We start from the raw sequence: 72089 nt of genomic DNA, 5'->3' as shown, positions 1-72089 counted from the left end.
AGGAACACAAAATAGGTTTTTTTATTTTCTCCACCCAAACTAAAGAGCGAGGTGTAAACCTCTTAAAAATACACGGGACGAGACCCGTAAAACATGTGCACAATAACACGTAGCATGGAAGCCGATACAACAGCACTGGTACTCACAGGACCAACAGACATGGCAACAATAACTGACAAGGACAATGGGGAACAGAGGGCACATATATAAGGGAATGGGAACCAGGTGTGCGTAATGAGACAAGACAGTCTGGGGTTGGTGGTAATGAATCCAGTTCAGTGATGCCTAGAAGGCTGGTGACGTAGACCTCCGGAGCTGGTGAACGGAATGAGCAGCAGTACCGGGGGGATCCGTGACAATTTGACAAATATAACTTGACATTTTAAGCCACTCAAAGGGGAGGAAAAGTGCATTGGAAGAACCCTCCTTCCGACTGCCTCTTATCACAAGGAGAAGGATGACTTCTCCAATCATTTTTAAGGACACTTGATGTCTAACATTTTCCCCGAAGAATGACAGATGGTCTGTGCACCAGGACTATTTTAGGACCACACACTTTCTCCCAAACTCCACTTCATTTCTCAGATTGGCATTGGAAGAACATACGTTTCTAATGTTTAGTTGGGCACTGATAGCTTTCAGAGGACTGGGGTTTTGGAGACTTGAGATGAATCATGACATTTGAAGGGATTGGAATTGGATTCAGCATACTAGAGAGGAGAATAGAGCATCTTAAAACAAAGATGAAATCAAAGATATAAAGCATTGGAGGCAGGGGAGAAGAGGAACATTGGGCATTTATTAGTAATGTACACTGATACTTTGATGCAGTATTGATCCTCAGGGTATTCATAATGGGAAATATATCATTAGTTGTGATTTGCAATGAAAAGAACTATGTGAAATGGCGATTTCAACATGAAACAAAGAAATAACTACGATATCAATTACACATCTACATGGATGGAGATATTTTACTAATTCTTTGAATGATACAGTAGATGCTCTGGGCAGTACATACTCTAAATATTCTTATTAATGGGAAATTAAAACCTAGTTCTAACTTTCCCTTTCACTATAATCACGGAGAGACTTGGGTATTTTTGTGACTGGTTTCTGTCAAGACATGGCTTTTTGGGTGTATATTGTGGCTCCCCCTCTCTCACTCGCTCTCCCACATCAGGTTTTACAATGGTCATAAATTCCTGGTAGAAATGGCTAGGCAGTATTGAGGGAGAGAGTCTATGGAGAACAAATAGATTCTCTTTAGAAACTCCTAATCCCCAAAATGAGAGAATTAAACAATATTTATTTTTGAGAATGTGGGAATGGTCCATGGACACTTAAGGGCCAGTCATGTCGTGTGTGTTTCATTTGGTGATGCCATGAAGGACAGGAAACACACATAACTATATCTCTTAAAGTGTACATTTCCCAGCTGTCAAGTTTACTTCTGAATGTTGTATAAGATGGATGAATAAGTATAAGAAGACCTTCGAAAAGATAGCAATGTGATTTAGTCTTCCAAATGAAAATTGGTTGTTTTATGGTAACTTATGCACAGTCAGTAGCCACGCCCAGGTGGGCACAAATATGATGAGACTGCCCCTTTTCTAGTATAAAAGCCCTCGTGACGCAAACCACGGTGTAATTTCAGAAAATATGAAGATATTAAAATGTTGAAATGGTTGGCACTACAACTCTACCAAAGGACAAGACCGTACAGCATGTTAAACACTCTTATTGCACGCACAGTAAGTCCATGCAACTTATTATGACTTGTTAAGCAAATGTTTACTCCTGAATTTATTTAGGCTTGCCATAACAAAGGGGTTGAATACTTACTGACTCAAGACATTTCAGCTTTTCATTTTTAATTAATTTGTAGAAATTTCTAAAAACATAATTCCACTTTGACCTTATGGGGTATTGTACAGTATGTGTGGGGTACACGGCTGGATATGGTTAAACTCTGAGACTATCGATTCACTACAAAAGTAAGAAATCCTAGGCTGTCAAATTTTCAGTCTGCAGCTGGAAATGTACGTAGCCTAGGACGAAGAATACCGACAATAGCCGAAACCTCTATTCTATGCCACAACATGGCGTATCAACTCAGAACGCAACCAGAGACTTTTCTGTCAACTCTCTCCAGCAGACGGACCGGTGACCACAGAGAGAGACAACAAGACATACACTCGTAAATATGTCAATTGCAATTTCCTTTCGAATGAGCAGTTGTTCATGTAAGGTCATTTTCTATGAGTGTAGATATCAGCTATCAGTTTCCTGCCCTTGAGTGATCCACACCCCCTTTACTTTGTCTACCAAGCCGTCATATCAGTTTCGTTCGCTAGGGACTTTTTGTTTGTATCATGTAATACCCCATATATGAACTAATTGTGTGTGTTTTCATGTATTTCTGTGACTTGATTAGTTAGTTAGTAAATAGATAATTAAACCAATTTGTATATCGCTGATTCATGATTTAAGATAGGGTTCATGCAGATATCCAAGGGTTTGCGACGTTCAGTAATGAGAACTGATGAGGTAATAATAATACCTTAATACAGGACTGTACTCGATAAGATATGAAAATATTTGGGAAATATAAGTCGATTTGGGAAATAGAGACTCTATAAACATTTTCCCGTGGTGCCCCGACTTCCTAGTTAATTAAAGTTTACATGATTAGTTTAATCATGATTAGTTTAATCATGTAATAATAATTACACATAGAGAATTAATTTGATAAAATAACAGTCTTCACATTTAATGATAGTCACAGACACGACATTTCCAACCAACTCCATGTCTGTCTGCTTTAAATAAATAATGGAGTGAAAAGAATTATGATTTGAGAAGTATGTAAACGAGAAGGCCAAATCAATGAGCACTTTCTGTCCATCAAATATCTCTGTTGCTCTTTCAGCATGAAAAATGCTTGAAAAAACACTGAACAAAAATATAAACGCCCTAATCTATGGATTTCACATGACTGGGAGTACAGATATGCATCAGATATGCACAGATACATTTACAGAAAGGTAGGGGCGTGGATCAGAAAACCAGCCAGTATCAGTCAGAAGAGGGCACAACAACATATTTTCCCCCCTAAGGAGACTGAAAAGATTAGGCATGGGTCCCCAGATCCTCAAAAGGTTATACAGCTGCACCATCGAGAGCATCCTGACCGGTTGCATACCGCCTGGTATGGCAACTGCTCGGCATCCGACCGTAAGGCGCACCAGAGTGTGTGAAGTGTGAATGGCCCAGTACATCACTGGGGCCAAGCTTCATACCATCCAGGACCTATATACTAGGCGCTGTCAGCGGAAGGCCCCAAGATTTTCAAAGACTCCAGTCACCGAAGTCATAGACCACTCTCTCTGCTATCGCAAAGCAAGCAGTACCGGAGTGTCAAGTCTAGGTCCAAAAGGCTCCTTAACAGCTTCTAGACTGCTGAACAATGAATCAAATGGCCACCCGGACTATTTACATTTGTTGTGTTACTTTTAATATTTTACATTAGTTTATTTTGTTAATATTTCATGAACTCTATTTCTTGATGGTTAATGGCTTGTAAGTAAGCATTTCACGGTCTACACCTGTTGTATTCAGCGCATGTGACAAATAAAATTGTATTTTATTTGATCTGAACACCATTTGCCTCATGGAGCGCGACACATCTCCTTTGCATAGGGTTGATCAGGCTGTTGACTGTGGCCTGTGGCCAATGTTGTCCCACACCTCTTTAATGGCTGTGCAAAGTTAAGATATTGGCGGGAATTGGAACACACGTCAAGCCAGATCATCAATTGGTTGTACACGTCAAGCCAGATCATCCCAAATATGCTCAATGGCTGACATGTCTAGTGAGTATGCAGGCCATGGAAGAACTGGGAAATTTTTAGCTTCTAGGAATTGTGTACAGATCCTTGCGACATGGTGCAGTGCATTATAATGCTGAAACATGAGGGGATGGAGGCGGATGAATGGCACGACGATGGCATCAGGATCTCGTCACGCAATCTCTGTGCTTTCAAATTGCCATTGATAAAATGCAATTGAGTTCGTAGTCCATAGCTTATGCCTGCCTATACCATAACCCCACCACCACCATGGGGCACTCATCACGTTGATATCAGAAAACCGCCTGCCCACATGACGCCATACAAGCTGTCTGCCATCTTCCCGGTACAGTTGAAACTGTGATTCATCCGTATAGAGTACACTTCTTCAGCATGCTAGTGGCCATCAAAGGTGAGCATTTTCCCACTGAAGCCAGTTACGATTCCGAACTGCAGGCAGGTCAAGACCCTGGTGAGGACAACGAGCATGCAGAAGACCTTCCCTGAGATAGTTTGTGCAGAACTTCTTCAGCTGTGCAAACCCACAGTTTCATCAGCAGTCTAGGTGCCTGGTCTCAAACAATCCACAGGGGAAGAAGCCAGATGTGGAGGTCCTGGGCTGGTGGGGTTACACGTGGTCTGTGGTTGTGAGGCCGGTTGGAAGTCCCGACAAATTATTTAAAACGACTTTGAAGGCCGCTTATTGTAGAGAAATTGTCATTAAATTCTCTGGCAAGAGCTATGGAGGACATTCCTGCAGTCAGCATGCCAACTACATCAAAACTTGAGACATCTGAGGCATTGTATTGTGCGACAAAACTGCACATTTTAGAGTGGCCTTTTATTGTCCCCAGCACAAGGTGTACCTGTATAATGATCATACTGTTTAATCAGCTTCTTGATATGCCACACCTGTCAGGTGGATGGATTATCTTGTTAAAGGAGAAATGCTCACTAACAGGGATGTAAACAAATTTGTAAACATAATTTGAGAGAAATAAGCTTTTTGTGCATATGGAAAATATCTGGGATATTTGTTCACTGTATAATACCACAATAAAAACATGAAAACTACCCAGCACATGTCATTTCATCCCTTCATGTCGGTCTGTATCCATTGACAGCTGAAATGTGCATCCAGTTGGGAGTTGAAGAGGCAGATTAGGTTGACGCAGCCGTCCTGCCATGAGGAGATTGGCACATTAATTAGCTGTGTTGAACATGGCGGGACAGACCCAAGAAAAGCTGTTCACTGAAAAACATCCATTGATTGCTATCTGTCTGGAGTGGAGCTCAATTAATGTTGGATGACCCTTCTCTGTCATCTCGCAGTCATCCTCATCTGCATCAGCCCTGTCACACATGCACAAGCACATGCATATAAATGCACAGTCACACACACACACACACATCATAATTTAAATTCTAAGCAGCTGTGGAATGTCTAGTGTCAAGTCAGCGCAAACTTACTGTATAGAACAAAGCTCTCTGAAAAGAGAAGAACGCAGGGGTCTAAATTACAACTAAACACCCATGTTTTTCTCTCAGCACATTGCAAAACCATCCTGATCAAAGTGACCAAAAGAAAATGATACAATAAATGAATAATATTCATGAGTGTTTTGAGATATTGTACCTCATTTGATAAATCAAGTGTTTCTGTAGGATTCTGTCCCACCAGTACTAGGCCTAGCCAGTCTCCTGTAAAACCTACTTATTTGACGCCTTTTAGTGTTTCTAAGACACTCAGTGGTACAAGTCATTCCCTGAGTTCCAGAACCTCAGATGAATCGGGTAATGAATAAAGTGGCTGTTGAACTAGTTGTTGTGTGTATTTACTGGCATGTACAGTTGAAATCGGAAGTTTACATACACTTAGGTTGGAGTCATTATTAAAACTAGTTTTTTCAACCACTTCACACATTTTCTGTTAACAAACTATAGTTTTAGCAAGTCAGTTAGGACATCTACTCTGTGCATGACGCAAGTAATTTTCCCAACAATTGTTTACAGACAGATTGTTTCACTTATAATTCACTGTATCACAATTCCAGTGGGTCAACAGTATACATACACTAAGTTGACTGTGCCTTTAAACAGCTTGGAAAATCCCTGAAAATGATGTCATTGCTTTCGAAGCTTCTGATAGGCTAACTGACATAATTTGAGTAAATTAGAGGTGCACCTGGGGATGTATTTCAAGGCCTACCTATCTAAACTCAGTGCCTCTTTGCTTGACATCATGGGAAAATTTAAAGAAATCCACCAAGACCTCAGAAAAATGTTTTTAGACCCCCACAAGTCTGGTTCATTCTTGGGAGCAGATTCCAAACGCCTGAAGGTACTATGTTCATCTGTACAAACAATAGTACACACGTATAAACACCATGGGACCACGCAGCTGTCATACCGCTCAGGAAGGAGATGCGTTCTGTCTCCTAGAGATGAACGTACTTTGGTGTGAAAAGTGCAAATCAATCCCAGAACAACAGCAAAGGACCTTGTGAAGATGCTGGGGAAACAGGTACAAAATAATCTATATCCACAGTAAAACGAGTCCTATATCCACAGTAAAACGAGTCCTATATCGACATAACCTGAAAGGCTGCTCAGCAAGGAAGAAGCCACTGCTCCAAAATCGCCATAAAAAGCCAGACTACGGTTTGCAACAGCACATGGGGACAAAGATCGTACCTTTTAGAAAATGTGCTCTGATCTGATGAAACAAAAATAGAGCTGTTTGGCTATAATGACCATCGTTATGTTTGGAGAAAAAGGGGGAGGCTTGCAATACAAAGAACACCATCTGAACCGTGAAGCACAGGGGTGCTTTGCTGCAGGAGCGACTGGTGCACTTCACAAAATAGATGACATCATGAGGTTGGAAAATTATATGGATATATTGAAGCAACATCTCAAGACATCAGTTAACCTCTTGGAACTCCCCATACCGGATCCGGTATCAGGAATACAGACTCAAGCTCATTACCATAACGCAACGTTAACTATTCATGAAAATCGCAAATGAAATGAAATAAATATGCCATCTCGCAAGCTTAGCCTTTTGTAAACAAAACTGTCATCTCAGATTTTCAAAATATGCTTCTCAACCATAGGAAAACAATAATTTGTCTAACAGTAGCTAGCAAACAAAGGATTTAGCGTTAGCATTAGCGTTAGCATCCAGCACGCAACATTTCAACAAAAACATAAAAGCCTTCAAATAAAATCATTTACCTTTGAAGAACTTCTGATGTTTTCAATGAGGATACTCTCAGTTGGATAGCAGATGCTCAGTTTTTCCAAAAAGATTCTTTGTGTATTAGAAATAGCTCCGTTTTATACATCACATTTGGCTACCAAAAAAAAACCGAAAATTCAGTCCTCAAAACGCGAACTTTTTTCCAAATTAACTCCATAATATCGACTGAAAACATGGCAAACGTTGTTTAGAATCAATCATCAAGGTGTTTTTCACATATCTCTTCATTGATACATCGTTCTTGGACACATGCTTTCTCCCCTGAATCAAATGGTAAAGTGGAAGCAGCTGGCAATTGCGCACCGAATTCGACGCAGGACACCAGGCGGACACTTGGAAAATGTAGTCTCTTATGGTCAATCTTCCAATGATATGCCTACAAATACGTCACAATGCTGCTAAGACCTTGGGCGAACGACAGAAAGTGTAGGCTCATTCCTTGCGCAATCACAGCCATATAAGGAGACAATGGAAAACAGAGCTTCAGAAATTCTGCTAATTCCTGGGTGATGCATCATCTTGGTTTCGCCTGTAGAATGAGTTCTGGGGCACTTACAGACAAAATCTTTGCAGATTCTGAAACTTCAGAGTGTTTTCTTTCCAAAACGGTCAAGAATATGCATAGTCGAGCATCTTTGCGTGACAAAATATCGCGCTTAAAACGGGAACGTTTTTTATCCAAAAATGAAATAGCGCCCCTAGAGATCCAAGAGGTTAAAGCTTGGTCGCAAATGGGTCTTCCAAATGGACAATGACCCCAAGCATACCTCCAAAGTTTTGGCAAAATGGCTTAAGGACAACAAAGTCAAGGTATTGGAGTGACCATCACAAAGCCCTGACATCAATCCAATAGAACATTTGTGGGCAGAACTGAAAAAGCATGTGTGAGCAAGGAGGCCTACAAACCTGACTCAGTGGAAGGCTACCCGAAACGTTTGACCCAAGTTAAACAATTTAAATGCAATGCTACCAAATACTAACTGAGTGTATGTAAACTTTTGACCCACTGGTAATGTGATTAAATAAATAACATCTGAAATAAATCACTCTCTACTATTATTCTGACATTTCAAATTCTTAAAATAAAGTGGTGATCCTAACTGACCTAAGACAGGGAATTTTTACTAGGATTAAATGATTAAATGTCAGGAATTGTGAAAAAATATATTTGGCTAAGGTGTATGTAAAATTCTAACTTCAACTGTATGTGTGCTGATAGATGTACACAGACACACACATGTTAATGTTTTAAAATGTATATAAATTGTAGTCTTTTGTCTGTAATGTATTTTCGTTATGTCACATCCCAGTAAGAGTAGCTGTCGCCATTAGCAACGACTAATGGAGATCCTAATAAATGCCCAAAATATATACTGTATACATATTTACAATGACATACAGTGCATTTTGTTACAGTACAGCCTTTTTCTAAAACATACTAATTGAAGCCTCTCTAATGGAAATTCGGTTGAGTGTGGGGTTCCGCAGGGCAACCGGCTTGGACTATTATTGTTTTCTGTGTTTACTAATGACCTTCCATTGACCTTGAATAAAGCCTGTGTGTCCATGTACGCTGAAGACTTAACAGTATACATGTCGGCTGCAACAGTAAAATAAATAGCACCCTTAAAACAGAGCTCCAGTCAGTTTTAGAATGGGTAACTTGCAATAGGTTGGTGTTAAATATCCAAAAAACTAAAACTATAATTTTCGCTCACTCAACCCTAAACCTCATCTGGATCTATTATTGAATAATGTTCCTATTGAGCAAGATGAAGAGACCAAACTGCTGGGTGTTACCCTAAATAGCAAGTTATCATGGTCAAAACGTATATAGACTCAATGGTTACTAAAATGGTAAGAGGTCTGTCCATGATAAGGCGTTGCTCTGCTTTCATTATATCTCTGTCAACCAGACATGCCCTACAGCCCCTAGTTCTCTCACACCTGGACTACTGCCCAGTTGTGTGGTCAGGTATGGCAAATTGCAGTTGGACCAATAAAGAGTAGCATGTATTGCACTTAGATGTACACTGCACAGGAGGTTGGTGGCACCTTAATTTGGAAGAGGGGCTCATAGTAATGGCTGGAACTGAATAAGAGGAATGGTATCGAATTCATCAAACACATGGTTTGCCATTCCATTTGCTCCATTCCAGCCATTATTATGAGCTATCCTCCCCTCAGCAGCCTCCTGTTGTACACGGAGGGCGAATGCCAATGACATGCATGTCAGTCTCTCCTGGCTCAAAGTTGATGAGAGATTGACTGCATCAGCATTGGTCTTTGTGCAAGCTGTTGATGTGCTGAAGTTACCGACTGTTCAAGCAGTTGGCACAAAGTTCGGACACTCATCATGTCACGGTTTTCTTCTGTCGAAAGAGAGGAGGACCAAAACGCAGCGTGGTTATTTTTGATACATCTTTAATAAAGATAAAAATAGAACAATATACAAAAACAAGAAACGTGAAACGTGAAAAAACGAAAACAGCACTATCTGGTGTAACAAACACAAAGACAGGAACAATCACCCACAAACCCCAACACCAAACAGGCTACCTAAATATGGTTCCCAATCAGAGACAATGACTAACACCTGCCTCTGATTGAGAACCATATCAGGCCAAACACAGAAACAGACAAACTAGACACACAACACAGAATGCCCACTCAGATCACACCCTGACCAAACAAAACATAGAAACATACAGAGCAAACTATGGTCAGGGTGTGACAGTATCCCCCCCCCAAGGTGCGGACTCCAGCCGCAAAACCTGAACCTATTGGGGATGGTCTGGGTGGGCATCTGTCCGCGGTGGCGGCTCTGGTGCTGGACGTGGCCCCCACTTCACCATAGTCTTAATCCACCCCATTGTCCGCGTCCGTGGCCTCCTAACCACGGCGACCCTTCTAAATGAACCCACTGGACTGAGGGGCAGCTCGGGACAGAGGGGCAGCTCGGGACAGAGGGGCAGCTCCGTACTGGCTGGCGACTCTGGCAGAACCTGGCTGGTCTGGCGGCTCCTGGCTGACTGGCGGCTCCTGGCTGACTGGCGGCTCCTGGCTGACTGGCGGCTCCTGGCTGACTGGCGGCTCCTGGCTGACTGGCGGCACTGGCGGCTCCTTGCAGACTGGCGGCACTGGCGGCTCCTTGCAGACTGGCGGCACTGGCGGCTCCTTGCAGACTGGCGGCACTGGCGGCTCCTTGCAGACTGGCGGAACTGGCGGCGCTGGGCAGACGGGTGGCTCAGGCGGCGCTGGGCAGACTGGCGACTCTGATGGCGCTGGGCAGACGGGTAGCTCAGGCGGCGCTGGGCAGACTAGAGACTCCAGCAGCGCTGGAGAGGAGGAAAGCTCTGGCAGCGCTGGAGAGGCGGGAGACTCCAGCAGCGCTGGAGAGGAGGAAGGCTCCGGCAGCGCTGGACAGGCGGGAGCACCTGTAAGGATGAGACGGAGAGACAGCCTGGTGCGGGGGGCTGCCACCGGAGGGCTGGTGCGTGGAGGTGGTACCGGATAGACCGGACCGTGCAGGCGCACTGGAGCTCTTGAGCACTGATCCTGCCCAACCTTACCTGGTTGAATGCTCCCGGTCGCCCTGCCAGTGCGGCGAGGTGGAATAGCCCGCACTGGGCTATGCAGGCGAAGCGGGGACACCATGCGCAAGGCTGGTGCCATGTAAGCCAGCCCAAGGAGATGCACTGGAGACCAGATGCGTAGAGCCGGCTTCATGGCACTTGGCTCGATGCCCACTCTAGCCCGGCCGATACGAGGAGCTGGTATGTACCGCACCGGGCTATGCAACCTCACTGGGGACTCCGTGCGCTCCACAGCATAACACAGTGCCTGCCCAGTCTCTCTCGCCCTCCAGTAAGCACAGGAAGTTGGCGCAGGTCTCCTACCTGGCTTTGCCACACTTCCTGTGTGCCACCCCCCCAATACATTTTTGGGGCTGACTCTCAGGCTTCCATCCACGCCGCCGTGCTGCCTCCTCATACCAGCGCCTCTCCGCCTTCGCCGCCTCCAGCTCTTCTTTGGGGCGGCGATAATCTCCTGGCTGTGCCCAGGGTCCTTTACCGTCCAATTCGTCCTCCCATGTCCATTCCTCTTTGCGCCGCTGTTGCTGTTGCCTGTTACCACGCCGCTGGGTCCTGTTTTGGTGTGTGGTTCTGTAACGGGATTCTTCCTGGGAAAGATAGGCGGACCAAAACGCAGCGTGGTTATTTTGATACATCTTTAATAAAGATGAAAATAGAACAATATACAAAAACAAGAAACGTGAAAAACTGAAAACAGCCCTATCTGGTGTAACAAACACAAAGACAGGAACAATCACCCACAAACCCCAACACCAACACCAAACAGGCTACCTAAATATGGTCCCCAATCAGAGACAATGACTAATACCTGCCTCTGATTGAGAACCATATCAGGCCAAACACAGAAACAGACAAACTAGACACACAACATAGAATGCCCACTCAGATCACACCCTGACCAAACAAAACATAGAAACATACAAAGCAAACTATGGTCAGGGTGTGAGACATCAGTTCAATCAGAGGTCTCATCACAGTCCCCAGGTCCAGTACAGAGTCTTGGAAGCACCCAGTATTAAAGAGATCCATGACTAAATGGAACTCTATGCAATCCCAGATAACTCAAGCTAGCAATGAAACCAAGTTTAAAAAAAACAGATAATGAACACCTTATGGCATGACGGGGACAATGAAGAGACAGAGAGAAATGTTTAAGCATTTTGTATTGTATTATATACAGTACGTAATACGTGGTTGGGATACAACTTTCATATGTGGTTGTCTTGCCTGGCTATGATGAATGCACTAGCCGTGAGTCGCTCTGTGTTGGAGCAATTGCTGAATGGCTAAATTGTAATGTAAACGTACTGCTATGTTGGTATATTATTTACTTTATTTGTTGTGTTGTTTCCTGTTTGTACCCCAGGAAGAGTATCTGCTGCCTAAGCAGCAGCTAATTGGAGATCGTAATAAATACTAAATATTAAAATATCTCAACCAAATAGTACCCAAATTTCCACGTTGAAATGATGTGGTGTGCCCAGTTGGAAGGGTGAATACACTAGTGTAACAAGCAGCCTAATGATAAGTTTTGGAATTTATTGGCGAATGGAACAACACACCACTATGTGTGCAGCAGATAACATTATCTATGGCTCAATGACTGAGACTGTTATCTAGTCTAAGACCAAAGATAGAATATCAGCCACATCATATACTCTCTGCCAGCCAGGCCATGAGGGGAAGGTATGCCATTGATTACTTCTCCCCCATCTAAACTCTCTAGGGAATAGCTGTGTGTATTCTCTCCCTCCGTCACCGCCATAGATCTTCTTGAATTTGACAGCTCAAGTCAATTGGCTCTGACTAAAGGCTTGTTTCTCAGATTGAAATGCAGAACACTGTGCGTCCAATGCGGGAGAATCAGACAGCCACAGCACAGGCAGTCAGAGTAGGCCTTTCTTGAATATATATATATATATATATATATATATATATATATATATATATATACACATACATACATACATACATACATACATACACACACACACACACACACACACACACACACTGTACATATATAATAGTAATGCCACTCACACTTCTCTGATCTGAGCGATCTGGAAAAAATAGTTTGTCATCAGAGCTGTCAGAAACTGTACGGAAATATTAGATGCGTGACGCGGGTTTCAGACTGGCTGCAATCACTGCATAAGCAGAAATACTCTCAAGACAGCTTGGTGCATTTGCAATATGAATTTCTAGGTAAATGAAAACGTCAAACTTGCATCAATATACACTGAGTGTACAAAACATTTAGAACACCTTACTAATATTGAGATGTGGGGCATGGACTCTACAAGGTATCAAGCATTCCACAGGGATGCTGGTCCATGTTGACTCCAATGCTTCCCACAGTTGTGTCAAGTTGGCTGGATGTCCTTTGGTTGGTGAACCATACTTGATATACACGGGAAACTGTTGAGCTTAAAAAAACCCAGCAGCGTTACAGTTCTTGACACAAACCGGTGAGCCTGGCACCTACTACCATACTCCGTTCAAAGACACTTACATCTTTTGTCTTGCCTATTCACCCTCTGAATGGCATACAAACACAATCAATGTCAATTGTCTCAAGGCTTAAAAATCCTTATTTAACCTGGCTCCTTCCTCACTTTCATCCACTCTGATTGAAGTGGCTTAAGCAAGTGACATCAATAAGGGATCATAGCTTTCACCTGGATTCACTTGATCAGTCTACAGTGCATTCGCAAAGTATTCAGACCCTTGACTTTTTCCACATTTTGCTACGTTACAGCCTCATTCTAAAATAGATTAAATACCTGTTTTTCCTAATCAAATACACAAAATAATGACCAAGCATAAACAGGTTTTTGGAAATAACTTATTTACGCAAGTATTCAGACCCTTTGCTGTGACACTCGACATTGAGCTCAGGTGCATCCTGTTTCCATTGATCATCCTTGAGATGTTTCTACAACTTGATTGGAGTCAACCTATGGTAAATCAAATTGATTGGACATGATTTGCAAAGACACACACCTGTCTATATATGTTCCCACAGCTGACAATGCATGTCAGAGCATAAAACCAAGAAATGAAGTCGAAGGGCTCTGTAGCGCTCGAGACGTGATTGTGTCGAGGAACAGGTATGGGGAAGGGTAGCAAAATATTTCTGCAGCATTGAATGTCCCCAAGAACACAGTGGCCTCCATCATTGGGGCTCCCGTGTGGCGCAGCAGTGCAAGAGGTGTCACTACAGTCCCTGGTTCGATTCCAGGCTGTATCACATCCGGCCGTGATTCTGAGTCCCATAGGACGTCGCTCAATTGGCCCAGTGTCATCCGGGTTTGGCCGGGGTAGGCCGTCATTGTAAATAAGAATTTGTTCTTAACTGACTTGCCTAACGGTGAAATATATATATATATATATATATATATATATATATATATATATATATATATATATATATATATATATATACACATATATATACATATATATATATATATATACATACATATACACATATATATACACACATACATATTATATATATAAATATATATATATAAATATATATATATATATATATATATATACATACATATATATATATATATATATACATACATATATACATACATATATACATACATATATATATATATATATATATCTTAAATGGAAGAAGTTTGGAACCACCAAGACTGTTCCTAGAGCTGGCTCCCCGGCCAAACTGATCAATCGGGGGAGAAGGGCCTTGGTCAAGGAGGTATCCAAGAACCCGAGATGTGAGAACCTTCCAGAAGGACAACTATCTCTGCAGCACTCTACCAATCAGGCCTTTATGGTAGAGTGACCAGACAGAAGCCACACCTCAGTAAAAGGCACATGACAGCCCGCTTGGAGTTTGCCAAAACACACCTAAAGGACTGAGAAACAAGATTCTCTGGTCTGATGAAACCAAAAGATCGAACTCATTAGTCTGAATGCCAAGGGTCACGTCTGGAGTAGGGCTGTTACGGTGACCATATTACCGGTCACGAGTCATGAAGGCAGTCCTAATATTAAGCACATTGCTTATCTTTACAACAGGAGTATAGCCTACCTGCCTGGAATTAAATTTAAAACCTCTTAAAGATATTGGTTCCCATTTGGGACTCTACCCTCCCACGTTCAGCTGGAACGGTGGCGCATGGAACGCAAAAATATTCTTAGAAATATTTAACCTCCACACATTAACAAGTCCAATAGCTCAAATGAAAGATAAACACCTTGTTCATCTAGCCAGCAAGTCAGATTTCTAAAATGTTTTACGGCGAAAACATAGCACATATATATGTCAAACCACCACCAGACACAGCTCATTTGAATAGCCAAAACATGCAATCAACAAACGCAGGATTAAAAAATAAATCATTCACTAACCTTTTGAAAATCTTCATCAGATGACAGTAATAGGACATGTTAGTTACACAGTACATTTTTTTTTTCAATAATATGCCATTTATATCCATAAATGTCCATTTACATTGAGTTCATGTTCAGAAATTACTCAAAAATGTCCGCAGGAAATCTAGGTAGCGCGGCAAGATAATGTAAATAGACATCATAAACTTTGACTAAATATACATGTTCTACATATAGTTAGAAAGATACACTGCTTCTTTATGCAGTCGCTTTGTTACATTTCTTTTTAACTTTACAGAAATCGCACACTATTCAATATTCTGAGACGGCGCTCAGAAACAAGCTACATTTCTCCGTAATGTTGGAGTCAACAGAAACACAGATTTCAGCTTAAATATTCCCTTACCTTCGATGGTCTTCGTTCAGAATGTTCTGGAAGGCTTCATACTTACCCAATACATCGTTTGGTTTCAAGTCTTGCGTCTTTGTATTAGCTACTGCTAATAACATCAGCTGAAATGCACCCAAAATGTCCTCTGGTCCGGAAAAGTTGCGCATCAAAACTTCAAAATTACATATTATATGTCGACTAAACAGGTCAAACTAAGTGCAGAAGCAAGCTTTATGATGTTTTAAACACACAAAACAAATTTCAATTCAACCGGTCATCGTCTGGTCCTTTTTCTGAGTACTGGAACAAAGGAATGGCTGTGACCAATTTGCGCCCTAACGCACAGGTCGTTATTCGTTATTTTCGTTATTTTAGTGCATTCAGTTGAAATTGGAAGTTACAATACACTTAGGTTGGAGTCATTAAAACTCGCTTTTCAAAAAATACACAAATTTCTGTTAAAAAATTACAGTTTAGCAAGGACTTTATATCCTAACCGGTTAAGTCGATTAGGACTTTAGATCTACTTTGTGCATGACACAAGTCATTTTTCCAACAATTGTTTACAGACAGATTATTTCACTTATAATTCACTGTATCACTATTTCAGTGGGTCAGAAGTTCACATACACTGAGTTGACTGTGCCTTTAAACAGCTTGGAAAATTTCAGAAATGTATGTCATGGCTTTAGAAGCTTCTGATAGGCAAATTGACAACATTTGAGTTAATTAGAGGTGCACCTGTGGATGTATTTCAAGGCCTACGTTCAAACTCAGTGCCTCTTTGCTTGACATCATGGGAAAATCAAAAGAAATCAGCCAAGACCTCAGAAAATAAATTGTAGACCTCCACAAGTCTGGTTCATCCTTGGAAGAAATTTCCAAATGCCAGATAATACCACATTCATCTGTACAAACAATAGTATGCAAGTATAAACACCATGGGACCACGCAGCCGTCATACCGTTTAGGAAGAAGACGCGTTCTGTCTCCTAGAGATGAACGTACTTTGGTTGGAAAGTGCAAATCAATCCCAGAACAATAGCAAAGGACCTTGTGAAGATACCAGAGGAAACAGGTACAAAGGTATCTATATCCACAGTAAAACGAGTCCTATATCGACATAACCTGAAAGGCCGCGAAGCAAGGAAGAAGCTACTGCTCCAAAACTGCCATAAAAAAAGCCAGACTACGGTTTGCAACTGCACATGGGGACATAGATCGTACTTTTTGGAGAAATGTCCTCTGGTCTGATAAAATAAAAATAGAACTGTTTGGCCATAATGACCATCGTTATGTTTGGAGGAAAAAGGGGGAGGCTTGCAAGCCGAAGAACACTATCCCAACCGGATGCATGGGGGTGGCAGCATCATGTTGTGGGGGTGCTTTGCTGCAGGAGGGACTGGTGCACTTCACAAAACAGATGACATCATGAGGTTGGAAAATTATGTGGATATATAGAAGCAACATCTCAAGACATCAGTCAGGAAGTTAAAGCTTGGTCGCAAATGGGTCTTCCAAATGGACAATGACCCCAAGCATACTTCCAAAGTTTTGGCAAAATGGCTTAAGGACAACAAAGTCAAGGTATTGGAGTGGCCATCACAAAGCCCTGACCTCAATCCTATAGAAATGTGTATGCAAAACTGAAAAGGCAAGGAGGCCTACAAACCAGACTCAGTTACACCTGCTCAGTCAGGAGGAATGGGCCAAAATTCACCCAACTTATTGTGGGAAGCTTGTGGAAGGCTACCCAAAATGTTTGACCCAAGTTAAACAATTTAAATGCAATGCTACCAAATACTAATTGAGTGCATGTAAACTTCTGACTGGAATGTGATGAAAGAAATAAAAGCTGAAATAAATCATTCTCTCTACTGTTATTCTGACATTTCACATTCTTAAAATAAAGTGGTGATCCCAACTGGCCTAAGACAGGGAATTTTTATTAGGATTAAATGTCACCAGTTGGGAAAAACTGAGTTTCAATGTATTTGGCTCTATGTAAACTTCCGACTTCAACTGTATATTACATGTATTTTCCCCCTGCCCCTGTTTCGAGACCGGTGCGTGAAAATGGTCCATTCTAAATTAAAACAAATTTCATACATGTATTATTTAGAGTATGTAAACACAAGATTAAATCAAGAATGGTCTGATGGGTGACAATATTAGCCTATTTCTTGTGAATTATAAATTATCACTTATGAATGATTCGTAGCCTAGCCCATAGGCCTATGTGTTTTGATAAGGCTTGTATCACTAAAGTGGCCAAATAACTTTTTAAAATGAAACATAATCCTCTTTAGAAGGAGTGTAGAGCCTAACTGGCATACATAAGCAACGCGTGAGTTTGAAGTTTGAGAAAGATAATCTTCACCATAAAAATACAGCTTTATAATAAAAGCATGACATGCATAATCGCATTTCCGGTCACTTTGATAATGGTGTATTTCCGCTAATGGAATATTCGTTCTTATAGGCTACTGACTTGTGATGTGACGAAATAGCCTAATAGCTTATCACATTTTAAGCTAAACGTTCTGTTCTGTTGTGTCAGCCTCATTGTGTAAAAATGTGCATTTTATGCTTTTGGTTGTATTAATTTGGGCTCTATTGCATCCCACAACTGTCCCAGACTATTTTGGAATATTTAGTTATCACACAGAATAGAATAGGCCAACTTTTGTACTATGGGGATAGTAGATTGGCATAGGCTAGTGCTTTTGCTGTTCATTAGGCCGACTCATCTTGTCGACTGTGGGAAAAGTAAATGTGGACAGTTCTTTCAATTTCTTTAATATGCACTTCGGAATTGGATAAGGACGCACACAGTTGCATACCCAAAGTGTCTGTCTTCACTTGTAGCCTGTGAGAAAGATCATGTGATGGAGAGCCATGTGAGTGAGAGGTGCACGCAGCACTCGAGAAAAGGGAACAGCGACCACTGACCTCAAAAGGCATGGATTGTTTTGTGGTGCATTACGGCCACACAAAAGGGTTGCCGCCTTGAAATTCAAGGCATTATCAAGCACTTGTGAAATTGTGAATGAAAGACTGATGAAGTATGTACAGCCTGCCTAAAAAAAACGAAGCAGAGCTCATGTCTTTCAAGCAATAAAAAAAAAAATCAGCAATATTGTCGCATCATGCGGCCTTACAATGTATTAGCAATCTAAGCATATAGCCCATTGTTTGTAGAACAACTACAGCTACATTAATAACTCTAAATTAAGCATATAGGAGTAGCTATTTCTTTGGTAACCGCTCAACACAGAATAGTCCCATGTGCGCACTCCCTCAAATCGTTTGGAGAAAATATCCTTTCTATTTTATTCAGCTCTGTTCAATTGTATTCTTCATACTGTAAAATAATTCCACGGAATTCCAAACCAAATCTTGTCTGCTAAATGAACTAGTGTAGCCCACAGCCATATGACATAGCCAGATCAGGACCTAACATAGGGACATCTCAGAGTATGTTATTCTGAAATAGACTACATTTTCTTCATATCATGTTTCTTTAGACCTGTTTAAAAAAAACTATGGATTTATTACGAAGGTGTACGCTATATTACATGGATTTATTAGACTTTTTAAAATTGAGATCTTCCAAAGGTTTGCATCAGTGGTTTGTAGGCTATGTGTGGAAGCCAGGAGATGCTGAATGTGTTTATGTTAATTAACGGTCAATTACAAGTGAGACCTACATTTATTTGCCTGACGATCACCGGCTGATGAAATTTCGTGATCGCCACAGCCCTAGTCTGGAGGAAACCTGGAACCATCCCTACGGTGAAACATGGTGGTGGCAGCATCATGCTGTGGGGATGTTTTTCAGCGGCAGGGACTGGGAGACTGGTCAGGATTGTGGAAAGATAGACAGTGCAAAGTACAAAGACATCCTTGATGAAAATCTGTTCCAGAGTGATCAGGACCTCAGACTGGTGCGAACGTTCACCTGGCTTCGGGACAAGTCTCTAAATGTTCTTGAGTGGCCCAGCCAGAGCCTGGACTTGAACATGATTTAACATCTCTGGAGAGACCTGAAAATGGCTGTGCAGCGACGCTTCCCATCCAACCTGACAGACCTTGAGAGGATCTGAAGAGAAGAATGGGAGAAAGTCCCCAAATATAGGTGTGCCAAGCTTGTAACGTCATACCCAGGAAGCATCGAGGCTGTAATCGCTGCCAAAGGTGCTTCAACAAAGTAATCAGTAAAGTGTCTGAATACTTACATAAATGTAGTATTTCAGTTTTAAAATTTTTATACATTTCAAAAAACCTGTTTTTGCTTTGTCATTATGGGGTATTGTGTGTAGATTTATGATTTATAAAAAAAAACGATTTAAAAACTTCTTATGGCTTGAATCCCGCTAATGAGATTGATATGACAACAGCCAGTGAAAGTGCAGAGCGCCAAATTCAAAACAACAGAAATCTCATAATAAAAATTCCTCAAACATAGAAGTATTTTACACCATTTTAAAGATAAACTAGTTGTTAATCCCACCACAGTGTCCGATTTCAAAAAGGCTTTACGACACAAGCACACCAAACGATCATGTTAGGTCTGCACCTAGTCACAGAAAAACACTGCCATTTTTTCAGCCACAGAGAGGAGTCACAAAAAGCTGAAATAGAGATAAATTGAATAACTAACCTTTGATGATCGTCATCAGATGACACTCATAGGACTTCATGTTACACACTACATGTATGTTTTGTTTGATAAAGTTCATATTTATATACAAAAATCAGAGTTTACATTGGTGCGTTATGTTTTGTAGTTCCAAAACATCCGGTGATTTTGCAGAGAGACACATTAATTTACAGAAATAGTCATAATAAACACTGATAAAATACACAACTATTATGCATGGCATTATAGATACACTTCTCCTTAATGCAACCGCTGTGTCAGATTTCAAAAAAGCTTTACCGAAAAAGCACACCATGCAATAATCTGAGTACAGAGCTCAGACAACAAATCAAGCCATACAGATATCCGCCATGTTGTGGAGTCAACAGAAGTCAGAAATAAGATTATTAATATTCACTTACTTTTGATGATCTTCATTAGAATGTACTCCCAGGAATCCCAGTTCCATAATAAATGTTTGATTTGTTCGATAAAGTCCATCATTTATGTCCAAATACCTCCTTTTTGTTCGCACGTTTAGCCCAGTAATCCAAATTCATGATGCGCAGGCCAGACGAAAAGTAAAAAAGTTCCATTACAGTCCATAGAAACATGTCAAACAAAGTATAGAATCAATCTTTAGGATGATTTTAACATAAAAACTCCTCAATAATTTTCCAACCGGAGAGTTCCTTTGTCCTCAGAAATGCAATGGAACTCAAGCTAACTTGAACGCACGTGACCAGCTCATGGCACTCTGCCAGACCACTGACTCTTTCAGCTCCCATTCCCCCCTCCTTCACAGTAGAAGCATCAAACAAGGTTCTAAAGACTGTTGACATCCAGAAGCCGTAGGAAGTATAATTTGACCACATAGACACTGTATATTTGATAGGCAAAGAGTTGAAAAACTACAAACTTCAGATTTCCCACTTCATGGTTGGATTTTCTCTCAGGTTTTTGCCTGCCTTATGGGTTCTGTTATACTCACAGACATCATTCAAACAGTTTTAGAAACTGCAGAGTGTTTCCTATCCAAATCTACTAATAATATGCATATATTAGCAGCTGGGCCTGAGTAGCAGGCAATTTACTCTGGGCACCTTACTCATCCAAGCTACTCAATACTGCCCCCAGCCATAAAAAGTTAAAGAAAACCCGCTGTGTTCTATTGAATAGGTAACTGTCCATCCATGATAAGGCAGAGGATGTTAATCCATAACACCTATGTTTTTTCAGCAATAACAATTATATTATAAATTATAAAGGCTGCACTGAAATGTAACAAAACAGCTCCCACAATCTTCTTATTATCAATTTATTTCAGAATTGGAACGCCAACTGCGAGCCAGGCCTAATCGCCCAACATCATGCCCAACTCACTGGCTGAATGGAAGCATGTCCCCGCAGTAATGTACCAACATCTAGTGGAAAGCCTTCCCAAAAGTGTGGAGGCTGTTATAGTAGCTAATAGGGGACCAACTCCATATTAATGCCCATGATTTTGGAATGAGATGTTTGACTAGCAGGTGTCCACATACTTTTGGTAATGTAGTGTGTGTGTACATATATATACATATATATATATATATATATACATATATACATATATGTATATACATATATGTATATATATATATATTTTAGGAACTCAGTCGGGGTCTCAACTTACATTTGAGAGTAAGAATAGTAGAATACAATAGGTACAATTTGGTTGTGCATCAGCAGTTTTTCTGTTATGTCAGTCACTGACAGTCACTCAATTAGTCATGTCAGCTAACAATATTTTGATTGGTAGTTAGTCTAACCAGCTATCTAAACATGTAATCATGGCCAAATCATGGCCCTGACCTCCAGGGGGACCCTATGGATTTTGTTTGTCATTCTCACTCAGATATCATATTAACTTGGCATAAGTCATTACAAAATGTGTAGAATTGCAGGAAATATGCTTTAAAATTGCAAAAGTGTCTCTCCACCCCATGGCAAAATCGGTAGAATTGCATGAAATTATCTGTAAAACTGAATTTTTATTCTCAATGCCCCATGGCAAAATGAGAAGAATTGCATGAAATCTGTTATCAAATTGCAACGTTTTTTGTCCGCCACATGGCAAAATGTGTAAAATTGCAGAAACTTGCTTTAAAGGTCCATTGCAGCTATTTTGATCTCAATATCAAATCATTTCTGGGTAACAATTAAATACCTAATTGTGAATGTTTTCAATTCAAATTGTCAAAAAGAAACAAAAATAGTATTCATGCCTTACTGGATGTCAAGCATGTCTGAAATTAAAAGCCAAAGTGTCCCACATACCTCTCCCACGGCTGTTTTAGCAGCCTGACTGTCACTCACACCGAGCCAGCGATTGCTAGCTCATATGTCCCGTGTGTCCTACCCCCGTCTACGCTACCCTCTGCCGCCATCGTATCATTCCCGCCATGGCTGCGCAGGCCTGTCATGTTGAGCTGGAACAGCTGACAGCTGCTTGCTGATTCTAAGCCGTGGCTTATTTACTCTGTCCGTCTGTTTTGATGTACGCGTTCGCTTGGATCAGTGGCAGACTGCGGGCTCGTCAGTGTTTTACTGCTTCAGGGTCTTCTAGATGAGAAGACAGCCAGGCTGGGGCAGCACACCACCAACATGTAGAATGCGTGCGCACACACTTTGTGTCTGCCTGTCTGACCTGTCAGGGTTCAGGACTAGGGCAATCATGAGCAGTCCTGGTCCTGGGACAGTTGCTTTATTGTGTAGGTGAGAGGCTCTCCAGGCTTTTGAATATTAAATAAAGGCTGTTTACATTTTGGTAAGGTGTTACAGCCTATTACATGTGGAGAAATGTGGGAGAGTATGTTATTATCTGGACTGTCTGTTTTCTCAAGTCTGTCTCACCAGCTCTATGGGAACAAAGAACATTACATTGTGAAAAGGCCTGCAGCATGTGGTAACATCTTTGGTTTCTATGACCATCTGAGAGTAAAACATGGACGGAGTGGTCTGGGTGATTTGTTATTTTGCCCTTTTCAATGACGGCTCGGTTTAAGTAACGCATACACTTAGGCATGACAGCCAGAGAGCTTTATTATCTATAGCAAATTCTATTCAATTTTCACTGCTGGTTCTGGTTCCCACTTCAAATAAACTAGAGAGCCTCTATTTCTATATTTCACTCTATCATACAGCAGTCTAAGGATGGACTGAACTGTAAACCACACACAGAGTTTGTCTTCACAAACTGTATATTTTATTGTGAAAGATTAAATTATCATGGATCACCTTGTGACCTGCATGGACAATACTGTATACAGTGCATTCGGAAAGTTTTCAGACCCCTTGACTTTTTCCAAATGTTTTTGTTAAATTACAGCCTTATTCTAAAATGGATTAAATAGTTTTTTCCCCCTGCATAAATTTACACACAAAGTCCGTGCTCTGGCTGGGCCACTCAAAGACATTCAGAGACTTGTCCCGAAGCCACTCCTGCGTTGTCTTGGCTGTGTGCCTAGGGTCATTGTCCTATTGGAAGGTACCTTCCACAGTCTGAGGTCCTGAGTGCTCTGGAGCAGGTTTTAATCAAGAATCTCTCAGTACTTTGCGCCGTTCATCTTTCACTCGATCCCGACTAGTCTCCATGTCCCTGCCTCTGAAAAACATCCCCACAGCATGATGCTGCCACCAACATGCTTCACCGTAGGGATGGTGCCAGGTTTCCTCCAGACGTGACACTTGACATTCAGGCCAAAAAGTTCAATCTTGGTTTCATCAGACCAGAGAATATTGTTTCTCATGGTCCGAGAGTCCTTTAGGTGTGTTTTGGCAAACTGCAAGCGGGATGTCATGTGTCTTTTACTGAGGTGTGGCTTCCGTCTGGCCACTCTACCATAAAGGCCTGATTGGTGGAGTGCTGCAGAGATGGTTGTCCTTCTGGAAGGTTCTCCCATCTCCAAAGAGGAACTCTGGAGCTCTGTCAGAGTGACCATCTGATTCTTGGTCACCTCCCTGACCAGGCCCTTCTCCCCTGATTACTCTGTTTGGCCGGGCAATCAGTTCTGTGAAGAGTCTTAGTGGTCCCAAAATTCTTCCATTTAAGAATGATGGAGGCCACTGTGCTCTTGGGGACCTTCAATGTTGCAGAAATGTTGTGGTACCCTTCCCCAGATATGTGCTTCGACACAATCTTGTCTCGGAGCTCTATGGACAATTCCTTCAACTTCATGGGTTTGTTTTTGCTCTGACATGCCCTTTAAACTGTGGGAGCTTATATAGACAAGTGTGCGCCTTTCCAAATCATGTCCAATCAATAGCAGCACAGAACCTGATATGGCAGAGATAGGTATGCTGTATATAAACATTCCTGTAACATCTTTGTAAGGCAAAGTATAGAGACTAAAGACCCAGGCTATTTAGAAAAATACAATGTTTGTGAGCCTCAAGTTATCAATATTTTGTATCCAGTTGTGACATGCAGAAGGCTACACTTGAAGACGATCCGTGTCTCAGATCTCTGCTTTGCTGTTGAAAGATGAAAAGATGCTCCTTTTTACGCTCTGGGCAAAGAGATGAGGAAGAATAGTAATACTGTTGTTAAGAGATAAGATATCCTTCCAATGTCCTGAGTCTAGCAGAAAATACGAGGATAAAAAAATACGATACGAGGATAACCATAATCAGCTAGAGTCAAATTCATTAGTAACTAGGATTGCCATGGTAGCTGAGTTGTTGCGTATTCCTGCATTGAGAAACAGAAAGTAATTAGTAAGTACATTTTCCACTTTGTTATGATGTTATTATACATTGTTTTACAGCAGAAAAGGGCATTCGGTCTGGTCGATAAGCAATGATTGGGTGGGTGGGCTCCCTGGTATTGGTGGTTGAGGAAATAGCTCAAAGAGATGGTTTTTGGCGGATGGGAAAAGACTTATGGAACTCCCAGGTGGCGCAGTCGTCTAAGGCACTGCATCGCTGTGCCACCAGAGATTCTGGATTCGAGCCCAGGCTCTGTCGCAGCCGGCCGCGACCAGGAAGTCCGTGGGGCGACTCACAATTGGCCCAGCGTCGTCCGGGTTAGAGAGGGTTTGGCCGGCAGGGATATCCTTGTCTCATCGCGCACTAGCGACTCCTGTGGCGGGCCGGGCACAGTGCATGCTGACCAGGTCACCAGGTGTACAGTGTTTCCTCCGACACATTGGTGCGGCTGGCTTCCGGGTTGGATGTGCGTTGTGTCAAGAAGCAGTGCGGCTAGGTTGGGTTGTGTTTCGGAGGACGCATGGCTCTCGACCTTCGCTTCTCCCGAGTCAGTACGGGAGTTGCAGCGATGAGACAAGACTGTAACTACTACCAATTGGATACCACGAATTTGGGGAGAAAAAAGGGGGTAAAAAAAGGCTTATGAAGTTGGTTTTCGGTGGTTGAGTGCAGTTCTCACACCACCTCAGGGCAAAGGGCCTTAATGGCAACATCTGGTTTATCTGGATCAGCAATTACACAGCTTCCTCTACTCTTGTTTTCCCTTACAATTATATTCTGTATTATAATGGGTCCTACCAGGGGTTATTTTTTATAATTCAGAGTAATACATATATCTTGACTATCTAATAAAATGGATGAGCAAGGCTATCAACTATCGGCAGCAACATGAAAGAAAATACAAATAACTCATAACCTATATGATGATTGAGCAGCTAGTTATTGACTTTAACATGCTATGAAATCATCTCATATTCCATTCAGCTGAGATATCATCTAATTTTTAGATATTTTTATTTCACAAATACATATATTGTTTTCATTTGATGAAATTGCTAGGTTAAGGTTTATTATTATGGACAAATCTGAAAATGGCTGTAATTACAATCCTATCCCACGTTTAAATAGCCAATTACACCGTTGTGGTGGAGGAGACTTGCGATGAGAAAACACATTTCATGAATCATGAATAGGTTTGAATAAATGTCTTGTTGACTGGGAAGGGAAAAAAATAATTAATTTCACATTTTTCTGACATCTCGACAAAGGCCTAGTAAAATGAAACAGAACATGACCTGTCTACCTTAATAAACACAGCTAGTTTGTCTTCCACCTTGATGTACTGATGTCCTGGACAGGATGAGAAGAAAATAGGTTTAATTATTCTCAGCTAACTGACACATTATGGCACTAGATTCAGAGAGACTGTCATCCTGCTGTCTCTCTAGTCATATTCAATCAGTCATTCAATCAAACTCTACTTTAGTTTTGACACCACTATAGCTTGGAATTCCAGTCCATATTCACATGTAGTTAAGACAGAGAATGTTAAGTACTGGTAGAGGCTTCCCTGCAATTTTTTAGACCCCGAGTACACTACCGGTCAACATTTTTAGAACACCAGCTCATTCAATGTTTTTTCTTTATTTTTACTATTTTCTACATTGTAGAATAATAGTAGTGAAGTGATCTAATGTCCAATGTTTGTGTTTCTTGGCCAAAGTATGTATCTTCTTATTATTGGTGTCCTTAGTAGTGGTTCCTTTGCAGCAATTCGACCATGAAGGCCTGATTCACACAGTCTCCTCTGAATAGTTGATGTTGAGATGTGTCTGTTACTTGAACTCTGTGAAGTATTTATTGTAATGCAACATTTATTGGATGCCAAATCGCTGTTAAACCTCATCGAAGAAGAGGAAGAAGCCAGCACTTTCAGCCAGATGATTTCAAAACGGAACTGAAGTCTAAACTGATGGGGTTACCATGTCGTCGAACACTGAACAGTGATGCTATTCTATCGATTTCCACCTTCACATCAAAGAGGGAACTATCTGATCAGCCAACATCAGCACAGCCAAAAAGAAGTCAAGCTAGCTAACTAGCTAGCAAACTACATTTGTTTATCTAATCCAAAATCTAGCTAGCTGGCTTTCATAACACGCTGGCTGGCATGTAGCAACCCAATGTATGAACTAATTGTGTGTGTTTTCATGTATTTCTGTGATTTGATTAGTTAGGTAGTCAATTTAAAATTAAGCCAGTTTGTATATCGCTGATTCATAATTTATGCTAGAGTTTATGCAGATAACCAATCATTTTATGACGTGTGTAATGAGACTAACAAGGTAATAACAATACATTAATGAGTGACTAATCAATCAGATATTAAAATATCTGAAGAGTTATATTAGAATAATTATAGCCCCATAAATCTAAATTTTCTGTGGTGCCCCGACTTACTAGTTAATTAAGTTTACATGATTAGTTTAATAACATAATAATAATTACACATAGAGTATTGATTTGATAAAATAACAGTCTTCATATTTAATGATAGTAAAGACACAACACTTTGATAAAAGGCGAGTTTGTTGTTATGGGACCTTTCACATCTCCTCTTGAAGGCCATCAACTTATTTGTATCCAAGTGGAATTGTCTGTGAAAGAAAGATGAAAATGCTATGACACATTCATGGACAATCATTGTGTACTGTCTGTATTCCTACTCTAGGAGCATGGTGTAGAATATGAGACATCTCACAGACACATGTTATCTAGCTTGCTAGATACAACACACAGGTATAGTTAGTCCAAGAGTAATATGAGTCATCAAGCAAAATTCATTCCTTCACTCTCCACCATCATCATTAAAACCTTTATCCAGTGTTGCTCATAAATGGGAGGCACTGAGGCTAGCTAGCCAGCTACAACATTAGACTACAGTGCATTTTAGGAATGGCAAATACCACAGCTAGCTAGCTAGCTAGCTAAACTTGGCTAGCTTGGCTTGTAGTGGTTCTAGCAAGAACCCGCTATGGCCGAATCGATCACCAAATTGTACTGCACGGAACAACACTACCTCAGTTAAAAGTGTGCTTATATTGCTAGCGAGCTACCAACAGCAAAACAACTTGTTTGTCATTTACCCTTCTGAGTCCTGGTCCAGCTGGTCTAGGCTGGTCTCGCAATGCTGCTCTCGCAATTATTTTCCTCACCGTCTCAACTCCTCTTTAGTGTATTCCGGCTCAAATAAACAGGGATGTTTGTGAGGAAACATCAGAAGCAGCCATTGTAGCTAATTATTTAGCAGTCTCGGATAGACAGTGCATGGTAACATAGCTCCCGAGAAACTGTAAGCTAGTAATTCCACCCTTTTGAAAAGACTGCCTTTGAGGGTGGGAACAAGGAAGTATAGCTCCGGTCAGGCTATAGACTTTACAAAGCCAGAGAAAATTAATCAACCTAGATATCCTGCAATGTCCTGGCATATAGGAACATTTTTGAAACAAGTCCAAAGGCTCTATTGAACAAGGACAACCATATCTAATTGCGTGATCATGCAACCGGCGAAACACAAAGGCCACAATAACTGCTACAAAACATTAATTTTAAGATCAGACATTAGGCTCAATCAACCAATGAAATCATTGGTGGAACTCTCCCAGCGTGAAAATTGAAAAATACAGCTAAGACACTGTTCCATTTGCCTACTAATGAATTGACATTTCCTCGACCACTCAACCACTTATCGGTTTTCTGGTCATGGAGGAGAGAGGACAGAGGAGAGAGGGTGGAGGATGGACTTTGTCCAAATGAGAAAAGATCTATGGGTGTGACAAGGGAGTGAGCGGGAAGGAACCCACAGCCTATACACATCTGAAGGAAACATAGAACCTTATGGGTTACAAATGGAATTGGGAAATGTTCTTGACTTGTCAAAAAGAGGATAAATATTTTCTGCTTACAAAGAGATAATGTTCTTTAATTATGCTCTTCGCATTGACAATAAAATGTGAGGTTTGGTGCAATGTTTTAATTTCAACCACCTTTATTTACCACATATCCCTTTTTTCCCTGAACTACATTTTCACATTTGGTTTCTTATTTGTCTCATGCTAAGTCACACTGAATACATGAATAGCTGATTACTGGGGTGAGAAACAAAAATATTCTTGCAAATGAGATGTCTTCACCAAGCCATCCCTTGTTCACAACGGGCGAGAGTGTCGCTTCCTATTAACACATGTCACTGTGATGTTGTGTTTGTTAGGGTAGTTATGCGGGAAACTGTCACATCCCACCTCTCTGCTGCTGTAACACTTCCACCAAGACTCGGCTGTAAACTATCATGTTGTGGAATGGATTACCATAAGAATTATTATCATTGGCACTCTTGTAATATGTTAATTTAAATGCGTTTTCATACATTGCTACCCCTAAATGCAGAACGTAGGGTTGAACTGAGTTATAACAGCTTATTATTGTGACTGTATTGTCTGGTAATAGCACATGTTTCAATAGACAATAGGCTATATGATATATTCAATTATGGTTTCACAGCGAAATGTTTGTACCAAATAATATTAAAGTTACTGTCTTACACATCCCATAGATGTACTACTGTAGGTGTAGGATCTTAATTCGACCAGTTTCTCACAGCAGAAAAATAATCCCGCAGCAACAGGAAGTGTGATCTATTGTGTGGATTATCATTAATGGACATTTTGTAAGGGTTTAGAAACTTTTTTAAATGTTGGATACACTACCGGTTTACATCTCCTGCAGTGCAGGAAATTTCCTGCAACAACAGGGTGATCAAATTAAGATCCTACATCTGTAGCAAGACCCCTGAAAACAGAAGAATGAATCACAATGAAACATAAATAAGTGACTCTCTTACACAGCAACCTGCCCATGAAGAGAAAGAGTGAGAGGTCAGAGACTACAGAAGGATGGAGGCAGGTGGCCTGCCCTGCGTGCTGTGCAGCGCGGCCCAGAAGATTGCTTTTATTTCAGTTCTCTCACTAACTGAGGAATTCTCTGGCTTTTGCAGTTCTGTGATGGACAGTGTCAGTTTGAAGATATGGAGATCAGTCCTTTCGATCAGAATGATGATGAGGAGTCAGCCTGACCATACAGGTACGACCAGGATGAGAAATGAAATGCAAGTGATATAAAAAAGAATGTGATACACAGACACAAAGACAGACATCTCCTTTGTTTTCTAAAGTTATTCCTTGTGTGACTTTGAGAGGGTTTGGTCACGAGGGAGAAAAATATGGCGGGTATTGACTTAATATGGCGGGTAGCGACTTAACATGGCGGGTAGTGACTTAACATGGCGGGTAGTGACTTAACATGGCGGGTAGTGACTTAACAATGACTGCGTTAAAAAGGACATAACGTGTGTCCAATGACACACTAGAATAAAACTCATGCAATCTTTCTTCTATGTTTGCATGGGAACCTTTTCCAAATCAACTTTTTACAAAAACGCAAAAGCACTAGCAATAAGCTAGTCTTTGCTAATGTCTCTCCAGCAACATATTTACATTGTTCTCCATAACAGGAGAAGACAGAGCATGGCATGTTAATGAAAGTGCATTAGAAATGAGAGAATCCAGATGGTGTACGCTGTTACTTTGCATTTCACCTCAATTGACTCCATTTTCACCACAATAGTTTCATAAATCATATCGTGTTGTAGCTCTGCTTCCTAGAATATGGCTATGAATTCATTGTTTCATGTCACGAAGCATATATCATGTTTTCCGAGGTACAGTATGTTGTCATGTAACCTACGTTCTTGCTGTATGGCTAATGTATTTTCAGTGAGATCACTGCTCTCTCTGTCTGTAGCTGGGCCATTGTGGCTCTGAGTGTTTTAAATTGGCAGCCTTCCCTCTGAGATCCTTTAACCACAATCCTTTGTGCAATATTCATGTTAATGACATTAAAGTCACTGCAGACAGGGCGAACAGCGTGTAGAAGTGATTGGTTTAAAATGAAGACACAAACCCTGAGAGAGATGGGGAGAAAGGTTAACACGTCATTATTGAGACGATGGCATTTTAAACTTTGATAGGGGGGAGGCTGTGAAGGCAATAAGGACACAAAGGTATCTCTTCTAAGGCCAATATTCTTGATTTTTGCCTGAGCTACAGCTATTGGAGTCATGAAAAGAAACCCTCCCATTGCAAGAGACTTCCTCTGATGCACTGCAGAGGCTGAGAGCAAGGTTTAGTGCTTCTGCTATTGAGTCAGGTAAACGAGAATAAATAAAATGTTGTACTATCCATTTATACTGTAACTGTATAAATTGAATAGGTGGTATATACAACCTAGTTCTATATATAGTCAGTTCCAGTGGCGATTTTAGCATGTAATCTTGGTGGGGCAAACAAAAACAAAAAAATTGTAGATGCATGCCAGCAAAGCCACTACACAACACTACATAATACATTAAGTACACTATAACGGTGACAAACTGTGCCCACAAATTGTTAGGGCCCACATAAAGCTGTCCCAGAGTTTTATTTTCAGCACCATGGAGTGAATCCTTACCACTGCTACACTTTGCTATCAGCGGAGCCTTTTCTGACAGTGAAATAGTTCACTTAGCCTCATTTACTGCCTTTTAAAAAAGGCCAACTTGCTCAAATGTGGTGTTGACTGATAATTGAGATGTACTGTGGCTTGTGAAAGTATTCACCCCCTTTGGCATTTTTCCTATATTGTTGCCATACAATCTGGAATTAAAATAGATTTTGTGGGGGGGTTTATCATTTGATTTACACAACATGCCTACCAGTTTGAAGATGCAAAATATGTTTTATTGTGAAACAAACAAGAAATAAGACAATAAAACTGAAAACTTGAGCATGCATAACTATTCACCCCCCCAAAGTCAATACTTTGTAGAGCCACCTTTTGCAGCAATTACAGCTGTAAGTCTCTTGGGGTATGTCTCTATAAGCTTGGCACATCTAGCCACTGGTATTTTTGCCAAACTACTCCAGCTCCTTCAAGTTGGATGGGTTCCACTGGTGCACAGCAATCTCTTAAGGATCCGCCCCTTTTTTCAATTTTCGCCTGAAATGACATACCCAAATCTAACTGCCTGTAGCTCAGGCCCTGAAGCAAGGATATGCATATTCTTGGTACCATTTGAAAGGAAACACTTTGAAGTTTGTGGAAATGTTAAAGGAATGTAGGAGAATAACACACAATAGATCTGGTAAAAGATAATACAAATGGCAGCCCCACCACCACAGAAAATACTAAGCTAGGCTGAAACACTTGAATTTTTGAGCTCCCTTACGCAAGAAAGTAAAAAAGAGACCATGTTTGTATGCGGCTTTATTAATTATGATTGAAACATTTTACATTCAAAATGATATGTGACGCATATTAATGGAAAAATAACATGCAAAACAGGCAATAAAACAGGTGGGGCTCAAAACAGGTTGCCACTGGTCAGTTCTATTATTACCATAATGCAGATACTTCTAACTATAATAGTAGAATGGGTCACATTTATATTCTTAGTTCTGTAAGCAGTGCTATAGTGTGGTGGTCCAGTATGGAAGAGCACGGAAGCAGTACAGAACCAACCAGGAATAATTGTCATTCGAACAGCAGCTTGGTCCGCTCGGCTTCTGAGATGTGCCAGGCCAAGAGGGAGTTATGTGCCATAAAACATTTGGCTCTAAGCACAGTTAGCCCAGCTCATGTCTCTTTTATTAATGAATTAAAAACTTGTTCAGCATAGGGTCCATTTTTCTCAATTTCCACCTGACTGACGTGCCCAAAGTAAACGGCCTGTTGCTCAGGCCCTGATGCCAGGATATGCATATAATTGGTACCATTGAATAGAAAACACTCTGAAGTTTGTAGAAATCTTAAAATAATGTAGGAGACTATAACACAATAGATATGGTAGGAGAAAATCCAAAGACAAACCATATATTTTTTGAGAGCCCATGCTCTTCCAATGGAATGTATAGGTAAAAAATGTAATCGAGCTCCAAGTATGCAATTCCTATGGCTTCCACTGGATGTCAGTAGTCTTTGTTCAAGGTTTCAGGCTTGTTTCTTCCCAAACGAGGAAGAATACTGAGTTTTGATACAGGGACACAGACTTACAGTCTGACAACACCACTCGCGTCTCGTGCGCGAGCGTTGCAAAATAAATGTAGAAATCTATATTATTCAATTATTGCACCCACAACTCTCGCACGCGCCAAAGAGCGTCTGCGTTGCCAAGGGCTAAAATAGAAGTCAGTTCTATTTGTGATGCAGATCTGCAAGTCCTGCCTCTCCCATCTCCTCATTGGTTTATAGAAGCAGGTACCCACGTGCCATCTCCTCATTGGTTACACCCACATGGGTTACACCCACATGGGTGATGTAATGCACCTAATTTATGAAAGCTGCCAATCGCAATATAAAGTCAAGAGAAGAAAAAGCCAGGGCCTCCCGGGTGGCGCAGGGCCCTCGGAGTGTGGTGTCAGGGCGCTGTACTGCAGCGCCAGCTGTGCCATCAGAGTCCCTGGGTTCGCGCCCAGGCTCTGTCGTAATCGGCCGCGACCGGGAGGTCCGTGGGGCGACGCACAATTGGCCTAGCGTCGTCCAGGTTAGGGAGGGCTTGGTCGGTAGGGATGTCCTTGTCTCATCGCGCACCAGCGACTCCTGTGGCGGGCCGGGCGCAGTGCGCGCTAGCCAAGGTTGCCAGGTGCACGGTGTAGCCGTGTTGGATGTTGGATGTTAAGAAGCAGTGTGGCTGGTTGGGTTGTGTATCGGAGGACGCATGACATTCAACCTTCGTCTCTCCCGAGCCCGTACGGGAGTTGTAGCGATGAAACAAGATAGTAGCTACTACAACAATTGGATACCACGAAATTGGGGAGAAAGAGGAGTACAAATTCAAAAAAAAAAACAAAAAAAAAAGAGAAGAGAAGAAAAAGCCTAGAAGGAGGAAAGATGACTAGAAAAGATTTGGTTGACTGTTTTATGTGTGGATTAACCTTTTGAAACTACCCCTACCGGATCCGGGAGAATTGTCATCAACTACACGAATTAGCATAACGCAACGGATAAAAAATCTTACTAGAAAATATTCATATTCATGAAATCACAAGTGAAATATAGTGAAACACAGCTTAGCCTTTTGTTAATCACCCTGTCATCTCAGATTTTGAAATTATGCTTTACAGCCAAAGCAAGACAAGCATTTGTGTAAGTTTATCGATAGCCTAGCATAGCATTATGTCCAGCTAGCAGCAGGAAGCTTGGTCACGAAAATCAGAAAAGCAATCAAATTAAATCGTTTACCTTTGATGAGCTTCGGATGTTTTCACTCACGAGACTCCCAGTTAGACAGGAAATGTTCCTTTTGTTCCATAAAGATTATTTTTATAGCTGAAATACCTCTGTTTCTTGTCCACGTTTTGTTGCGAAATCCACCGGAAATTGACATGATAATGTCAATGACAACGCCGAAAAAAATTAGATCCATAATATCGACAGAAAGATGGCAAACATTATTTATAATCAATCCTCAAGGTGTTTTTCAAATATCTATTCAATAATATATCAACCGGGACAATTGGCTTTTCATTAGGAGCGAGAGGAACAATGGCCGCCTTTGTCTATTATGCACAAATCACTCTGAGAGCCACCACCTGACCACTGACGCAATGTTGTCATTCACTCTCATTTTTCAAAATAAAAGCCTGAAACTATGTCTAGTGGCTGTAGACACATTAGGGAAGCTATAGAATCTGGTTGATATCCCTTTCAATGGGCAATAGGGATGCATAGGAACACAGGGGTTTCAAAATAAGAGTCACTTCCTGATTGGATTTTTCTCAGGCTTTCGCCTGCAATATCAGTTCTGTTATACTCACAGACAATATTTTTACAGTTTTGGAAACTTTAGAGTGTTTTCTATCCTAAGCTGTCAATTATATGCATATTCTAGCATCTGGTCCTGAGAAATAGCCTGTTTACTTTGGGAACTTTATTTTTCCAAAAATGAAAATAGTGCCCCCTAGCCTTTAGAGGTTTTAACTTGTTATGGCTATATTCAATGAATATTATTAAAAAATATTTATATTCATGAAATCACAAGTGCAATATAGGAAATCCACCTGTCGTGTCAGATTTTGAAATTATGCTTTACAGCGAAAGCAATCCAAGCGTTTGTGTAAGTTTATCGATCGCACGACAAAACATTAGGTACACTTAGCATCAGGTAGCTTGGTCACGAAAATCAGAAAAGCAATCAAATTAATAGTTTACCTTTGATGATCTTCGGATGTTTTCACTCACGAGACTCCCAGTTACACAACAAATGTTCCTTTTGTTCCATAAAGATTATTTTTATATCCAAAACCTATGTTTGTTTGGCGCGTTATGTTCAGAAATCCACAGGAAAGAGCGGTCACAACAATGCAGACAAATTCCAAATAGTTTCCATAATGTCCACAGAAACATGTCAAATGTTTTTTTAGAATCAATCCTCAGGTTGTTTTTAAAATATATAATCGATAATATATCAACTGCAAATGTCTTTATCAGTAGGAGAGGGAAAAGCAATGGCTGTCCAAACAGTTGCGCAAGCAAAACTCATGTGACCACTTGACGCAATGTTATCGTTCTGGCTCATTTTTCAAAATAAAAGCCTGAAACTGTGTCTGAAGACTGTTGACACCTTGAGGAAGCAATAGGAAAAGGAATCTGGTTGATATCCCTTTAAAATGGAGCAAAGGGAGGCTATGGAACATGGAGTTTTCAAAATAGAAGCCACTTCCTGTTTTGATTTTCCTCGGGGTTTCGCCTGCAATATCAGTTCTGTTATACTCACAGACAATATTTTGACAGTTTTGGAAACTTTAGAGTGTTTTCTATCCAATAATAATAATACTAATATGCATATATTAGCATCTGAGACTGTGGAGCTGGCCGTTTACAATGGGCACCTTTTCATCCAAGCTACTCAATACTGCCCCTGCAGCCATAAGAAGTTAACCGTTATAAAACACGTGTATGTACATTTAATATGCATAATTTCTATGATTATTTATTTGAATTGCGCGCCCTCCAGTTTCACCGGAAGTTGTCCCGCTAGCGGGACGCCTAGCCTTAAGATTAAGATGATTCATAGTGGGTCAGAGAGCTAGCATAACGTTTGCCTTATCGATTCATTATGTTAAATTCAAAACTGTATTTTCAATATAATTACTAATTAAAAAGTAACCATTAACCGATGCCGGAGGTAGGGTTCAGAGGTAATGGTGTGTATGTATACATACATGGTAGTCAGAGAGCAACAGGATGCATGCCCATTGATTTTACAGTAATATATATACACACTCAGTGGGAACACTCAAAATAAAGGTCAAGATTGTGAATTGAACATTTCCTAGCGGTAAAGTGTGTGTGTGTGTGTGTGTGTGTGTGTGTGTGTGTTTGTGCGTGCGTGTGGGTGTGCATGTATCTGTGTTTGTGTGTGTGTGTTGCTAATTGCTTGTGATTGTTGCCCCGAGGACGCTACACGCCTCTCACTTGAGAATTGACCCAGCTATTTCCCGGCACCATCACATAGGATCATACACTGACTGTATCAGTGACTATTTGCAGCAGTACACTAAGCTTAGAGACCAGACAGATGTTTTGAGTGAGTGATACATTCCCTCTGGGGAGAGGAAAGCTATGACTAACGTCTGCTAATTGAGGAAACTTTTTTTCCTTCTCGTAAATACAGTATACTACCCTGTAATGGAGTCTATTCCCTCCCCTCGCAGCATGGGGCACAAGAGCCTAATTTAAATGATTTTTTTTCATCCTCTTTAAGAGTAATTTGGCTCCAGCCAGTTGGGGAGTGAACCTGGACAGGGAGGGGGGATGACACTGTGACACTCCTTGGCTCCAATCAATAGGAAACCATGCTGAATGCACACAGAACACAGTTTCCTACCACTGCTCTCTGTTTGCCTCTTTCACGAAGAGACAGGGCTGTCCACGCTGGCCATTGTGTGCCATGGCAACCTGTCTGTTTGCTTTGTCCTCTCAACTCCAAACACACACCAGAAGTTGTTGAGTTACTTCAAGAGAGACTGAGAGGGGAATTGGTTTCTGAACTGCTTTGCATGATCATGTGAAGCTTTACATCACATGTATTTTGAGGAGTGTGTGTGTGTGTGTGTGTGTGTGTGTGTGTGTGTGTGTGTGTGTGTGTGTGTGTGTGTGTGTGTGTGTGTATTTACCATACTAATTGAAATGTACCCATTTACCGATGCCGGAGGTAGGGTTCAGAGGTGATGGTGTGTATGTATACATGGTAGTCAGAGAGCAACAGGATGCATGCCCATTGATTTTACAGTAATATATATACACACTCAGTGGGAACACTCAAAGTAAATGTAAAGACAGATGGGAGGCGACTTACAGATTGTTCTATTGACATTCTCCATTACAGAGGGGGGATTGGGGAAGGGAGAGGGGGATACCTAGTCAGTTGTACAACTGAATGCATTCAACTGAAATGTATCTTCCACATTTAACCCAACCCCTCTGAATCAGAGAGGTGCGGGAGGCTGCCATAATCGACATCCACGTCTTCGGCGCCAGAGGAATTTAACACTTGTTAGCGGTTGTGTGTGTGTGTGTGTGTGTGTGTGTGTGTGTGTGTGTGTATGTGTGTGTGTGTAGCAAAGCAAATCAGGCTACTTTAGTTTAAATTCTGTGTCGTCTTTGCAATCTGAGCCAGTTGTAATATGAGTGGGGTGATAGGCTCTTTATCTGCGTCTCCACACATATTTCTCCATTCCATTTTGCATTGTTGTGTTAATTAGTAAACCAAGTCATATGCTGCCTCACTCCGAGTAGGTCATTTCCCACTATCTGCAAAACACGTTTGAACACAGTATAGCTTGAAGAGTCTGTCATGTTGTTGTTCTCTGATAAAAAAAGAGCAGGTACAACTTCTGGTGTCAAACTTGTCAACATGTTGACAGACGTTTTATATTTAAGCAATAAGGCCCGAGAGGGTGTGGTATATGGTCAATATACCACGGCTAATGGCTGTTCTTAAGCACAACGCAACTCGGAGTGCCTGGATACAGCCCTTAGCCGTGGTATATTGGCAATATACCACAAACCCCCGAGGTGCCTTGTTGCTATTATAAACTGGTTACCAACATAATTAGAGAAGTAAAAATAAATGATTTGTCATACCCGTGGTATACGGTCTGATATACCATTACTTTCAGCCAATCAGCTTTCAGGGCTTGAACCATCCAGTTTATAATGTAGGCTATATCAAGTAGATTATTTATTTTGTACATTTGCCACACACATGACACAGATACTAAAGACACTGCTTATTTTTATTTATATATATATATATATATACAAACTTTTGTGCATTTGACTGAAAACAGATCATGAAGGGTAGATATTCCATTATGCCCACTGTGGATGTTCTGCTGTGCAGGGAGAGCCATAAAGCCAGAAGCTGCTACCAAGCTCAAAGTCACAACCATGACCGCCCTTTGGAGATAACTATGGTACAACACCCACAGATTACCAGCCAATTTTCACAGCTACTGACTTTCATTACAAATGGCACTGGGTCTTTAAGCCTAATGGCAAAAGGTTTGCAACTTACATTTTACTGCTTTATTAAAACAAAGTGTGTGTGTATATTCTGTGTACATGCGGTACTGTATAGCTAGCTGGTGTTTATGGTGCATGCAAAATAGGGCTTATTCCTGTAGGGACAGGTGGATGAGACAGCATTTCTTTCCTTGGATAAGGAATGCAGGTGTCACGTGAAAAACTGCACAAAAGGGAAGTTGTAGAGGTAATGGTGAGAAAGGCAGCTTCAGAGGCAGGGACGATCTTTCCTGATTTCACAGGTATTATTCTGGCAGCCATTTAAAAACCACACATCACATCTCTTAAGCGAAGAGAAGAAAAGAGGACGAGAAGTAGAGAAGTGACAAAAGGCTTCAAGGTTAAGGACTCTGCAAAAGAGGTCTGACAGCCCAACTTGTTGTCGTTTCCAGAGGATTCAGCGGTGGTGGTGTCAAATATGATTATTTTGGGAGCGAAATGGAGTGACCATGTGGAAAATTCCCTTGGCTATTTCATTTCGGAAGGGTATCTCTGCACATTAAGTAACCTATATTATGTATAAACCATGTTTGACAGGTAATTATTTTAGACAATAAAAGGGAGAGGGAAAGTTGCCTCAGAGTGTAATTCAGCCTCGGTAAGAGTCCAACCGTGCCTGCAGTCAATGTGTTTTAACCCCCACAATGACAGACGTCGTTATTTAAAATACATTTCATCTTTGCACATTTCATCTTTATTTCAACACTGAGGCCTCTCTTATTTGTTCAAATATGCTTTGCATTCAGAGCTGTGTGTGTGTGTGTGTGTGTGTGTGTGTGTGTGTGTGTGTGTGTGTGTGTGTGTGTGTGTGTGTGTGTGTGTGTGTGTGTGTGTGCGCGCTAAGTGAAAGCTCAGATCTATCTTGAGAATTATGCACAAGTCAAGTGTGGACAGAGTGTAAGTCAACTGCAACGAGAAAAGTCTCATGAACAAAAATGATAGACTGAAGTAAGTACACTGAAATGGTGGACACATCAAAAATCTCTAACAACACAGGTCTGTCCACCTTCTGGTCACTTTAATAATGTTTAAATAATATTTACATACTGCTTTACTCATCTCATATGTATATACTGTATTCTATTCTACTGTATTTTAGTCAATGGCACTCTGACATTGCTCAATCTAATATTTATATATTTTTTTTACTTTTAGACTTGTGTGTATTGTTCTGAATCATTTTTAGATACTACTACACTGCTGGAGCTAGGAACACAAGCATTTTACTACAGCCTTAACATCTGATAGATATGTGTGTGACCAATAACATTTGATTTTTCTCTGTTCCATTTTGTTTTATACTCTGTTCATCTTTACTAATGTCTATATTTTGCCAGCAGCATACCACCCTGCATATGACTGCTGGCTTGCTTCTGAAGCTAAGCAGGGTTGGTCCTGGTCAGTCCCTGGATGGGACACCAGATGCTGCTGGAAGTGGTGTTGGAGGGCCAGTAGGAGGCACTCTTTCCGCAGGTCTAAAAAATATCCCAATGATTGGGGACACTGCCCTGTGTAGGGTGCTGTCTTTTGGATGGGACGTTAAACGGGTGTCCTGACTTTCTGAGGTCATCAAAGATCCCATGGCACTTATCATAAGAGTAGGGGTGTTAACCCCGGGGGTCCTGGCTAAATTCCCAATCTGGCCCTCAAACCATCATGGTCACCTAATAATCCCCAGTTTACAATTGGCTCATTCATCCCCTGTAACTATTCCCCAGGTCGTTGCTGTAAATGAGAACGTGTCAATTTACCTAGTAAAATAACGGATACATTTTAAAATAATTACAAATATATATTTACATCCTTCTGATCTGCCTGTCCATAACATCCATCTACAATATATACTCTATTTACTATTGATATATAATTAATTATGGGTTCTCTATGGTAGTTACAATATTCTGCTCTGCCCATCCTTGCTAATGTCCCTGTATTTCCTGATGTAAGACTGTGTATATGTTCTGCTGGATGCTATCCTGGGGTGGCAGTGTTTTAGTAGACTTATCTAGTCACAGATGTGTGTGACAGACATGTGACCTGGGCTGGCCCGGGTGCTCAGTGGAAGTGCTCTCCTGGGTGAAAGGCTGTCACATTCACTCACTTTGGGGACCATTTCACACTCCCCCCTTCTCTCTCACTCCATCTTTCCCTCTCTCTCTCTCTCGCTCTCTCTCTCTGACCCTCTATTTCTGTTTCTCTCACACACTCTCTCTCTCTCTCTCACCGTATCTTGCAAGCACTCTACATCTTTCTCTCTCTCCCACTCTCACTCACCTTCATGCTCTCTGTCTGTCTGACATTCATACAGTAACATTCTCCAACATGGCCTCACTATTTCTCTACTCTCACTTGAAAATAGCTTCTTGCTCCAGTACATATGTGGTTATTTTTTCAATTGTATACCCCACACAAATTACATTCGCAAGGAAACCCCCATCTGAAGAGAGGCAGAGCTGGAACAATTCACGGAGAAATAGGTGACACAGATTTAGTGGGAGTGTGTGTGTGTGTGTGTGTGTGTGTGTGTGTGTGTGTGTGTGTGTGTGTGTGTGTGTGTGTGTGTATGGGAAAGTCTGTGGTGGATTATGTGCTTTCACACACACACACACACACACACACACACACACACACACACACACACACGCACACGCACACGCACACGCACACGCACACACACACACACACACACACACACGCGCGGCAAAGCATCTTCTTTTCAAACCACAGCAAATCCCTTTAAAGATAATGTCTCTAACTACCTTTGTCTTGTCATGCATAATGTTTTTTAAGCAGTACTCATTTGTTAAATGTGAATCTCATAATGTTATTCACTCATCTATATAAATCGTTAATGAGACAACTTCCAGGTTATTTTTAGGGCTATTTGTTCAGTTAGAATAAATATGATTGATTTGGAAAGACAAACACTATGCTACTGGTGTCTCTCTGCATGCTGTGAAAACTGTGCCATCACTTGAGGTCAGGACAAAACGTGCAGCAATTATTTAGTCTAAAGACTGAGGAGTTCGGTCATGAAACCTCAAAGGTGTCTGCGTTACAAAGCACGCTGGCGCCATCTTGAGGTCATTCACTGCAACTATATCATACCAGGAGAAAAGGCAGGAAGTTTAATGCTGTGTTTCTATGCTCTCTGTATTTCGAGTTAAGTGGGAAACAATATTTCATTCTGAGACGTGCATAATCAACTGAAGTTTTGGGGGGGGCAAATAGTCCTTCTATATTTTAGTAAATATTTTTTGTTTGAATGAAAATATTAGTCTAAAGCACTCATAGGTTAGCTTTCTGTTTTGAATAACATTGAAAAAACACTGATCCTCTTAAAAAAACACTGCTACCCACTCCTTTGGAATGTCTTAAGATTAGAAAGAAAATACAATATATCTGGTCTAGATCCTCTGTACACGATCCTCCGTATCTTTTGATCTAGATCCAAATAAAATAATTTATTATACACATATGCCGCTAGGTGGCTATAGGCTTTTACAAAATGAATTGAGGCTCTATTGCCTTGTCCCATATCCAATTAATCTCAACTGTTAAACTACTGACTGTCAGTGTATGAGGTCCTTAACCTAGGCAGTCATTGTCTCCATAGGATTCAGCTTGCAGAATATACATACTGTAGGTTTACTGTGCTTGCCTTGATATGGTTTCAGGGTACAACCACTCAGTGCAGTGATGGAGAAGATGTTGTATGATGTTGATTCTATAAATACAACACTGTTACTGACTGTGCATATACAATGCTAAGCACTGACTCAAATACATTTAAAGGAGATAATGCCTTTGTGTATCAATGTCGTTATCCATCAACAGTGACACATTATCAGTCTATGCACAGAGGGAAACAGTCTTCAACAGTCTTTGGTTTACTGACTGTTCTGGAGATCTCTAGCAATAATGCTGTGTGTCTGTCTTGTTATAGTACATACCTATATTACCTCTTTCTGGCTTTATATCTCCATGTTTGCTGCAATCACCTCCAGTTACACCTAAAGTCAGCCTCGCCCATGGGGTTCACAGCTGCACCCCTGTCCTAAATGACATCTAATAGCTGTCATAGCAGAAGGGTTCTGTCTGTCCTCTCTCGCCAAGAAGGTGATTTTTACTCTAGGGGCGCGCCATACACCCACTTTTCCCCACTGAGCGTTCAACAGGGTACAGCAGGGTGGGCTGTGGGGTGTGGAGGACTGAGACGAGGTGTTTGGCTACACTGGGATGGCAGGCAGGCGCAGGCAAGCGGAGAGCCCCGGTAACGTGAGACCCAGGCTGGCAGACGTTACTGCATGCCAGGGCCATCACTGGATGGGGCAGGAGAGGTTATTGCTGGGTGAATTAAGGCCAGAGGGGGGACTACCCACTAGGCAAAGATGTCAGATGATTCATGTCTACATTTGGATTGATGTTTGGTTGATTTCTCAACGAACGTAAATTATATTTGAAATTCAGCCAAACTTTGAAACACTACTGTGCATTTGGTTAAAACCTGGCCAAAAAAAATGATATTATGGTTTAAACAGTGTACTTTGGTGACATGAGTGATTGTTCAAACAACGAGTCCTTGTAGGCACAGTGTGAACTATAAGCAGTACTGTGTTTATCCCTAGGCCCCTATCGCTGTCGTCTTCATTGTAGTGGTATTTGCACAATCAGCATTGATAATGAGTTTATCTTCAGCTCTATGGAGCATGTCTGAATGACGGGCTGGCCTTGGAGTACACAAACAAATCTACAGCAATGCTCATGGTCAGCATGCAGCTCAGTCATAATACCAAACCCCATATTGATCATATTGGGAATATGGCAATAATTAATCTCTGAGTTTGTAAAGGCAACTCACAGAGTGTAAATACATTACAGCTACATTAAGCCCTCGGCTCATATCATACCCTCTGCTATTTACTGTGCTATGGGAGATGAAGATGACGTTTTGCAGCGGCTGCACCAGACTCCTGCGGGGGAACAGAGCTGACAGCATGTCTCTATGAAGGATTGGTAATGAGAGAGTGTTTTCAGTGCATACATGTGTCTCTTAAGTTTTAGAGCCTGTGTGAACACTGTAGTTTTCCTTTAACACTGTCTGAAGAGCAAACAGTAGGTAGAGGAGCAGTTACAAATCAAATCAAATGTATTTATATAGCCCTTCGTACATCAGCTGATATCTCAAAGTGCTGTACAGAAACCCAGCCTAAAACCCCAAACAGCAAGCAATGCAGGTGTAGAAGTTACAACATCCAGACATCACATCTACACCAGCTGTTTCACTTCTGGTTACAGTAAACTCTCTGTTTTCGATATCTACACAGGAATCTATTGTGAGTTATTTTTATTTCACTATTTCAATGCCATCCAGTTTTTTCTACACACCATCATTTATACTTTGCTCTGTTAGTTCTTCTTAGGAGACTTTGTCAGTGGTGTGGAGAGGGTTAACCAGGTAGTCACATGACTCGAGTAGTGCAGGTTCAAATCCCAGGAAGTCTATAAGCCACAGAAGTAAACTTCTGGATCTCCTGCTGCCTACTGATACTCACTATCAGGACTACATCGACTAAATAATGATGCAGCGCAATGACAAGACACTAAATTATCCGTTTGTGTAACATGTTGGATCTTGTGCTGTCTTCCAGTGGTTTGTCTCTGTGTCCCAGTGCAGCCCAACAGGCAAGCTGAGTTTTTTTTTTTTATCAAACAATGCTATTCAGGAACACAAGACTAATTGCCTCATTAACAGCCCTAACTTCTGTGAGTGGATCTGCTGAGAGGAGAGTGCATTTTGTCAGTTTGTGTGTGTGTGTGTGTGTGTCTGTGTGTGTGTGTGTACGCACTCGTGCTTGTGTGGTTGGCAAGTAGCGGTTAAAAGTGTTGAGAGCATCTGCTAAATTACTAAAATGTAAGTGTATGTGTGTGTGTCTGTGTATATGTGTGTGTGCGTGTGTAAATGTGTGTGTCCATGGGTAAACTGTTGCTTAGGAACAGCTAAGTTAATGGAGTGATTGATTGTGACCAAAGGTTTTAGGGGTCATGCCCTGAATCATGGTACGGCTCAAAGCCTCTGGGGGTTAGGCCCTGTGGTGAAGCCTTCTTGGGAGAACATGGTTAAGTGAGTAAATGGTTAGCCAATGTTTTCATCTTCATGGTGGTTCATGAACAACTCAATTGATACAGTCAGGGATATAGTCTAAAAGCCTAAATATGTCCAAAATGATAGCCAGCATGAACAATTTGTCCACCTCTAATGTGCTTGTCCAGAACCCAAATGAGACATGGAAAGACAAACAAATTCCCTGTATCTCTGTTAGCTACTATAATGGAGAGATATTTATCGTCTTTACTTACTAACTGGTGAATTACATGAATCACTCAGAAGAACCAAGACATGCATGGTGACACTAGTATTTCTCAGAACCGAGAGGGCAGCAAATAAAACCATTGACTCTTAGATGAAGTATACCACCCAGTAAAGACATTAAAGACATCTGTTTACTGACTGCCCTTTAGCCTACTAGAGAGGGAGCTACTGGTCCAATTAATGGGATAGGTTAGCCTAAAAGGACATTTTTGGATACTACATTTATATTACCTTTACAACTTTCTCATTGACAATATTGTGTCTACCTGATGAAGTATAATGCATGTGCAAATAGAGACAGACTATGACTGGTCTTTAGAAGGGATTCGTGGAATTTGTGTAGAGTGAGCGTACGTGTGTGGGTGCACGTGCGTGTGCGGAGCGTGTACGGAGAGTGTGTGTGTTATGGTGGGGGACAGATGGACCACTCTTAAAGCTGCAAATCTTAATGGTGAGACTGCCATGTCTGTTTGCGATATTACAAGAACAAAGAAGTTGCTGTTAACACAACACACAGTTTTTTCCCCCTCTGACGTCATTGTACGCATGATAGAAGAGCACAATATGTACTGCATTTTCTTTCTACCGCGCTCCTCAGCTCAGCAACAAAAACAATAACAACAGTGATAGGGTGGCCAGTGGCGCTGTGGATCTCAGCTTTAAATCCCCAGAAGATGATACTACTTATGCTGACAATGATGATGATGAGATGTTCTATGTCACATGAGTGCTTGTGCTGTCCAGTGTGATTGTGGCCAGGGGAGAAGGTCAGCCAGTTGAATAAACATCCCTTTAACTATACAAACACTGGTTGATTTCCAAGATTACATCGCCTGGATGTAATTACAGGTTAAAGAATTGCTCAGTGACCGGTTACTAAATGTTTACAGGTGGATAATAAAAAAAGTAGCAAATTGAGTCTCCATCAATGACAGATTTGATAGGAAGTGAAGTGTAATAAAGCTGTCCATAAAAACATCATAATCAACATATTTCTGGCTGGGAATTCCTTCCAGTGTTTACCCATTGGCTGGATGTACCCCATAAGGAGAGGGTCGTGCTCATGTACCCCATGAGAGGAGGCCACACACAAGGCTGAATGGGACTAATGAAGCTTTCTGGAATGTGCCCTCTCATCTCTCTCTCTGGCCTAGAAAACATTGGGATCTTGACACATTGTTTTTGTCTGACAGCACACTAATCCCAAGAGCTCCCGAGTGTGTGAATGTGTGTATCCATAGTATGTGCGTGCATGTGTGTATACATATCTGTGTGTATGTTTGTGCACGTGTGTGCGTGTATTTGTTTGTAAAAATCTATCGTTCTGCCCCTGAACAAGGCAGTTAACCCACTGTTCCTAAGCCATCATTAAAAAAAATAATTAGTTGTTAACTGACTTGGCTGCCTTGTGCAGGTCTACAATTTTATCCCTGATGTCCTTACACAGCTCTCTAGTCTTGGCCATTGTGGAGAAGTTGGAGTCTGTTTGATTGAGGGTTTGGACAGTTGTCTTTTATACAGGTAACGAATTCAAACAGGTGCAGTTAATACAGGTATTGGGTGGAGAACAGGAGGGCTTCTTAAAGAAAAACTAACAGGTCTGTGAGAGCCGGAATTCTTACTGGTTGGTAGGTGATCAAATACTTACAGTGGGGCCAAAAAGTATTTAGTCAGCCACCAATTGTGCAAGTTCTCCCACTTAAAAAGATGAGAGAGGCCTGTAATTTTCATCATAGGTACACTTCAACTATGACAGACAAAATGAGAAAAAAATCAGATTGTAGGATTTTTTATGAATTTATTTGCAAATTATGGTGGAAAATAAGTATTTGGTCACCTACAAACAAGAAAGATTTCTGGCTCTCACAGACCTGTAACTTCTTCTTTAAGAGGCTCCTCTGTCCTCCACTCGTTACCTGTATTAATTGCACCTGTTGGCTGAGAACCTCTCTAGTCAGATCGTCCATTCTTTTGTTTTTATTTTAATTTCACCTTTATTGAACCAGGTAGGCTAGTTGAGAACAAGTTCTCATTTGCAACTGTGACCTGGCCAAGATAAAGCAAAGCAGTTCGACACATACAACAACACAGAGTTACACATGGAATAAACAAACATAAAATCAATAATACAGTAGAGAAATCTCATCTATATACAGCATGGGCAAATGAGGTAGGATAAGAGAGGTAAGTCAATAAATAGGCCATGGTGGCGAAGTAATTACAATTAAGCAATTAAACACTGGAATGGTAGGGTGTGCAGAAGATGAATGTGCAAGTAGAGATACTGGGGTGCAAAGGAGCAAAATGAATTAATTAATACAGTATGGGGATGAGGTAGATTGGATGGGCTATTTACAGATGAGCTATATACAGGTGCAGTGATCTGTGAGCTGCTCTGACAGCTGGTGCTTAAAGCTAGTAAGGGAGATAAGAGTCTCCAGCTTCAGAGATTTTTGCAGTTTGTTCCAGTGATTGGCAGCAGAGAACTGGAAGGAGAGGTGGCCATGAATTGGTTTGGGGCTGACTAGTGAGATATACCTGCTGTAGCGCATGCTACGGGTGGGTGCTGCTATGGTGACCAGTGAGCTGAGATAAGGCGGAACTTTAACAGGCAGAGACTTGTAGATGACTTGGAGTCAGTGGGTTTGGCGACAAGTATGAAGCGAGGGCCAGCCAACGAGAGCATACAGGTTGCAGTGGTGGGTGGCTTTGGTGACAAAACAGATGGCACTGTGATAGACTGCATCCAGTTTGCTGAGTAGAGTGTTGGAGGCTATTTTGTAAATGACATCGCCGAAGTCGAGGATTGGTAGGATGGACAGTTTTACGAGGGTATGTTTGGCAGCATGAGTGAAGGATGCTTTTTTTGCGAAATAGGAAGCCAATTCTAGATTTGATTTTGGATTGGAGATGTTTAAGGTGAGTCTGGAAGGGGAGTTTACAGTCTAACCAGACACCTAGGTATTTGTAGTTGTCCACATATTCTAAGTCAGAACCGTCCAGAGTAGTGATGCTGGACCGGCGGGCAGGTGCGGGCAGCAAACGATTGAAGAGCATGCATTTAGTTTTACTTGCATTTCAGAGCAGTTGGAGGCCACGGAAGGAGAGTTGTATGGCATTGAAGCTCATCTGGATGTTAGTTAACACAGTGTCCAACGAAGGGGCAGAGGTATACAGAATGGTGTCGTCTGCGTAGAGGTGGATCAAAGAATCAACAGCAGCGAGAGCGACATCCTTGATGAATACAGAGAAGAGACTGCCAGAGGTCCGGACAACAGGCCCTCCGATTTGACACACTGAACTCTATCAGAGAAATAGTTGGTGAACCAAGCGAGGCAATCATTTGAGAAACCAAGGCTGTTGAGTCTACCAACAAGAATGTTGTGATTGACAGAGTCGAAAGCCTTAGCCAGGTCGATGAATACGGCTGCACAGTAATGTCTCTTATCGATGCGGTTATGATATCGTTTAGGACCTTGAGCGTGGCTGAGGTGCACCCATGACCAGCTCGGAAACCAGATTGCAAAGCGGAGAAGGTACGGTGAGATTTGAAATGGTCAGTAATCTGTTTGTTAACTTGGCTTTCGAAGACCTTAGAAAGGCAGGGTAGAATAGATGTAGGTCTGTAGCAGTTTGGGTCTCGAGTGTCTCCCCCTTTGAAAAGGGGGATGACCGCAGCAGGTTCCCAATCTTTGGGAATCTCAGACGATACGAAAGAGGTTGAACAGGCTAGTAATAAGCGTTGCAATTAATTTTGGGAGATAATTTTAGAAAGAGAGGTTCCAGATTGTCTAGCCCGGCTGATTTGTAGGGGTCCAGATTTTGCAGCTCTTTCAGAACATCAGCTATCTGGATTTGGGTGAAGGAGAGGTGGGGGAGGTTTGGGCGAGTTTCTGTGAAGAGCGCAGGGCTGTTGACCGGGGTAGGGGTAGCCAGGTGGAAAGCATGGCCAGCCTTAGAAAAATGCTTATTGAAATTCTCAATTATTGTGGATTTATCGGTGGTGACAGTGTTTTCTAGCCTCAGTGCAGTGGGCAGCTGAGAGGAGGTGCTTTTATTCTCCATGGACATTACAGTGTCCCAGAACTGTTTTGAGTTTGTACTACAGGATGCAAATTTATGTTTGAAAAAGCTAGCCTTAGCTTTCCTAACCGCCTGTGTATATTGGTTCCTAACTTCCCTGAAAAGTTGCATATCACATGGACTATTTGATGCTAATGCAGAACACAACAGGATGTTTTTGTGCTGGTCAAGGGCAGACAGGTCTGGAGTGAACCAAGGAATAAATCTATTCCTGGTTCAAAAAAATTTGAACGGAGCATGCTTATTTAAGATGGTGAGGAAGACACTTTTAAAGAATAACCAGGCATCCTCTACTGATGGGATGAGGTCAATGCCATTCCAAGATACCCCGGCCAGGTCAATTAGAAAGGCCGGTTCACAGAAGTGTTTTAGGGAGCATTTGACAGTGATGAGGGGTGGTCGTTTGACCGCAGACCCATTACGGATGCAGGCAATGAGGCAGTGATCGCTGAGGTCTTGGTTGAAAACAGCAGAGGGGTATTTGGAGGGCGAGTTAGTTAGAATTATATCTATGAGGGTGCCCGTGTTTACGTATTTGGCCTTGTACCTGGTAGGTACATTGATCATTTGTGTGAGATTGAGGGCATCAAACTTAGATTGGCAGGATGGCCGGGGTGTTAAGCATGTCCCAGTTTAGGTCACCTAGCAGCTATTCACATATGGTGTCCAGGGCACAGCTGGGGGCAGAGGGTGGTCTATAGCAAGCAGCAACGGTGAGAGACTTGTTTCTGGAAAGGTTAATTTTTAGATGTAGAAGCTCAATTTGTTTTGGTACAGACCTGGATAGTAAGACAGAACTCTGCAGGCTATCTCTGCAGTAGATTGCAACACTGCACCCTTTGGCAGTTCTATCTTGGCGGAAAATGTTATAGTTAGGGATGGACATTTCAGGGGTTTTGGTGGTTTTCCTAAGCCAGGATTCAGACATCCGGCTTGGCAGAATGTGCTGAAGCAGTGAATTAAGCAAACTTAGGGAGTAGGCTTCTAATGTTAACATGCATGAAACCGAGACTTACGGATACGGATACAGAAGTCAACAAATGGGAGCACCTGGGGAGTAGGAGTGGAGTTAGGCACTGCAGGTCCTGGATTAACCTCTACATCACCAGAGGAACAGAGGAGAAGTAGGATAAGGGTACGGCTAAAGGCTATAAGAACTGGCCGTCTAGCACGTTCAGAACTGAGAGTAAAAGGAGTAGGTTTCTGGGCACGATAGCATAGATTCAAGGCATATGTACAGACAAAGGTATGGTAGGAAGAGAGTACATTGGAGGTAAACCTAGGAATTGAGTAATGATGAGAGAGATATAGTCTCTAGAGATGTTTAAACCAGGTGATGTCATCGCATATGTGGGAGGTGGAACAACATGGTTGGTTAAGGCATATTGAGCAGGGCTAGAGGCTCTACAGTGAAATAAGACAGTTATCACTAACCAGGACAGTAATGGACAAGGCATATTGATATTAGGGAGAGGCATGCGCAGCCAAGTGAATCGTGTGGGTCCAGTGAGTGGTTGGGCTGGCTAGCAAGTTAGCAGGAGGGCCTTAGAGGGACGTCGCGATGGGGGAAAGTCTGTTTTTGCCTCCTCATGTGGTGATGTCGATAGACCAGTCGTGGAATTGGTTGGGTTCCAAGTAGCAGACGGGTCCAAGTCCAATTGGCAAAATGGGTTTAGTGGTCCAAGACACTGTCCAATGTGCTCTAGATAGCTAGCAGGCCGCAGTTACCAGAAGGGGCCTTCAGGGGACGTCGCACCTGGGGGGCCTGTTGGAATCCTCGAGCAGATTATGTCGGTATTCCAGTCATGAAGGATCGGCGGGGTTCCGTGCCCCGTACCGGCAGTAGAAGGGGGTTGTTTCGGATATTGTAACCGAGGAGTGGGCTTCAGGAGTAGCCCAGGAGCCCTCGCCGGGAGATGGGCATAGCATGGGCTAGCTGCAGGCTAGTGCTTTCTCCGGGACGGAAACGTTGGCCAGGAGTAGTCAACCCGGATTGCGGTTAGCTAGCTGCGATGGTCCAGATGAAAAGGTTCAGAGTTTGTGGTAGGAAACCGGGGATAAGGAGAGAAAAATAGGTCCAAAAAGTACATATCTTTCCCTTCTCCCCAAATTGATTCAGGCTTGTAATGCTCTGGTTTGAAACGCATTGTATGAACTGGCGCGAGCTTTCCGAGCTAAAGGTTAGCTGATGACCGCTAGCAGTGGTTAGCTGACTGATAGCTGGTAGCTGGTTAGCTAGCTAGCTTCAGTTGAGGGATTCCAGTTCCGATGTAAGTAGAAATAGTTTAGGAAAAAAAACAGATCCACACCACATTGGGTGAGGCGGGTTGTAGGAGAGTATTTTGAAGATTAGGTTTAGGAAAAATATTCAATAGAATGCGGAGAAAAATATATAAAAAGATATGTACATGGGACAACACAAAGACAGACGTCTGACTGCTACGCCATCTTGGATGCTATGTTAGAGTCCACCAGTATTTGGACAAAATTCTTGAAACTTTTTCTGTTGCTGTAACAATTGCTTGTAGACATTTTTGTTGTTTTTAAAGATCACAAACCTGTGATAGCGAAACACTGTTCTCTTACTCCAACCTTTTTTATCTTTGGGCGGCATGATGGTAGCAAATTCGGCTAACGCTGGTACTGCACATAATTCCAGCCAGCACAGCTTGCAGGGATGATGGAAACAGCAACAAACAGCAGGGATTTAAACAGTCAAAACCTGGGACTATCCGCGATCCCGGCCTCAAGGGCTAACTGCATCATGGGCTGTGTTCAAACATGACTAGCTTGATGGCTAGCAGCAAGGCTAGCTGCTTAGCCAAGCAGCAGCTCTTCAGACTTTAGGGTTTGTCAGTGTACCAGGGACAGACAGTAGCGGTCCCAGCAACTGAGGCTAACAGCATTGTGGGATCAACATTAAACAGGTAGGCTAGTAAACAAATCTTTTCCAGGAAAAACTTCAGAAACTTTAAAAACAAACCAAGCTCTCTCGTTCCGCGTTCAGCATGCATCACGCATGTTTGCACAAGTGTGTATGTGCGTGCATCAGTGGAGGCTGCTGAGTGGAGGATGGCTGGAATGGAGTCAATTGAGTGGTATCAACCACATGGAAACCATGTCTTTGATGTGTTTGATGCCATTCCATTGACTCCATTCCAGTCATTATTATGAGCCATCCTCCCTCAGCAGCCTCCACTGGCGTGCATACGTACATGCAGGCGCATGTGTGTTAGCTGGCTTCATGCATGCCTGCGTGCATGTGTAAGTGTGTGCATATGTTAGCTGTCTTCTCATGTACCTGCATGATGACCAGATCTGACAATTAATGGTCTGTTTTGATCCCTTGTCCAATTAATGAATGTGGGGCTCGTAAAAGCAGACAGTCACATTTCCTTCATTTTCTTCAATAAGAATCAACCTCGGGACTCTCTTTCAAGTCCTGAATTTCGAGAGGAGGGCAATGATTTGGCCCCATGTTAGACCTATAGGTTATGTTGGGGTGAAGAGACTGTTTGCCATGTGAGGAACCTGGCCGCGTGCAGTTGAACAAAGGGGATAGATGCTGCCCAGCGAAGAGTGGTGATATTACTCAGCAGGACAACATTGTCCTGATCAAAACAGCTCAGCTTTCATCATGAATTAATTCATATGATTCAAAGGACTAATAGCCATAATACACACTTGAGGACATACCAATTTAGGAATTTTCCCTTAAGTGATCCAGAAAAATGAGCAGTATAGAAGTAAAGATTTTGCACACAGAAAAATGTAAACATGTAAAAATGACCTTTCAAATTAAAATTTCTAGGGCAAAAATAACTGAAGTTGAAACTAAACAAACACCTCTGGAGGGTGCTTCTGAAATCAAACAGAGTCCTAGTTTAATTATCAACTGAGATGAGTTGACTCCACTATAAAGTACACAAATGCAAATGTTAAATATGAACACTGAAAGCTTTTAAGTAGTTAATGAGAGATGCCTCTGATGTGTGTTGAGCCTGGAGGAACAAATTAAACTTGGAGCAGCCAGGAAGAGACTTAACGATAATACTAATGAGTTACGCTATTATCACTATTAGTATAACTCATACATATTCAAGATTAAATCAACAATGTGTTTAATTTTAATACATACTATGAGTTTTCCTTGAAGTCACATTTACTGTAATAAAAAAGTTTGTTATCCTCGTACCCGAATAATGTTCGCAGGTAGACGTTTATTGTCATGAGTCTTGTCCTGGAGACAGAACTGAGCAATTTAAAAATCAAAATGGGCTATATTGTAAATATACCTGAAAACCAATATAGCTTTTTGGTTTTCATTTAAGGTTAGGCATTAGGGTTAGAAGTGTGGTTAAGGTTAAGGTTAGGAAAGGTTTATTGTCAGATTTTATGACTTTGTGGCTGTGCCAGCTAGTGGCCACTCTCTAGAGCTGCCTCCAGAACAAGATTCATGACAAAACATTTTTTAACCTGCATAATGTTCTTGACTCATCCTCGGATAAATAAGAGAAGGAAAAAAACACTTTAAAAACCAAACCTCAAACTTGTATCTCAAACAGGCCGTTTGCTATTTCCTCATAGAGGATGATGTCATCAGTGGTTTACTCGTGTGAATATTTTTAATGACTGGTACATGCCCGCTACATTCTGTTGTTGGGGTATGTACACACCATTCCAACTCAGAAAAGCTGAGTTTTAACATACCTACCCATTTTTGTAAGGAAAACTATTTCACTCATATTGTAATTAATTATAGGGAATTAATTCTAGGTGTTTTATAGAAATCAAACACTGGACTCGACCCCAATAGATATCAAGGACTGTAAAACTAAAGTCTGGGTGGCAGCCTGCTTAGCTTTTAATGCTCTTTAAACGCCCAACTGAGTTGCTATTTCTCAAACTGCTTCCTTAGATTTGGTTTTAGATCAGTAAATATTGATCCAATATCAGGCATAATGCCACTCAATAATGAGAAAATGACAAACGGTTTCTATTCAATTAATTGAAAATGAAATACAGCAATATCTCATTTACATAAGTATTTACATCCCTGAGTCAATACATGTTAGAATCACCGATTACAGCTGTGAGTCTTTCTGGGTAAGTCTCTAAATGCTTTGCACACCTGGATTGTACAAAATTTGCACATTATATTTTTTTGTTATTCTTCAAGCTCTGTCAAGTTGGTTGTTGATCATTGCTAGACAGACATTTTCAAATCTTGCCAAATCTTTCAAGCTGACTTAAGTCAAAACTGTAACTAGGCCACTCGGGGACATTCAATGTTGTCTATTGGCCTTGTGTTTTAGGCTATTGTCCTGCTGAAAGGTGAATTTGCCTCCCAGTGTCTGTTGGAAAGAAGACCGAACCAGGTTTTCCTCTGTGATTTTGTCTGTACTTAGCTCTATTCTCTTTCTTTTTGTCCTAAAATACTCCCTAGTCCTTCCCGAGGACAAGCATACCCCTAGCATGATGCAGCCAACCCCATGCTTGAAAATATGAAGAGTGGTACTCAGTGATGTGTTGGATTTGCCGCAAACATAACGATTTGTATTCAGGACAAAGTTAATTTCTTTGCCACATGTTTTGCAGTTTTAAATGTCTTATTGCAAACAGGATGCATGTTTTGGAATATTTTTATTGTGTACAGGCTTCCTTTTCACTCTGACATTTAGGTTAGTATTGTGGAATGACTACAATGCTGTTGATCCGTCCTCAATTTTCTCCTATCACAGCCATTGAACTCTGTAACTGTTTTAAAGTCACCATTGGCCTCATGGTGAAATCCCTGAGTAGTTTCCTTCCTCTCCGGCAAGAATAATGAATAACTTCACCATGCTCAAAGGGATTTTCAATGTCTGTTTTTTTTACCCATCTACCAATAGGTGCCATTCTTTGCGAGGCTTTGGAAAACCTCCCTGGTCTTTCTGGTTGAATATGTGTTTGAACTGCTTAAGGCCGAAAAGCCAGCAAATGTATGTTAGGTAGTCGGCAGTCCCTTAGCGTAATACATTCAAATGTACTGACGGTAATAATTGTACTGATGGGTAACCTGTCTAAAAAGTAATCCAGTACACACAATGGTACCAACTCCCTCTAGGCTAATGAAACACACTTGTGAAAGTGCACTATCTGCACCAACTGAATTCCAGGCTTAGCCTCTCATTGAAGGTTATACCTAGCTGGCCAATGTCCAATTCTGTTTTAGGTTGTATGCCTACAGGGAAGGCTGAAGTAAGTGGTCATGTTACCTGGCAAGACAAGCACTCACACACGTCACTGGAAATATACAAGTGATACGACAACTCAACCAACAGTTCATATTTGATGAAACAACACTAGTAGTAGTCATATGCTTCCAAACTCAAATATGTTTCAATGTCTTTAAGAATATCTGAATATCTGTAGTCTTGCAAATACACTTTCCCCTTGACAACATTTTCTGTGACCCTAAGAGAGTATTACTTGTTTTAGAATATTATTATTGTGATGTAATGGAAGATGAACTAAGCACTAAGGATGTTGTGTGACAATAATTATTAAATCAGAGCACTCACCCTAAATGATTCTACCTCACATTTAATTGTTCCAATCTGCTGTCCTTGGGGACAGGGTCACCTACAAGCTATAAAAAATGAAGACTCACACTTTCACTGCAGGACACACTATGGTTGTGTTTACACAGGCAGCCCAATTCTGATATTTTTTCCACTAATTTGTTCTTTTGACCAATCAGAATTAGGCTGCATATGGGTTTCTGCTGGACCACATACACTGACAGAGGCTTCATGACAATAGGGGGTACGTGCCCCCCTCAGATTTGTCCTGTTGAAAAACTTTTTTGTTGTTGTTTCTCTGTAATGCTAGTATGAAGCTAGCTTTAGCTAGCCCAGATAGGTTCTCAATCTCCCAACCTCATAACTAACTACCAAGAAGCCATGTCAGGCTAACCAGTCTAACTACAGGTAACTGCCAAAATAATATAAACAGTAGCATAAAGTGTGTTTAATAGGGCGTTGGGCCACCACAAGCCAAAACAGCTTCAATGCACCTTGGCATAGAATCTACAAGTGTCTGGAACCCTATTGGAGAGATGCGACACCATTCTTCCACGAGAAATTCCATAATTTGGTGTTTTGTTGATGGTGGTAGTGGAAAACGCTGTCACAGACGCCGCTCCAGAATCTCCCATAAGTATTCAATTGGGTTGAGATCTGGTGTGGCTTACATTGATGTCATGTTCATCAAACCATTCAGTGACCACTCGTGCCCTGTGGATGGGGGCATTGTCATCCTATGGTGGTGTAGTCATAGTAACCAAAATAAGGGCCTGCCCAGCATTTTTATACATGGCCCTAAGCATGATGGGATGTTAAGTGCTTAATTAACTCAGGAACCATGTGTGGAAACACCTGCATTCAATATACTTTGAATCCCTCATTTACTCAAATGTTTCCATTATTTTGGCTATTACCTGTATGTTAGCTGGCAAGGTTGATAGACTTTAGATAAGCACACAATAACCCAATGTACTGAATTAGACTCAAATTCCTTTCAAAATTTTACCCACATTTTAGCAGAGATGAGGAGAAGCATAATACGTTTCTTTAAAAATTAAAAACCACCAGTCAGGTAGAAACAAACAGCTCAAGAGGTATGCTTAGATGTTCAGAAAAATATAATTTTTTTATGTAGAATTAAGCATATTGATTATATCTCTAGATTGCAGGGATAAGCTGTTTCAGGTGTTTGAAAAAATGCCAAATTCTCCAACTTCCAGTCAGGGGGACTAGCCCCCCTCCAGACCACCCCCAGCCATCCTCACATACTTAGTGCCTCCCCTGTCCACTGATACTAACTACTACTACTACAGTATACATTCTTCTTTTGTATTCCTGGAAGGCACCACCACCACCAAACATAGCCTTAAGAGACCAGTACAACCTTGAAGAGATTCTGTAATTCCCGATTCCCTCGTAGCTACAACTTAACTTAGGCTGCAATCCCGTTAAAGGGATCGATATGACAACAGCCAGTGAAAGTGCAGGGCGCCAAATTCAAAACAACAGAAATCTCATAATTAAAATGCATGAAACATACCATTTTAAAGGTAATCTTGTTGTTAATCCCACCACAGTGTCCGATTTCAAATAGGCTTTACAGCGAAAGCACCACAAACGATTATGTTAGGTCACCACCAACTCAGAAAAAAACTGCCATTTTTCCAGCCAAAGAGAGGAGTCACAAAAAGCACAAATACAGATAAAATGAATCACTAACCTTTGATGATCTTCATCAGATGACACTCATAGGACTTCATGTTACACAATACATGTATGTTTTGTTCGATAAAGTGCATATTTATATAAAAAATCTCAGTATACATTGGCGCGTTACGTTCACTAGTTCCAAAAACATCCAGTGATATTGCAGAAAGCCACTTAATTTTACAGAAATACTCATTATTAATGTCGATAAAAATGCAATTCTTAGACATGGAAATATAGATATACCTCTCCTTAATGCAACCGCTGTGTCAGATTTCAAAAAAACTTTACGGAAAAAGCAAACCATGCAATAATCTGAGACGGCGCTCAGAAGAAAAAAAAATCAATTATCTGCCATGTTGGAGTCAACAGAAATCAAAAATCACATTATAAATATTCCCTTACCTTTGATGATCTTCATCAGAATGCACTCCCAGGAATCCTAGTTCCACAATAAATGCTTGATTTGTTCGATAATGTCCATTATTTATGTCCAAGTAGCTACTTTTGTTAGCACGTTTAGTACACAAATCCAAATGCTCGTGCAGGTCCAGCCGAACGTTGGAAGAAAACTTCAAAACGTTATATTAGAGGTCGAAGAAACTTGTCAAACTAAGTATTGAATCAATCTTTAGGATGTTGTTATCATAAATCTTCAATAACGTTCCAACCGGAGAATTCCTATGTCTGTAGAGAAGCAATGGAACGCAAGTCGCTATCATGTGAAATGCGCATGACCAGGACCTGGCTCTATGCCAGACCACTGACTCAAACAGCTCCCATCCGGCTCCACATTACAGTAGAAGCCTCATTCAAGTTTATAAGGATGGTTGACATCTAGTGGAAGCCCTAGGAAGTGCAACTTGATCCATATCCCACTGTGTATTCAATAGGGGCTGGGTTGAAAATCGACAACCTCAGATTTCCCACTTCCTGTTTGGATTTCTTCTCAGGTTTCTCCTGCCATATGAGGTCTGTTATACTCACAGACATCATTCAAACAGTTTTAGAAACTCCAGAGTGTTTTCTATCCAATACTAATAATAATATGCATATATTAGCAACTGGGACTGAGGAGCAGGCCGTTTACTCTGGGCACCTCTGGGCACCTTTCATCCAAGCTACTCAATACTGCCCCTGCAGCATAAGAGGTTTAACAATGTGCAAGACAGTCTGAGACATCTCAACATGCTGCTGGCTTTCTCTTTTCTAATCTAGCGAAAGATTATCTCACACAATGTAACAAAGAACAGAAGATGGTATGCTGTTACTGCACCATGAAGCATAATCAAAATATAAAATATTGACAAAATGTTCAAATAAATAAAGGCAATTTTGTAAGTGGTATTTTTAAAATATCTTTAGTTTATCCAATCAACCTATTCTCACCAATCATCTAGCTAAGGAGCTAGTCAGTCAGACCTTACGGTGTCTCTGCATATATATTCAATGCAGGGACAATGGAAATGTCATGTTTCTCCATTAACCTCTTGAACCTCTGGGGGCAGTATTTCATTTTTGGATGAAAAACGTTACCGTTTTAAACAAGATATTTTGTCACGAAAAGATGCTCGACTATGCATATAATTGACAGCTTTGGAAAGAAAACACTCTGACGTTTCCAAAACTGCAAAGATATTGTCTGTGAGTGCCACAGAACTAATGCTACAGGCGAAACCAAGATGAAATTTCATACAGGAAGTGAGCCAGATTTCGAATGCGCTGTGTTCCAATGTCTCCTTATATGGCTGTGAATGCGCAAGGAATGAGCCTACACTTTCTGTCGTTTCCCCAAGGTGTTTGCAGCATTGTGACGTATTTGTAGGCATATCATTGGAAAATTGACCATAAGAGACTACATTTACCAGGTGTCCGCTCGGTGTCCTCCGTCGAAACTATTGCGTAATCTCCAGGTGCGTGCATTTTTCCATTTTGAACAGAGGAGAAACAAAACTGCCACGAGTGATTTATCATCGAATAGATATGTGAAAAACACCTTGAGGATTGATTCTAAACAACGTTTGCCATGTTTCTGTCGATATTATGGAGCTAATTTGGAAAAAAGTTCGCGTTGTAATGACTGAATTTTCGGGGGGTTTTCTTAGCCAAACGTGATGAACAAAACGGAGCGATTTCTCCTACACAAATTAAGTGTGTAAATTAATTAAGTTAACATTGCGTTATGGTAATGAGCTTGAGGCTATAATTACGCTCCCGGATACGGGATTGCTCGTCACAACAGGTTTTAACCAAAACTGTCCCGTCCATCAGACATGAACATTAATCAGTGGGGGAGTTCATTCGGGTTTAACCCACTTCACGTTTGTTTTGAGATTACTTTGCTGTCGGCTAAAACAGGGCACCTGGTTCACCTGGGGCAGACCCGGGGCATTCATTGAAATCCCTTCTATGACTTAATCAAAGATGGCAGCCGGCAGACAACAAAGAGTAAAAGTCAGAGGTGTGGATGGAAGGCCATTGGCCTCACCTAATCTCTGATCATTTAATGATATTACTCATACTTGTGATTTTCATCAGATATCACTAGTGTTGTAACACAAGCTGTGAGTTGTGCATACTAACTCCATTATGAAGGGTTAAAAGAAACATTGAGGTAGGTCCACATTCACACTGTGATTAGAAAGATATTTGGAATTTTGGACATTCTGGATGAATATTAGGACAAATTCAGCTAAATAAAAAACGTACAGAATTAGTGAGCATAGTGCTCGCAATGCCAGGATAGTGGTTTGATTCCCTGGACCAACCGAACATAAAATGTACGCACACATCAAAAACACATTTTTCAGGCATTGAAAATATGTAATTTACTGACTTCAAAAATGCATATTGTTTTTGTTAATAGATCCAAGGAAGTAAGCACTCTATCACAATTTTCCAAACCTCTTAATATAGGAAAGAGGAGGCAACTGAATAATATTTATTATTGCTTCTATCTTTTTCAAAAGCTTTAAAACTGGCAGCAATAATGTTCAAAGTGATCCAACCTAGAGAAGAAACCAATAGACCAGCTCAACTACAATAACATTGTCACGTGTGCTCCCTCTAGGTCACCAAGCTGCTTGTTATGGCACACACCTGTCACCATCATTACATGCACCTGTGCGTCATTAGACTCACCTGGACTCCACCACTTCCCTGATTACCTTCCCTATATATGTCACTCCTTTTGGGTCCTTCCCCAGGTGTCATTGTTTCTGTTTCATGTCTGCGCTGTTCTCAGTAACAGTTATAGATATTTTTTCTCAGTAACAGTTATAGATATTTTTTTGCTAGGACTGTGATCACTCTGGGTAATTGCGTCTGCTGAATTACAAAAATGTAAATGTGAAAACACGTGCAACGCATGCTGGGTATTATTCAAATGAGCTCCGCCCCCAACCAAGTCACTGCAGACTAGATCCAAACCTGGATGAATCATAGATGTCAAGATTGTTTTCACATTATAGTACGGCACAGTTTAGTACAGTAGAGCACTGTTAAGTACAGGACAGTCAAGTTTTATTCAGTAGAGTACAGTATAGTACAGTTTAATTCTGTAGAGAAGAGTACATTAGAGTAAAGTAGGGTACAATACAGTACACTATACTTTACTGTACTCTACTGTGCTGTACTGTATAGCGCTGTACTGTGCTGTCCAAACATATGAATAATGGATGTCTATGATTGGTTCAGATTTGGTCTGGACCGGACCCAATCTGAACCAATTATAGATATCTATGTATGGGCCAAAACAAGGCCGGTCCAAACCGGACCAAATCTGAACCAATTATAGACATCTATGTTTGGACCAAATAAAAACCAGACCAAAAATAAATGTCCTTGGACGTTGAAATCAAGTCCGGACTGCACAAAAAAATAAAAAATAAAGACGCCCGTTCCAGACAAAAAAGGACGTCCAAAAGACATCGTCGGTAAATGCATAGTGGGCAGCCATCACTTCAATCAATTTGGGTTGATGTCACCAATAGCACAATAGAGTTAGGTAAACATCACCTCTTTACTTTGATGGAGTAATCCTTGCAATCATTTTGTGTCTTGAGACAATATAGCTATATTGAGAGCACAAGGGGGCCTCCTAGGAGGACAGCTGGCTACAATCTCCAAGCTCTGTTTTAATGTTTAGATACATTATTAATCCTCGCTAGTGATACTGTTTTCCAAACCAACTGTCAAGGCTCAGGAGAAGACCCAGATGCAGACAGTTTTGAAGTAACAAAAGTTTATTACAAAAACAGGGGGGCAGGCAAACGACAGGTCAAGGGCAGGCAAAGGTCAGTAGTTCAGAGCAGAGTCTGAAAAGTACAGAATGGCAGGCAGGATCAGGGTCAGGGCAGGCAGGGGTCAGTAATCCAGGGTGGTGTGACAAGGTACAGAACGAAAGTCAGGGCAGGCAGAATGGTCAAAAACAGATGCAGGAATGCCCACATGCAGGAACGCACCGAATTACATGCAGCAATTGCACCCTTCTCTTACAATTGGGAAAATATTTTGTTTGTTTCAGCATGTTTATAATTCTGATAAGAACAACAGTTCTGAGTAGGCTAGGAGGACAAAACAATATTGCGGTTGGTCAGGTGACTCCATCACTCTATGCAAGAATTCTGCAAGAGTTATCTCGTGGGCTGGAACTGCTCTGCCCTTGATACTGAAGTCTCCTCCTCCTCTGCAAGCTGTTTGCTTAATTCTCGTGGGGGTGATGCCCCGTTACTAACGCAATAAAGCTCCTGGATGCAATCCACGGCACAATGCATGGATCATTTTCATCGGACAGACCCACTACTACTTTCTCCTCCCCTCTCGCACTGTGTCATTACCAGCCAACTGCTGCCTGTCTGTAAGTAGATCTTTTGGGACTATTTGTGGGATTTATTTATTGTGCAGTACAAAGAACAGGGAGACATTTCTCTCATTCAATCGGATTGTTGCAGAATGAGTGAAGAGAAAGCAATAGAGGAAAGTGGGAGATCTTGTATTTATTTATGGTAAGTTCTAAATGGAGTTAGGAAAATTGTTATTCGAGAAATAATAACGGGGTAGAACACAATGCAAACCAGTTATTTGCCATGTTAATGCATATTGTTTTTACCCTCATGAATACAAGACAAGATGTGAGTTGTGAGTGAGTTGATATCCTCAGTTAATGCATAACCTATTTATAAAACATGGAAGCATATGCCACACTTATCCATGTAAATAAATGTCTGTTATTGATGACATATTTAACTTGTTAGACTTAAATATGATATAGCTGTCAAACATTTTATCTTCTGATATATAATATTAACTAAAGTCATAAAAGTCAAATATGAGTTCTGGTCAATCATTAGGTCACTGGGTTTAGGTTGTCTATGGGTCAAGGATGTGACATATTGCAGCTTCCAAGAGAGTCACCTGTTTTATTTGACAACCCCCTCCCCTCTCTGTCTCACTCTCTTTCTTTCTATCAAGTATCTTTATGTCCCCCCCTCTTCTCTTTCACTCTCTCCATTTCTCTCTACTCATTGAACATAGTCCATCGTTAGAGTCCAAGTGTACCCACAATTTGAAAGTAGTATAAACTCATTGATTGCAAAATGACATATTGCATCCCTCTGTGCTGTCTGGCATAGTGTCACTGGTTCAATTCCCTAGTGGAGTAATAAATGTTGTGTCCAGGAGCAAGTTCCCTTCCCTGGAAGGGCTAAGTGAATTTCAAGGCATGCAGACAGATAGATATCTTCCAACTGAGGATAATCATTTCATTAATATATTTATTATTACTTTGCCAGGAGCTGCCTGTCGGCGTGTAACCAGCATCCCATGATGGTGGCATTCAAAGGAATCTGGACCAAGGACTTCTGGAGGGCTGTCTCAGCTGAGTACCTAGCAACCATGATCTCCGTCCTCCTCAGCCTGGGCTCCACCATCAATTGGGCGGTCGAGTCAGACAACCCTCCCCCTGCAGACCTGGTCCTCATCTCATTTTGCTTCGGGCTGGCCATTGCCACAATGGTGCAGTGCTTTGGTCACATCAGCGGTGGCCACATCAACCCGGCAGTCACTGCAGCCATGGTGGTGACCCGGAAGTTGAGCCTGGCCAAGGGTGTGTTCTACCTAGCTGCCCAGTGCCTGGGAGCAATCACTGGGGCAGGGCTCCTCTACCTGGTGACACCAGTGTCTGTCAGAGGGGGCCTGGGAGTGACTATGGTAAAGCATATAGATTGGCCTGTAATCACAGAATCTCTATTATAGCCAAACAAGTATAGCAACAGTCACGGTTGACACTATGCATAAGATAGTATTTGAATCTATTTAGCTCTTTTGGGACTATTCCATCAGGCAAGCTCAATCAAGCACAGCTAAAGTATTTGAAAATATACTATTTGAACACAGGTCTGGGATAGTTTGTCATGAAAAGTATTGTTCAGTCACTCTTACTCTTGTTTCCCAGGTGAACCCCAAGCTCAACGTGGGCTGCGGCCTGTTGGTGGAGCTCCTGATCACCTTCGAGCTGGTCTTCACGGTGTTCGCCACCTGTGACCCCAAACGCTCTGTTAACGGCTCGGCTGGCCTCGCCATCGGATTCGCTGTAGCCATCGGTCATCTGTTCGCAGTGAGTGGGATTCCACCTCTCACTTATTAATGCTAGAATTACAGCAAACCTGAAGGTCTCAAGAGTCAGACATATCTATGGAATAAAATGTGTAGTGTGTTGATGTAGATTGATGATGTAGTTTGTACTTTAATCATCATAATGGTGAAATAGTACAACGGGTATACCATAGAACATTAGTTAACAGTACAGTAGAGTATACAAATGTCTCTCAGACCTGCTCTCACATACACATCCTCAATGGGTACCGCTGTTGCAACTCCATGGCAACCAATCACTAGGGAACTACCTAAACCACACTGAGCAAATTAATGCTCCTGAAAGCGACATGCTACCTACCTCTCTTCACAGCACAGCTTGATTTCAATGTGCTGCTTACATGCCACTAGATTATCCCTGCTAAACTAGTACCTTGTATACCTATGGAATACCTGCATTTAAACTACCCTTCCCACAATTATATAGGTTTCATTTTATTATGATCTACTTTATGAATTCATGTGGAACAATACGCTACTGTAGATGTTGTGGCAGCTCTGGCTAGGTCTTGCTCCATGTCTCTCTCTCTACAGTCCCCTCATGTTAGCATCTCTATGCCCTGCTTTGTTCTAGATTCCATACACAGGAGCCAGTATGAACCCCGCTCGCTCCTTTGGACCTGCAGTCATCACCATGAACTTTGAGAACCACTGGGTAAGAAAGAAACTGCTGCAGCCTTCTCACCCTCAAAGGCCCATCCAAGATAGCATATTTGGATCCTTGGAAGTTGTGGAAACATACAGTACATTTTTGGTTTCCCATTGGTTCTGGGAATGAAGCCATAAGTTTCCCAAATGGCAAAACTGGACATTTTTTTCTGAGAACAGAAGTAAAAATGTTGCCTGTTCTGGGAACGTACATTTTTATATTGCAAGGAGGATCTGAGAATGTTTTTCTACGGTTCGCTGAAAGTTTTCTTTGAAGGTTTTATTAACTGAGAACGGACATTCTAGGTTATATGGAGGTTTTTGAATAACTTCCTTAACTTTAATTGAATGTTTCATAGACAAGTACAGATAGGACACGTGGAAATGCTCTCTCTGGGCTCGCAAGCGTAGCTACATACAATAATACCAAAGATAATATCATCATGTGAAGTGGCTAGTTAGCTGTAAAATCACCCTTTCCCACAGACACACGGGGCGCATTGGGAGATGGTATTTGAAGGATAAACGATATGGTTATAAATAACATTCTTAGAATGTTATTTGAACGTTACTAAAGTTCTTGTGTTTTTTATGGAAAGTTTTTTTCATGATCTGAGAACAATGCTGAAGTATTGAAATTCCCACAGAATAATTTATTTTCTTAATGATATCTGAACAATTTGACAACATTATTTTAAATAGAACCATGAGGAAACCTGTAGGAAACATTATGCTGAAGTAATGAAATTCTCAGAGAGATGTTTCTTATCATTCTCAGAACAATTTGTGAACATTATTTTAAATAGAACCATGAGGAAACCTGTAGGAAACGTTATGCTGAAGTAATGAAATTCCCACAGAAGAATGTTTCTTAATATTCTCTGAACGATTTGAGAACATTCCCAATGTTAAACCAGTTGGAGAATGTTCCTAGAACATTACCAAAAATGTAATTAAATGTAACCATGTTTGAACTTTTACGAAACATTCTCTTAAAGTAAGGAAATACCAAGAAAATAACGTTGCTTAAATGTGCTGAGAATGTTCCATTCCCAGAACAGAACGTTGTGGGAAGGTTGTATGCAAAATAAATGTAGGACAACCATGCTCTCACCAAGCTCCAAGAAACATTTGGTTCTCAGAACATTATGTGCTAGCTGGCATACTCATACACAGTTGTGGGTGAAGGGCAGGGATTACATTGGGCGGGGGCCTGCAGGCACCTACTGTATGAGCCAAATGAGAGCCAGGATTAGATTAGGTTGTGTGAATTTTGTCTACAACAATATCTAATGAAAATCTAATCAGAATACTGGTATTGTACCCCGTGTCGCCCGCCCCGTATCGTCAAGGCATAAGAGACTCTTGTGCACCTACTTCTCTGACTGCTCACACAGGCTTTGCCACTACTATACAATTGCTGCAGACACAACAAAAAAAAGGAACATTACATTTTGTTTTTGGTCCAAGATGCACTTTGAAGACGCTATTGTCCACATTTACTTATCCTCAGCCAACAATCAAACAACCCCATAGTAGATAGTTTACATTTTCAATTCGCTTGTTGCATTCTATGTAAGAAGTGGTGCTTTTAAATTATGTGTTCCACAGGGATAAAAACATGCATTGATATGCATATACCCAGCCACTGCACTGTCACGGGAAATACACACATTTGAAGTGGGTTAATGGCCATTGTTAAAAGAGGAGGATGCCAGCTTTCCATTATTACTACTTTTTTTTATTTCTCAACTCCTAATAATGAGTGAACTGCATCATTTTCAAACATGAGAATCAACAGAATGGTTTAGGTGCGTTTAGCTCTTGCCTTTCACGTTGAGTTAGCTCTTGCTTTTCACATTGACCGGGGCCTAATGTTACATGGGTAACGTGTAACAGATAGGCCTGCATTATATTTTTGGGACATTCAAGTCATCAATATGATGCTATCTAGCAACAAGATAATGTTTAGAGTTTGTGAGCTAGCTAATGATTAGCCCAATGGGGTAAAAGCAGATGGTCATTCCCATTGTTATTAATTAGCCACTGTGCCAGCCAGGTGATAGCCTAATGCTTTTTGCTAAATAGCACACCTGCCAGGCATGGACCAATATGTTATTGAACACTTTTATGGATGGGCAAATCGTATTTTAGATCGTGCCAGCATCATTTTATTTCATTGAATTGGAGTAGAATGTCCTTTTACAAAGACACCAGAACTGACCTTCTCACAGTCGTTCTACAAAGAAAGAAAATATGTCACCACTGCTAAAAAATTATCTGGAAACACTGACCATCCATTGATGTTTCAGTTGTTAAAGCCTGGACACTTCAAATGAAGAGAGAGCTTCAAGCCTAAAGTGGAGTGACTTTTCATGTTTGAATATAAAAAGTCACTCCACTGAAATGTCATAATCTGAGCATTACACAGAAATCACAAGCTATTTGGTTGTGAAGACATGGGGTAAACAGATGCCAGTTATTACAGCAGTGTATTAATAAAGAGCTTGTAGTATACTTCCATGTGTGCTTTTTGTTTATATAGTTTAGGTTAGTGCATCATTGTGTGATAAGTGTTCAGGCCATCTCTGTCCTCCAGTAGCTAATGTTGTAGATATCATTATAAGTGGGGGGCAACGGTTGGGGTAGGGGGGCATACTGAAACTTAATAAGGTCACAGTGCATATCACCATGCCATAGCAGCTACGAAGGATCCCATCAAGTGTCGATCAAGGACATCTTAACCCCCCATAGAGGGCATGAGCGCTACAGACTGACATCAGCAATCCATAGAAACACAGAGTGCTTCATAGGTAGAGAAACATTGAAATGGTCAGGAAATGCTCTTAAAATACATGCGTCATCAATGGTTCACTTGACCTTGCTACTAGGTATAGATTCATTCATTTCAGTTTCCTATTTCAGAATAAAATGAAAAGCACATCCGTGGTATAGACAACTAAAGACAGGTGTTCTGGACATTACCCACAGCATATGTTTCTTTAATTAATTATCCAGGGCAATTATTGTCACAGAGGTGTTCATAGTAGCGTGGCACAGCATGGTGTGTGTGTGTGTGTTTATCTGGGTCTTGGGTATAATTAGGAAAGCTCCTCAGGACTGAGAGTGGTGTCATATCTGACAGGTGTTCTCTATGTCTCCATGACAAATGTTTGACTTGGCAGAACCTAAAGGTACCTGGCTCCAATGAGAATGCCCATAAACAATGATAGCTGCCCTTTTACAGACATGACATCTGGTCTAATAATGTATGACAGCTCTGTCATAACGTGGTATCCCCTAGCTCTGTTTGTGGTTATAGGTTCCTATTTGTCTGAACAGAGTTTTAACTTACCTGTCTTGCAGGTGTACTGGGTTGGTCCAATCCTGGGTGGCATCATGGCGGCTGCCCTCTATGAATACCTGTTCTGCCCTGACCCTGAGCTGAAGAAGATGTTCCGCGAAGTCTTCCAGAAGGATCCAGCTTCGGGGAAGTACAGGGAGGTGGAGGGCAGTATGTACCAGACGGAACCAGATGACCTGATCATCAAGCCAGGCTCCATCCACCACATCGACCTGGAGAAGGGGGAGAAGAAGGACCCTTTCCTGGACTCGACGGCCGAGGTGCTGTCCTCTGTATGACTACCACGGGCACTGGAGAGGGAGACCAACCTATAGAGCAGGGGGAGATCCAGAGAGAGACACTTTGATTCTGGGTCCTCCACCCCTGTACCCATACCATAAGCCCTGTACCCCCAAACCCCATATCACCATAACTAAAGCCACACAGACTCACTTCTCAGGCAGAATAGGATTGGTGCATTTCCTCTCAATGCATGTGTATTCTTGTACATGGTGGTGAGCCTTCCTCAACATTTGTGAAGTAACTGGATAATATACACTACCGTTCAAAAGTTTGGGGTCACTTAGAAATGTCCTTGTTTTTGAAAGAAAAACAAAAAAAATTGTCCATTAAAATAACATCAAATTGATCAGAAATACACTGTAGACATTGTTAATGTTGACTATTGTAGCTGGAAACGGCTGTTTTTTTTACAGAATATCTACATAGTCGTACAGAGGCCAATTATCAGCAACCATCCCTCCAATGGCACGTTGTGTTAGCCAATCCAAGTTTATCATTTTTAAAGGCTAATTGATCATTAGAAAACCCTTTTGCAATTATGTTAGCAAAGCTGAAAACTGTTGTTCTGATTAAAGAAGCACAAAAACTGGCCTTCTTTAGAATAGTTCAGTTTCTGGAGCATCAGCATTTGTTGGTTCGATTACAGGCTCAAAATGGCCAGAAACAAAGAACTTTCTTCCGAAACTCGTAAGTCTATTCGTGTTCTGAGAAATGAAGGCTATTCCATGTGAGAAATTGACAAGAAACTGAAGATCTGGTAAAACGCTGTGTACTACTCCCTTCACAGAACAGCGCAAACTGTCTCTAACCAGAATAGAAAGAGGAGTGGGAGGCCCCGGTGCACAACTGAGCAAGAGGACAAGTACATTAGAGTGTCTAGTTTGAGAAACAGACGCCTCACAAGTCTTCAACTGGCAGCTTCATTAAACATTACCTGCAAAACACCAGTCTCAACGTCAACAGTGAAGAGGCAACTCCGGGATGCTGGCTTTCTAGGCAGAGTTCCTCTGTCCAGTGTCTGTGTTCTTTTGGCCACCTTAATCTATTCTTTATATTGGCCAGTCTGAGATATGGCTTTTTATTTGCAACTCTATCTAGAAGGCCAGCATCCCGGAGTCACCTCTTCACTGTTGCCCACAAATGCTGATGCTCCAGATACTCAACTAGTCTAAAGGCCAGTTTTATTGCTTCTTTTATCAACAGTTTTCAGCTGTGCTAAAATATTTGCAAAAGAGTTTTCTAATGATCAATTAGCCTTTTAAAATGATACACTTGGTTCAGCTAACACAATGTGCCATTGGAACACAGAAGTGATGGTTGCTGATAATGGGCCTCTGTACGTCTATGTAGATATTCCATAGAAAATCTGCTGTTTCCAGCTACAATAGTCATTTACAACATTAACAATGTCTACACTCTATTTCTAATCAATTTGATGTTATTTTAATGGACAAAATGGCCTTTTCTTTCAAAACAATTTCTAAGTGACCCCAAACTTTGAACGGTAGTGAAACGTTGCATGCTGCTCACCCTAACCAATTACCCATCATGTGAAATCTATTGATCTCCACAATCTTGTCCCATTATTATCTGTCCCAGCTCTGTTTGCTTGTGGCACTCTGCTGCACTGCAGAGTGATAACAAAAGACTACATTTCTGTCAGGGAAAAATGTCCAGGTCAACCAATTACATGGGGTCATGACACTGAATTGGTAAACCAGAGAGGAAACATCAAGCTTATTATTTTTGGATTAGTGTCACATATTGAATATGAACACGATGGCATAAGAGATCTTAACTACATATGGTCGTTAAGCACATTATAGAACTCATGTTGTGAAGGAAAAGTTCTACCCAACATTTACAATCTTCAGCCCACTCCTATATTGTTAGTATTTATTTTCCATTTTCAGTGCACATTGGTCAGGGAAAAAACTATTAAACTTTACAATTGTATTTATTTGTAGAAACATATGTCTTAAAACAGATTTTAATTGCCAAGCAACAGATAATAGACAAACCATCAGATATCAGTTATAGATCTAGATTTTCATAACCATAAGCAGAAAATAGAATCAGCTCTTTTGATATATTTGGAATGATTGCATTATTATTATTGACTGTATTTTCATACTGAAATTATTCTTGTACTTACTTATGAAGTGGTGTGCCTGCTTTACATTGCTTGGTCTTGAAAACCAAGGACCCATGAGGGAAATGCTTGCCTCCATACCAACCTCTCTGGATTTGAGTATTGCATAGATTTTAATGTCAGAATTGAATACTTGAAAACTGCACCTTGCTGCAGTTTCTGTGTTGATTTTGAATTTCATGAAATAAATAGTGATTTCCACATCTTTAGTGTGAACAATTTTGCTATTATACTGTAAGTACATGCAAGCCTTAGTTTGGCTTCTGTTAGTACCTCTCAAAACACAATATCATAATACTGTACGATATACCAAATCGATATAAAAATGTATTTCTGTCTCTGATATATAGCTCTTCTCATAACACAGCTTTTAACAAATGTTACAGTTTAAAGCCAGAGGCTGGGTGGAGAATTGCTCCTGAAGAGTTATATCAGCTCACAGTAGAAGGCAGTAGCAGTTTACAGTAGCAGTACGACAGAAGCCCATCTCAGCCATGATGGATAGCCTCCTCCCCTCTAGATAGTGTCTCCTCATAGCCAGACAGATGGGGATGATGTGTATTCTCTTTGAGTAAAGTCTGAGACTATAGCTCATAATCTCATTCCATCAGTGAAACACCACAGGAAAAGCTGGGCCACTTTGCCATATAGAGTAGAGGTGATCTGTCACAATCTCGCTTTATTTCCTTTGGAAAAGTACAGACAATTGAATGTGGAGAGAAGCCAAGCGAACTGCATATAATGCTAGCTAGGTGATGAAAAACGGTTGGCTTAGGTTGACTGATTGTGTTAATACTGTTTATTTTTTGTTCACTTTGGTTCTGTCATGGTTCCACCTGTCACCAGAAACCGTCCTTGTCATGTTCGTCGTAACGATGAGACCAAGGCGCAGTGTGATATGAATACATTCCTCTTTAATAAAGAAAGAACACTAAACAAACTAACAAAACAACAAAATGAACGTGAAGCTATATACAACGAGTGCTGACATGCAACTACACAGACAATAACCCAAAAAACCAATGGAAAATGGCAACCAAAATAGGATCCCCAATCAGAGACAACGATAAACAGCTGCCTCTGATTGGGAACCAATTCAGGCCACCATGGACCTACATTACCTAGACATACAAAAAACCCATAGATATAGAAAAACCCTAGACAGGACAAAACACACATACCCACCCTCGTCACACCCTGACCTGACCAACATAACATAGTTATGTGTTTTATGTATTATCTAGGTGCGGACTCCCGACCGCAAACCTGGATTTATAGGGGAGGGTCCTGGTGGGCATCTACCCTCGGTGACGGCTCTGGTTCTGGACGCCGCCTCCCTTCTATACACTGAGTCTGCTCTTGTGGCATTGACCGTGGATCATCGCTGGAGGCTCTGGACTGCGGATCCTTGCCGTAGGCCCCGTCGCTGCGTGGACCAGTGCCGGATGTTCTGGACTGGGGACCGTTGCTGGAGACCCCGGACTTGGGACCATCGCTGGAGACACCAGGCTGGGGACCGTCGCTGGAGACCCCGGGCTGGGGACCGTCGCTGGAGACCCCAGGCTGGGGACCGTCGTTGGAGGCTCCGGGCTGGGGACCGTCGTTGGAGGCTCCGGGCTGGGGACCGTCATTGGAGGTTCCGGACTGTGGCCCATAGTTGGAGGTTCCGGACTGTGGCCTGTCGTTGGAGGTTCCGGACTGTGGACCGTCGTTGG

General features: G+C 41.4%; 1 protein-coding gene across 2 annotated transcripts; it reads left to right on the top strand.

The window, feature by feature from the left end:
• Positions 1 to 62043: 62043 nt before the first annotated feature.
• LOC139386894 (aquaporin-4-like) lies at positions 62044 to 68264 on the top strand. Of its 2 annotated transcripts, none has more exons than XM_071132762.1 (5): positions 62044 to 62132; positions 63067 to 63484; positions 63729 to 63890; positions 64503 to 64583; positions 67943 to 68264. In XM_071132762.1, exons 1-5 carry the CDS (start codon positions 62044 to 62046, stop codon positions 68216 to 68218), a joined length of 1026 nt encoding a protein of 341 aa, XP_070988863.1. In that variant the 3' UTR covers positions 68219 to 68264. The 2 variants fall into 2 exon arrangements, with proteins under 2 accessions (XP_070988863.1, XP_070988865.1); XM_071132764.1 differs by lacking the exon at positions 62044 to 62132 and adding an exon at positions 62201 to 62280.
• Positions 68265 to 72089: the final 3825 nt, after the last annotated feature.

This window comes from Oncorhynchus clarkii, chromosome 28 (assembly GCF_045791955.1).
Source record: "Oncorhynchus clarkii lewisi isolate Uvic-CL-2024 chromosome 28, UVic_Ocla_1.0, whole genome shotgun sequence".
Lineage (NCBI taxonomy): Eukaryota > Metazoa > Chordata > Actinopteri > Salmoniformes > Salmonidae > Oncorhynchus > Oncorhynchus clarkii.
The sequence above is the reverse complement of the archived record's forward strand: the minus strand, read 5'-3'. Positions and strand labels throughout refer to the sequence as shown.

What these genes read in the sequence shown, in the direction of transcription:
- LOC139386894 (XM_071132762.1), top strand. Translation starts at nt 62,044, where the DNA reads ATGCATGGATCATTTTCATCGGACAGACCCACTACTACTTTCTCCTCC. An exon ending in CAGCCAACTGCTGCCTGTCT is followed by an intron (nt 62,133 to 63,066) that starts GTAAGTAGATCT and finishes TTACTTTGCCAG; the next exon opens with GAGCTGCCTGTCGGCGTGTA. An exon ending in GGGGCCTGGGAGTGACTATG is followed by an intron (nt 63,485 to 63,728) that starts GTAAAGCATATA and finishes CTTGTTTCCCAG; the next exon opens with GTGAACCCCAAGCTCAACGT.